The sequence below is a fragment of the Lemur catta genome, chromosome 13, assembly GCF_020740605.2.
Source record: "Lemur catta isolate mLemCat1 chromosome 13, mLemCat1.pri, whole genome shotgun sequence".
NCBI lineage: Eukaryota > Metazoa > Chordata > Mammalia > Primates > Lemuridae > Lemur > Lemur catta.
In genome coordinates this window covers 6,618,237-6,690,325 of record NC_059140.1, presented here as the reverse complement: position 1 = coordinate 6,690,325, position 72,089 = coordinate 6,618,237, and positions in this window count along the sequence as shown.

Genomic DNA, 72,089 nt, shown 5'->3' with positions numbered 1-72,089 from the left:
GAATATCATGTAAGAAAAAATAGTCTACTTTTATTAATTTGTTTGTGGGTATCCAGTTTTCCTGCACCAAGCATTGAACAGACCATACTTTATACATTGCGCATTGCTAGTGCCTTAGGTAAAGTTTGGTTGAATTTATATACTTCAGTTTATTTCTGAGCTCTCCATTCTGTTGCATTGTTTTTTGTGTTGGTTTTATGTGAGTATATTGTTTTTATTACTATCACCTTGAAATATAATTTGAAATCAGAAAGTGTGATGCCAGAACCTTTTTTCTTCTTTCTCAATATTGTTCTGGCTCATCAAAGTTACATGAGATGTCATCCAAATGTTAGGATTTGTTTGTTAATACTGTGAGTAATGCCCCCGGAATTTTGATAGGGAGTGCATTGAATCTATACATTGTTTTGGATAATATCTTTCTATTTACTCATGTCATATTCAACTTCTTTTATTAATATCTTATAGTACTCAGTGTAAAGTTGTTTTCTTTTTTTACTACTTTGGTTAAATTTATTTCTTAGCAATCTACTCTCTTCATGTTATTGTAAATGAGAGTGTTTTCCTTTTTTATTGGATAGTTTATTAGTGTGTAGAAAAACAACTGATGTTTGAATGTAAATTTTATATCCTGTGACTTAACTGAGTTGTTTTATTACTTTACTTAACTGAGTTGTTTTATTACTTTTTTCCCTGTCTTCTTTATGGATTTTGATATATAAGATAATGCCATCTGCAAACAGTATTATTTTTACTTTCTCCTGTCTAATTTGAGTGGATTCTTGTCATGTTCTTGCCTAGTTTTTCTGCTTAGGTCTTGTAGTAATATCATAAAATAGAAGCATTAAGAGTGGTTGCACATTATCCTTATATTGGTTTCTGTGCATGTGAAGGATTAAATACCTTTTCCAGTTTTTAGAAACTTGTTTTGGAAGGCAAAGATGTTTCTTTTTGGGTACTTGGGCTAAAGGTATGTCCACTGGGTTTTCAATGAAGAGTTGCTGTAGCTAGGTCACAAGGCTGCCCTTTTGCTGTGCAGCGGAGTCTGCATTTGGTGGGCCAGTTCTGAAGGGCTTGGGTGGTTATCAATCCTCTCTTGTTTCTGTGTAAGCTGGTTACCTTCAGGATTTTGATCTCTATGACACATACTAGGGTATGTTTGTGCAGTTGAGTCTGCATATGGTGGGGCTGATACCAGCTGTGTGCATGGGTGTGGCACCCAGTGAGTACCTTGGAAGTTTCCCTTCAGGTCTCTATGTGGATCTATGCACTGAAAGAATTGGCCATGGACTGTAGTTGAGACAGCTGCAGCAGAGTCACAGGTCTGCTTTTCAGGTGACAGTAAGACCCAGTTATTCAGGTCTGCCTCCATGGCTGTAGATAGATGTGTTTCTCCCAAAGTCTCTGGATGAGCAGCACCACTGCAACTTTGTCACAGGAACAGTTAGAGACTCCGTGTATCCAGGTTGATTGACCCATGATGTAGTCTGTAGTCATGACAATGGGTCCTTAATTTTGGCATCTGAATGAGAGCCTGAATATTCAAAATGACCCTCCAGGATCTATGGTTCCACTAGGGTTTAATGACCTTCTATTTAAGTCCCCAAATTCAGATAAGTGTAATTTTCCATGGATGGTTGTCAAAGTTTTCTTGTTGTTTGGAAAAATACAAGTGGATCCTTCCCCTTTCACCATATTGCTGAGTTTAGCCTCCTTATATATTTTTAATTTCTGATCTGTTCTGTTTCAATTTTTTATAATTTTAGAATCAAAGGTTCAGAATAACATGACAGCATTTCAATTTCTCTACATTCTCACCATATGTATTTATGTATGTATTTGTATATATATTTATTTATTTAAAAGCTCTCAATGTAATGAATGTGAGGTGATATCTCATTGGGATTTTGCTTTGCACTTCTCTAAAGATTAACAATTTTCAGGATCCTTTCAAATTCTGTTTGTCCATTTGTATTTCTTCTTTGCAGAAGTGCCAGATCAATCCACTGTCCATTTTTCAATCAAGCTATACACATTTTGTTGTTGAATTTTAGTCATTGTTTATATATTCATGATGTTAACTGTTATCAAATATGTGATTTGCATCTATTTTTACCCATTTTGTAGGAGGCATTTTTACTCCACTGAGTCTTTTCTTTGCGCAGAAATTTTGAAGTTTGATGCAATCCCATTTTTCTTTTCTTCATTTTTATTGCTTATGCATTTGATATTACATCTACTAAAACAGTGCCAGGACCAGTATCATGATCTTTCCCTTTTATTTTCTTCTAAGAGTTTTATACAGGTATTTCTTTTTTTTATTTCAGCTTATTATGGGGGTGCAAAAGTTTAGGTTATGTATATTGCCAATGCCCCCCGACACCCCTTGAGTCAGAGCTTCAAGTGTGTCCATTCCCCAGACAGTGCACATCACACTCATTATGTATGTATACACCCATCCCCTCCCCCACCCACATCTGCCAGACACCCAATCAATGTTATTCGTGAATGTGCTCTTAGGTGATGATCAGGGAAACCAATTTGATGGTGAGTACATGTGGTGCTTATTTTTCCATTCCTGGGATACTTCACTTAGTAGAAAGGGTTCTAAGTCTATCCAGGAGAACATGAGAGATCCTATATCACCGTTTTTTCTTATAGCTGAGTAATACTCCATTTATGTTTAGGTATTTAATTCATTTAAGATACATACTATATATAGTACAATGGAAGGGTCCAACATCATTTTTCTCTCTCATAAATATTCAGTTTTCCACAGCATTTGTTGAGGTGAGTCTTGTTTTTCATTGTGTGTTCACTGCAATCTTGAGGAATGTAATTTGATCATGGACACAAAGGTTAATTTCTGGGTTCTCCATTCTGTTCTTTCATCTCATTATTTGTCTTTGTGCTAGTAGCATGTTGTTTTTATTCCTGAAGATTCGTTTTCAGATCAAGAAGTGCCATGTCTCTTTGTTCTTATTTTCTAAAACAGTCTAGCTATTTGTTGTTCCAATATATTTTAGAATTGTTTTATATATCTCCAGATCAAGTATGATTGGAATGTTATAGACATTGCATTAAAATTTTATATTACTCTGGATACTACTGACATCTGAACAATTTTAAATCATCTGACCATTGAGCATGAATACATTTAAGAGTGTGTTTAATTTTGATATATTTTTGTATTAGCCAGTTTATCTTTTGCTTTTGATTTCTAGGTCCGCTTCATTTTTGCAAAAAATATATGTTGTATGATTTTAGCCTTCTTCAATTTGATAAGACTTAAGTGTCCTAACAGCATTTGCCATGTCTGATTGAAACTATTGTGTATTCTGCTACTTTTGACTGAAGACCTCTGTAAATATCTTTCCTATCTAATTGGTCTATAATGTTTTTCCCATTATCTGTTTCTTATTGATCTTCTATCAAATTTTTGTATTCATCATTGAAAGTGAGGTCTTGCAGTCTCCTATAATTAGTGTGTTGCTAGGTGTTTCTTGCAACACTTTTGTCCACACTTCTGTTCATATTTGCTTAATATATTTAAAAGCCATGATGTATATAATATATATTTTAAAATATCTATGATAAAATATGTGCATTGCATGTATATCTTCTATGTCTATCTTGTGCTATAGATTTCTGCTAAATGACCCATTTTATCATGATATTATAACAGTCTTTTTCTCTTCTGATGGTTTTTGACTTAAAGAGTATTTCCTTTAATTATGGCCAAAATGTCCTCCTCTAATTATTTACATACATTTTTTTTTTACAATTACTTTCAACCAATTTGACTTTTCAGAACTAAAGGAAGGCTTTTGTAGGTGGCATATTGTGGGGCGCTGTTTGTTTTTAATCGATAAAGTCATCTTATTTTTCATTAGAGAGTTTAAACCACTTATATTTAAAGTAACTTCTAAAGGATATGAAGTTAGCATTGAACTTTGTTAATTCTTTCCCATGTGCCCTGTAGATACATGGTTCCTCATTTCCTGTCTTATTCTCTTTATTTTTGTTTCCTTGATTTTGAGGTGACATGATTTGATTGCTTTCCCATTTACTTTTGCATACCTTCTACAGGCATTCTGTTTGTGACCACATCAGGAAATGGAGACTACCTAAATAATCTCTATGTTATAGCGATACATCTTAATCTCGTAACAGCTCCACTTCAAGTGAATAAAAAAACCTACATGTCTTAAAGTGCCACATGTTTTTATTAATGTCACAAATTATACCTTTTATATTGTATATATGCGAACAGCTTTTTGCACATTTATGCCTTCAGTTTTTTTTAATTTAATAGAATTATTATGAGGGTTTATGAACCATCATGATCATATAGAATTCTATATCTGTTTATAGGTTTATCTTTAACACAGAGCTTTATGTTTTTCAGTGTTTATAATGCTACCCAACATCATTTTATTTTTCATCGCAGTGGACTCCCTTTACCTTTCTTCTGGCCTATTCCAGTGGTGATGAACACCATTGACTTTTGCTTAACTTGGAAAATCTTTAATTTTTCTCTTGTTTTTGAAAAAATATTTCCCAGAGGAAGCCTTCTTAGTTGGTAGTATTTTTTTTAGCACTCTGGAATTTAGAAAATTCTCAGCTGCCTTATTCTCCAAATAATCTTTCTGTCATTTTCCCACTATATTCTTCTTCTAGGAATCTTTCTTAGATATATGGGTCTACCTGACTGTGTCCAATAAGTCCCATACTCCACCTTCAGTTGTCTCCCTTTTAAAATTTTGCATCCATGACTCAATATGTATAAATGAAATGTCTTCAACTTTCTTATTCTTCTGCTTCATTAAGTGTGCTTCTGTGCTTCTCTAGAGAATTTTTCAATTCAGTTATTGTATTCTTCAGATACACAATTTGTGTTGGGTTCTTGTTACAGTTTTTATGTCTGTTAATATCTCAGTTTTTTCAGGCATCATTTTGCAGATTTTGTTGGCTGTGTTTTGTTTTTGCTTGTAGAGGATGTTTCAGATGATTATTTATAATGTTTTACAGATACTGCAAATATCTCAATTTCTTAAGCATTGATTCCTGGAGATTTATGTTTTTTGCTGCTGAGGAACAGGTTTTGGGAATCCTCTGCATTCCCTGAAATCTTTTGATAAGTTCAGTTAATTTTATCTTTGTTTTTACCTATACATTTGTAATTTTGTGTGACAATATTCAACTCTGCTCAGTTAAACACAGTATGAGTTACTATTTAAATTGGAATTAGCGATTTATCCATTGCTAAAATAATTCTGTATGTGTTTGCTTGCCTGTATGAGTAAAATTATACCTAGTTTGTTTCAAACCTACTTGTTTTCTTGGTTTGTGGTTTATAATTCTTTTATCTTGACTAGGTGAGTAGTCATAAAAATTGTAATTTCGGCAGCTCTTTATTGGTGAATGTGTGTTATATTTGTGTGACAGAAATAATCATGTAAGGAGACTTAAAGATGGCTAACGAGAATCAAGGCTTGTCGGACCTTTCAAGTAGAACATTTGAGAATTCAACAGATGGGAGTGGAGGATGATTCCTGGTCAGCAGTGGACCATAGGGTCTGAAATAAGTGGAGTCCAGGACACTAACAGCACATACTGAGCAGCTGAGAAGAGAGGAGGATAGAAGGTAGGAACAGGCATGAACAAAATCACAGAACCTCTGGAGCCCCGGGAAAAAGTACGGGATTTTGACCTCTCCCACCCAGGTGCCTCGGGCCTGCAATAGGATGCATGTCTCTCATGCCATGTGATTGTGCTATGAGCAACAAGAGAGCCAGCATCACTACACCTGGACACCCCATCCTCTGCACCTGATATACTCCCAGCATCCCAGGAAGTAATTTTGGCTTAAGGTTCTCATAGCTGTGTGACCACACTCACCCCATAGCAACTGCCAAAGCACCTTGCACTGAGTGACTCAGCCTGCTCTGAACAACAGGTAGCACACTTCCAGCAAAAGCTGCACTGAGTGACTGAGCACACCTTTGGCAATGGGGTGCAAACAACCCGCCAAGCCTGCCTTGGAAAGTGTAGCTGTTGCTGCAACTCAGAGAGGAGGAGGGTGCCCTGGCACTCACGCTTCCTGAGAGTGCTACAGGAAGACCATGGCCCCTTCTTGCCACCATAGCTGATGCTGGAATTCTCTGTTCTGAGATGCCCAGCTCTCAGTGCCATGGGTGCATTTTCACCTAGCTCCAGCAGTGTGGCCTCAACTTGTGGTCTTCCCATTGACAGGTACTTGGTGCATCTGCCTGCTAATAGCACAGTCAACAGGATGAAAAGCATTGGGGAAGGTTCCTAGTTTCAAAAGCAGGCAGTGAATGAAAGGCCGTGTCCATTGGGAGCATGTGGAGAAGAAAAGGAAAACACTGGTCTATCAATGTTCCCCCTCCAAACCTACTTTCACGAACTGCCATATTGGATTTTGTTGAACCAGGGAGAATCAATTTGCATAAACACTTGTTCCCATGGTAACTAAATATATCTGGTGCCTCCATCTGACTTAGAGAAGCTGCCCACAACACCACTTACTTTAATAGAGAATTCAGTTTGATCTAAAAGTTCCTTGAGCTTCCAGTGTTTCCCAAGGGGAAGTGTCCCCCTGGAAGAGTTTCCTGAGGGTAGAGAGAAGACACTATAGATGAATGTGGTCACTTCAGCACCTTCTGGACCCAGAGGCATGGAATGGACGTTTAACCTATACATATCTGTGAACAGCATTTGTGGAACTGGAGGACAGCATAATCCAACCTAACCTCACCCAGCCTAATTCCCCACCTGCCTGTTCTGTGGTAGTAAATAAATGACTTACATGGAGGTTTCAAGACCCACACCCACCACCTGGGGTATTGGAGGGCTTCTCCTGAGGAACTAGAGCTGGTCACAGGATCCAAAAACAATAGTGTACTTTCTTCCTTCCTGCAAACACCATCTACTGACAGGGAGAAAAACTCACATGCCTGTTACAACATTTACTCAGTCATAGAGCGTGTAGTTAATTATCACTCACAAGCACCAACTAACTCAGAAAATGAACTGTACATATCATTATCTTAATAAAAGAAAATCCAAAATAAAAAAGTAAAGTCTGCTGCAGATGAGAAGGAACCAGTGAATGGACTCTGGATGTATGAAGAATCAGAATGAAGCATCACCCCCAAATGGGAACACCAGGTCCCTAGCAATGAATACCAACCAAAAACAGAATGTTGAAAGGACATATGAAGTATTTCAAACATCGATAGGAAGGAAGCTCCATGAAATTCAAGATAAAATGGAAACCCAACACAAAGAAACCACAAAACCTATTCAAAAACAGAATGAAAAATTTACAAAAATATTGAATTAAAGAAAATTTTAGCAGAGATTCTGCACAGGAAAAATTCATTCAATGAACTACAAATCATAATGGAATGTCTTAAGAACAGGTTACATCAGGCAGAAGAAAGCAACTCAGAGCTTGAAAACAACACCTTTCAATTAAACAAGTCAATCACAGAGATAGAGCAGAGAAATAAGTGCAATGAGCATAGCCTCCAAGATACATTGGATCATGTAAAGAGGCCTAAGATAAAAATCTTAGGGACTCCTGAGGGTGAAGGAGAAAATAAACAAGGGTTGGATAATTTGGGGGGTAAAATTAAGGAAAATTCTCATGTCCCTGCTACAACTCTACATATCCAGGTTTAAGAAGCTCACAAGACCCTTGGGAGATTCATCAAGAGACAAAAATATCGCAACACATTGTCATCAGACTGGCCAAAAGAAACATGAAAGAGATGCTCCTAAGAGCCATAAGCTGAAAGGAGCAGGTAACATACAAAGGAAACCCTGTTAGACTAACTGCAGACCTCTCAGCTGTGACCTATAAGTCAAAAGGGTTTGGGGGCCTATTGGGTCTTCTCAAACAGAATAATGCCCAGCCTAGATGTTTGTGTTTTCCAAAATTAAGTTTCACTTGAGGTGAAAATAAAGTCTTTCTCACACATGTGAACACTCAGGGAATTCATCAAGACAAGACCTTCTCTGCAGGGAGTACTCAGAACTTCGTTATTCATAGATCAGCATGATAAACACTTACCAACATGAAATCACCAAAAAGCTAAGGTAGAAGTCCAGTGGCTTAAGAGATAAAACAAACCCAAAACAATCAACTCAACAGAATGAACAGAAATCCACCACATTAATCAAATATTTCAATAAATGTGAATGGTTTTAACTACCTAGTGAAGAGACATATGCTGGCTGACTATATAAATATATACAAGGCAAGTATCTGCTATCTTCAGGAAACACATCTAACCCACAAGGACTCATCCAGGCTGAAGGTCAAACGACAACATTCTATGCTAATTGAAATGCAAAGAAAGCTGGAGTAACAGTTCTCATATTAGATAGCTTCCACTTCAAATCAACAAAAGTAATGAAAGAGAAAGATGGCCAGTATATAATGATAAATGTTTTCTCTCTTGAGCCATTGTGATAACTGGGTTTTTATCTTTATCTCTTGAGTACTTTCACATTCGTGGGTCTTTCTTGTGCTGGTCTGTGTGTACCTCTGTTTTGAGTACTTCTTGGAGAGTTGGTCTTGTCTTGGTGAATTCTCTGAGTTTTTGTTTATCTGAGAGTGTCTTAATTTCACCTTGATATATAAAACTGCACTTAGCTGGGTACAAGATTCTAGGCTGGGCATTATTCTGTTTCAGAAGAGTGAGAATGAAGCCCCAATCTCTTCTTGCTTGTAAGGTTTCAGTTGGGAAATCTGGCATGAGTAGGATGGACTTTCCTTTGTATGTTACTTGTTTCTTTCTCCTTACAGCTCGAAGAAGGGCCTCTTTAGTGGATATTTTGGTCAGTCTGATAACTGCATGAGGTGGTGTCTTCCTATTTGGTATAAATCTCCCAGGGGTTCTTTGAGCTTCTTGAACCTGTATATCTAGAGTTTTGGCAAGGCCTGGGAAATTTTCCTCAATTATGTCTTCAAATAGCTTATCCAACCCTTGCTTATTGTCTTCTTCACCCTCAGGAATGCCAATAACTCTCACGTTAGGCTTCTTCACATAATCCCACATTTCTTGTAGACTCTGGTCTTTTCTCTTATTTCTTTGCTCCATCTCTATGACTGACTTATTTAATTGGAAAGTGTTACCTTCGATTTCTGAGATTCTTTCTTCTGTTTGATCTACCCTGCTCTTGAGACTTTCCACTGTGTTTTGTAGCTCCCTAAATAAATTTTTCATTTCCAGGAGTTCAGTTTGATTTTTCTTCAATATTTCTATTTTTTTAGTGAATTTTTCTTCCAAGTCCTGGATCTTTTTGTTGGTTATCCATTTTTCCTTGCATAATATTCAGCTTATTTATGATCCATGTTTGAAATTCTTCCTGTGACATGTTGCTATTTTGAATCTGGTTTGTGTCAATTGGTAGAGAACTAGTAATCCTCTTTGATGGCAAGATTTCAGCTTGATTCTTTATACTCCCAGAGTTCTTTCACTGAGCCCTTCCCATCTGGATCAATCGTTAGGTCCCTTCTTTCAGCTTTAGTCTGAATAGAGGCACACCGTGTGCACTGATCTTAGGCTGTGTAGCAGCCCAGGTAAGCTGCCTCCTCTGTCACTAGGGGGAGACTTTCACGTGTCGTTCAGGATTTCGTTACCTCAGCTGGGGGGCTGCTCCTGTTAGATCCAGCCCCAAGGAATTAATTTGACCCAAAGTTGGTTTGAGAGTCAAGTCACTGGGCTGTTCTAATTGCAGACGGAAAGTGACTTTTTCCTTGCCTTTTCCTTTCCCGAGCTGGTTTCTGCCTCTCTCTGCATGAAAGACAGTGGCTAGAGGGAGGGGCGGTGCCCTCATTCACCCAGCGCCCCGGCTGCTGCAGCTCCCGCGGGCGATGGTCCACCCCACCCCAATGTCCACAAGGTCCACGCTCCACTCTCTCGTGACTTGGGAAGCCCTCAGTGTTCATGCAAAGGCGGTGTTCCTATTGGGATCCACCGGCTAGGGGAGGGAGCCACCCAGGGAGCCACCCAGTTCCCAATCGCTCCGCAGCGGCTAGGCTGTAGACCCTGACAATGGCGGCTGCCCGCCTGCAGATTGCTGGCGCTGGGGGTCAGAAAGTAAGGGGTCCAGTGGGGGTCGGAGGAGCCCGGGATTGAGGGAGCCCAGCCGCTCATGTAAAGGAGACAGTTTGGCGTCCCCCAGTTGTCTTTCTCTGCAGCCTAGTGCAAACCCTCTCCTGCCAGTTGCAATCTCCCCACAGAGCTCCGGGGTCCAAAATGCCTCCCGCTATTATCTCCTCTCCACAGAGCCCCATGTCTCCTGCGGTGATTCTGCACTGGCTTCAGGCAGACCCTTAATTGAGTGGGTGTGGAGGTCAGTGGGGAAACAAGCCACTTTCTTGTGGGGCTGAACCCAGCTCACTCGCTGGTGAGGTGGGTACAGTCATCCCACGCTCCCCTCTCTATTGTCCGTCCTGCACTCTTCAGATTTTCATGATCTGGTTTCCCGTTCACCTTAGTCTTTTCTTGCTCTCTGTGTCCCATGCTGATTCTCTGTGGATTCACACCGCTGTTCTTGTGGGGGAGCGATCCTCTAGCATTGTGGCAGACTGAGATCCATGCCTTCCTCTCCAGGAGCACGAATCCAGGAGGTCACCACCACTCCACCTTCTTTCAACCCAACATGAGGAATAGAAATCTGTCTCACTTATCAGTTCTCTCATTGAATGTGAATGGATTGAATTCCCCACTCAAGGGACACAGACTGGCCCAAAGGTTAAAAAAATACAAACCAAGTATCTGCTGTCTTCAGGAAACTCATCTAACCTGCAAGGATGCATTTAGACTGAAAATAAAAGGGTGGAAATCGATACTTCAAGTAAATGAAAGCCAAAAGAAAGCTGGCATGGCGGTTTTAATCTCCAATAACTTAGTTTTAAATCAACAAATCCAATGAAGGACAAAGATGATTACTATATACTGGTGAAGGGTACAATTAGACAACAAGACATAACTATACTAAATATATATGCACCCAACTTAGGTGCACCCAGATTCATAAAGCAAACCCCACTTGATTTGGACAAAATGATAGATAACAGCATGTTGATAGTCAGAGACTTTAACACACCTCTGACAGTACAGGACAGGTCCTCCAAACAAAAAATAAACAAAGAAATAATGGACTTAAATAGAATGCTAGAACAAATGGATCTGACTGACATCTACAGGACATTCTATCCAAAATCCACTGAATATGCTTTCTTCTCATCAGCTCATGGGACATTGTCCAAGATTGACCAAATCTTAGAACATAAAGCAAGTCTTAAAAAATTAAAAAAACAGAAATTATACCATGCATCTTCTCACATCACAGCGGAATAAAGGTAATAATGAACCCTAACAGAAATTCTCATTCCTACTCAAAGTCATGGAAGCTATACAACCTTCTCCTGAATGATTATTTTATAAATGAAGAAATCAAGATGGAAATCAAAAGATTCTTTGAATTAAATGACAAAGGAGACACAAATTATCAAAATTTGTGGGACACAGCTAAAGCACTCCTGAGAGGAAAATTTATTTCCATAAATGCCTATATCAAAAAGAAAGAAAATTTACAAATAGACAATCTAATGAATAGACTCAAAGAGCTGGAGAAAGAAGAACAGACCGACCCCAAACCCAGCAGAAGGAGAGAAATTATTAAGATCAAATCAGAACTAAATGAAAAGGACAACAAAAAAACCATAAGGGAGATTAATAAATCAAAAAGTTGGTTCTGTAAAAAAATAAACAAAATTGACATAACTCTGGCTAGACTAACGAAGACCAGAAAAGAAAAAACTCTAATAACTTCCATCAGGAACATGAAAGGAGAAATCAAGACCAATGCCGCAGAGATACATGATACCATCTATGAGTTCTACAAAAATCTTTATGCACACAAATTGGAAAATAAGTAGGAAATGGACAATTTTTAGAAACACATAGCCTTCCCAGGCTCAAGCAGGAAGAAATAGCATTCCTGAATAGACCAATATCTAGATCTGAAATGGAAACAGCAATAAAAAAACCTTCCCAAAAAGAAAAGCCCTGGTCCAGATGGGTTCACACTTGAATTTTACTATACCTACAAAGAAGAACTGGTGCCCATCCTACATAAACTATTCTCCAATATCGAGAAGGATGGAATTCTCCCCAACACATTTTACCAAGCCAACATAATTTTGATACCAAACCAGGAAAGGATGCAACAAAAAAACAAAACTACAGAACAATATCCCTTATGAATATAGATGCAAAAATTCTCAATAAAATCCTACCAAATCGAATCAAAGTGCTTATCAAAAAAATAATCCATCACGACCAAGTGGGCTTCATCCCAGAGATGCAGGGATGGTATAACATATGCAAATCTATAAATGTAATTCACCACATAAATAGAAGCAAATATAAAGATCATATGATCCTCCCAATAGATGCAGAAAAAGCATTGACAAAATTCAACATCCATTTATGGTAAGAACACTTAACAAAATAGGCATAGAAAGGGCCTATCTAAAAATGATACAAGCCATATATTACAAACCCACAGCCACCATCATACTGAACAGGGAAAAACTGAAAGCATTCCCACTTCGAACTGGAACCAGACAAGACTGCCCACTGTCCCCATTACTTTTCAACATAGTATTGGAAGTCCTTGCGAGAGCTATCAGGCAAGAGAGCAGAATCAAGGGAGTCCAAATAGGGAAAGAAGGGATCAAACTCTCACCCTTTGCTGATGATATGATGTTATATCTAGAAAATCCCAAGCATTCAGCCCAAAGACTCCTGGAATTGATCAATGAACTCAGTAAAGTCTCAGGATACAAAATCAATACACACAAATCAGAAGCATTCATATATGACAATAACAGTCAAATGGAGAACCAAATTAAGGACTCAATACCCTTCAAAATAGCAACAAAGAAAATAAAATACCTAGGAATATATTTAACTAGGGAGGTAAAGGACCTCTATAGGGAGAAATATGAAACACTGAGGAAGGAAATTGTAGAGCAAGTAAATAGGTGGAAAACCATACCATGCTCGTGGATTAGAAGAATCAACATTGTTAAAATGTCTATACTACCCAAAGTGATCTACAGATTCAATGAAATCCCTATTAAATTACCAACATCATTTTTCACAGACTTATAAAAATTAATTATACTCTTTGTATGGAATCGGAGAAGATCCCATATAGCAAAAGCAATATTAAGCAATAAAAACAACATGGGAGGTATTAATTTACCAGTCTTCAAACAATACTACAAGGCTGTGGTTCTTAAAATTTCCTGGTATTGGCACAAGTGCAGGGACAGATACCAGTGGAACAGAACAGAAAGTCTAAATATAAAATCATCCTAATATAGCCATCTAATCTTTGACAAAGCAGACAAAAACATACTCTGGGGAAAAGATTTCTTATTTAATAAATGGTACTGGGAAAAGTGGATAGCCACATGTAGAAAACTGAAACAGGACCCACAGCTTTCACCTCTCACAAAAATCAAATCAGAGTGGATAACAGACTTAAACTTAAGATGGGAAACTATTAGAATTCCAGAAGAAAATATAGGAAACCCTCTTACAGACATTGGCCTAGGCAAAGAATTTATGAAGGAGACCCCTAGGCAATCACAGCAACAAAAAAAATAAATGAATGGGACCTGATTGAATTAAAAATCTTCTGCACAGCCAAAGAAATATTCATGAGAGTAAACAGACAACCTACAGAATGGGAAAAAATTTTTGCATACTACACATCAGATAAAGGACTGATGACAAGGGTCTATTTAGAACTCAGGAAAATCAGTAAGAAAAAATCGAACAACCCTATCAAAAATTGGGCAAAGACATGAACAGAAATTTTTCAAAAGAAGACAGAAGAATGGCCAACAAACATATGAAAAAATGCTCAACATCTCTAATCATCAGGGAAATGCAAATCAAAACCACAATGAGATATCACTTAACTCCAGTGAGAATGGCCTTTATCAAAAAGTCCCAAAACAATACATGTGGGCATGGATGCGGAGAGACAGGAACACTCATACACTGTTGGTGAGACTGTAAACTAGTGCAACCCCTATGGAAAACAATATGGAGATACCTTAAACAGATTCAAGTAGACCTACTATTCAATCCAGCAATCTCATTATTGGGCATCTACCCAGAAGAACAAAAGTCATTCTGTATAAAAGACACCTGCACCCAAATGATTATAGCAGCACAATTCACAATTTCAAAGATGTGGAAATAACCCAACTGCCCATAAATTCATGAATGGACTATCAAAATGTGGTATATGTATACCATGGAATATTACTCAGCTATAGGAAATAACGGTGATATGGTATCTCTTTGGTTCTCCTGGAGAGAGTTGGAACCCATTCTATTAAGTGAAGTATCCCAAAAATGGAAAAATAAGCACCATGTGTACTCACTAGCAAACTGATTTCCCTGATCATCACCTAAATGCACATTTGGGAATAACACCAATTGGGTATCCGACAGAGGTGGTGGCTGGGGGGAAGGGATGGCTGTATAGCTACTGGATGAGTATGATGCGCACTTTCTGGAGAATGGACACGCTTGAAATTCTAACTGGGGGTATGAGGGGAGGGGATGGGTGCATACCTACTTGATGAGTGCAATGAGCACTGTCTAGGGAATGGACACGCTTGAAGCTCAGACTTGGGGAGTTGGGAGGGTATGGGCAATATATAACCTGAACTTTTGTACCTCCATAATGAGCTGAAATAAAAAATATATACATATATATATAATGATAAATGGAACTATTCTCCAAGAAGGTATTACAGTCTAAAATATTTATTATGCACCAAATACAGGAGCACACAGATTCATATTGCTAAATCTACTTGACCTACAAAATCATAGATAATACAGCCCTAATGCCAGGGACTTCAACACCATGCTGACAGAACTATACAGCTCCTCCAAACAGAAAAAAAATAAAAAGACAAGGGACTTAAATAAAACTCCAGAACATATGGGGCTACCAGACAGTTACAGAACATTCCATCCAAAAACCACCAAAATATACTTTTGGCTCATCAGCTCAGAGGACATTTTCTAAGATTGGTCATGTCCTAAGCCATAAAAAATGTCCCCCAAAATTTAAAAACATAGAAATTATACCATGCATTTTCTCAGACCACACTAGAATAAAATTAGAAATCAACAAGAGAAACACTCATCTCTACACAAAGTCATGAAGACTAAAGAACCTACTGCTGAATGACTGGCAGGTCAAGGAGGAAATTAAGATACAAATGAAAATATTCTTTCAACTAAATGATAATAGGACACAAGTTATCCAAATCTGTGAAAACAGCTAAAGCACCCTGAGAGGAAAATTCATAGTCATAAATCCCTACATCCAAAAGACAGAAAGGTAACAAACCAACAATCTAATGAATTAACTGAAAGAACTGAAAAAGAATGAGCAAACCAATCGCAAACTCAGCAGAAGAAAGAATATAGCCAAGATCACAACCGAACTAAATTAAATTGATAATCAAGGAACTATACAGAAGATGAATGAAGCAGAAAGATGGTTTTTGAATAGATAAAGAAAATTGACCTGCCTTTTATGAGATTAAGCAGAAGCAGAAAATATAGGACTCTAATAAGCTCAATTCGGAATGAAAAAGGAGAAATTACAACTCATTCCACAGAAATACAAAATATCATCTTTGAATACTCTAAAAATCTCTATGCACATAAACATGAAAACGTGGAGAAAATGGACAAATTCTTAGAAACACCCAGCCTCCCTAGGCTCATTCAGGATGATATACAATTCTTGAACTGACCAATATCAGGACTAGTATTGAAGCAGTAATAAATAACCTTCCCTAAGGATAAAGTTGTGAACCACATTGTTTCACTCCTGAATTTTACCATACTTAAAAATAAGTACTGGAGCCTATCCTGCAGAAATTATTGTACAACATTGAAAAGGAAGAAATCCTCCCCAACACATTTTAAAAAGCCAACGTTGCCTTGATACCAAACCCAGAAAATGACAGAACAAAAAGAAGAGAAATACTGACAAATATTCCTTATGAATATTTGTAAAAAATTCTCAATAAATTCCTAGAAAATGGAATTCAGCTCATCTTCAAAGAAATAATCCATTATGATCAAGTGGGCTTCATTCCAGAGATGCACGCATGGTTGAACATATGCAAATCTACTAATCTAATTACATACATGAAACGGAAATAAAAACAAAGACCATATGATACTCTCAAGATTCACAGAAAAAGCATTTGACAAAATTCAGCCCTCTTTTGTGTAAGAATGCTTACCAAAATAGGCATTGAGGGGACTTAACTCAGAATGATAAATCCCATATATGACAAAGCCCAAGCCAACCTCATAGTGAAGAGAAAAAAATTGAAAGCATTCCTGCTTAGAATCAGACAATATTTCCCTCTATTATAAGTTCTATTCAACATAGTACTGAAAGTCTTAGCCAGAGCAATCAGGCAAGAGAAGGGAATCACAATCGGGGCAGAAGAGGTCAAACTATTGCTCTTTACAGATTACATGATCTTAGAAAACCTTGAAGATTCTGATAAAAAATTACTGGAGTTGACAAATCAGTTCAGCAAAGTCTCAGGTTACAAAATCAGTGTACACAAATCAGTAGCCTTCACATAGGCCAACAACTGTGAAACTGAGAACCAAATCAAAGACTCATAGCTTTCATAACAGCAACAAAGTAAATGAAATACTTAGGAAAATATCTAACTAAGAAGGTGAAGGTCTTCTACAGGGAGAATTACAAAACACTGGGAAGGAAATAGAAGAGGACACAAACATATGGAAAAACATACCACGCACATAGATAGGCAGAATCAACATGATTAAAATGTCTATACTACCGAAAACAATCTATAGATTGAATACAATCCCTGTTAAAATATTAACATGATTTTTTACAGATTGAGAAAAAGTAATTCTACGCTTCATAGGGAACAAGAGAAGACCCCGTATAACCAAAATAACCTTAAGGAAAATGAACAAATTGGGAGACACCCTTTTACCTGACTTTAAGCTATAGTGCAAGGGTATAGTAACCAAAACAGCATGGTACTGTCACAAGAACAGGACATAGGCCAATGGAAGAGATCTGAGAACCCAGACATAAAACCATCGTCATATAGCCATGTGGTAGCAGAAAAGAACATACACTGGGGAAAGGAATCCCTATTCAATAAATGGTCCAGTGAAAATTAGATAGCCACATGTAGAAGACTAAAACAGGATCTGAACCTCTCATCTGTCACAAAAAGCAACTCACAATGGATAAAAGACTTAAACCTGTGTCATGAAACCATAAGAATCCTAGAAGAAAATGTTGAAAATACTCTTACAGACTTCAGCCTAGGCAAAGAATTTATGAAGAAGACCCCCAAAACTATCACAGAAACAACAAAAATAAGTAAATGGGACCTGATCAGACTAGAAAGCTTCTACACAGCCAATGAAAATGTAACTGGAGCAAATAGACAAGCTAGAGAATAGGAGAAAATATTTGCATGCTATATATCCAATAAATTGTTAATAACTAGAACATATATATAACGCAGGAAAATCAGTAAGAAAAACAATAAAACAACCCCGTTAAAGGTGTGCAAAGGACATGAACAGAAAGTTTTTAAAAGAAGATGTACTAATGGGCAACACACATGAAAAAACTGTACACATCTCTAATCATCAGAGAAGTGCAAATGAAAACCACAGTGAGATATCACTTTACCCAGTGAGAATGGCTTTTATCAATAAGTTCAAAACAAGTGTAGGTGTGGATGTAGAGAGACAGGAATACTTATATATACTACTGGTGGAACTACAAACTTCTATAATCTCTATGGAAAATTATATGACTACACATCAAAGTACTAAAAGTAGAACTACCATTTCATCTGGCAATTCCACTACTTGGTATCTTCCCAATGAAAAACTGTCATCCTATAATAAAGACAGCTGCACTAGAATGTTTATAACATCACAATTTACAATTTCAAAGATATTGAAACAACCTTGGTAATTATAAATACACGCATATAAATATATGTATAAATACATATAAAGATGTGGTATATGTATACCATAGAGTAGTACTAACCCTCAAAAATCAGTGGTTAAATAACATACCTTGTATTATCTTGGATTGTACTGGAGCCCATTCTTTGAAGTAAAGTATCACAAGAATGCAAAAATGTGCATCACACATGCTCACTATCAAATTGTTACCAATTGATTCACACATATGTGACCAAACGGAAGTAAAAATTAGCAGGAATTGGACCATTGTAAGGGGGTGTAGGGGTTGGGAAAATTCACACCTAATGAGTGTGGTGCACACAATGTGTGGATGCGCACACTTGTAGGTTTGATCACATGGTGCAAAAGCAATATATATAATCTGAATGATTTACTGCCATAATATTTTGAAATTTAAAAAAAGAAACAGTTTTATAATATGTAGGATAGTTTTGAAAAGCCTCATAACTGTGTATCTCTTTAAGATATTATTTTTATTTTAATTATTATAAAATCACAAAAATTACAATCTTAATTACTTTTAATTATTCACATCAGTCATGTTAACTATATTTACATCATTATGCAATATATGTCTAGAATGTATGTATTTTGTAAAACTAAAATTCAGTACACATGAGAAAACTACCCATTTTCCCCATTGCCTAACTGCTGACAAAAACCATCATGTTTTCTGTTTCTAGGAGTGTAACTGGTTAAGAAATATCGTAGAAGTATAATCATAAAATATCTGTCTTATTCTGCTTGACATTTCCTTAAGCATAATGTCATCAAGCTTTATCTCTACTGTGGATGTTATTAGATTATCTGTTTTTTTAAAGCTAAGAAATAATCCATTATTTCTAAATTTCAAATTGTATTTATCCTTTTATTTGGTAAGGGCAGTTTTCGTTTCTTTCATCTCATGGTCTTTGTGAATAATGATGAAATAAATATGAGTGTGAAGATACCTTTTTATTTTACAATATATGCAGGAATTTCTTTTTGTGTTTCTTTCTGATTCATTGGTCCAGTTTTCTGTCTTTCTGCCAGTAGAAAACTTCATTGACTACTGTAGCTTTTTAATGTTTTCAAATGGGGAAGTATGGTCGCAAAAGCATTGTTTCTCTTTTTGATGATTGTTCAGATCTTTGTGGTCTCTTGAGATTCCATATTATTTTGGGGTTTGCTGTTTCTATTTTTAAAAAAATTAAATTGAGAATTTGAAAGGAATTGCATTGAATCTGTAGACCGCTATCGACGTCTTCAGAGCATTAAGTCTTCCCTTGAACAAGAACGTGCTCAAAAGTGTGTTATTTTCTTATATTTGTGAATTTTTCTGTGTTTCTTCTGTTATTTATTTATAGTTTCATTCCATTCTGGTCAGAAACTAAAGTGTGTGAAATTTCAGTTTTCTAAAATTGGTTAAGACTTGCTTTGTGGCCAAACAGGTAGTTTTTTAGGAAGAATGTTTTATGAGCTATCAAGAAGATTGTATGTTCTATTATTATTCTATAGAGTATTCTCTATATATCTGTTAGGTCTAAATGCTCTATGGTGTTTTCAAATCTTCTGTTTTCTTATTATTAATTTGACTGGCTTTATTATTATGGTAAATGGAATATCAAAGTATCCTATTATTTTGCTGTCCATTTCTTTCTTCAATTCTATCAATGTTTTCTGTATATATTTGCGAACCTTGATGTGAGATAAAGATAGATATCATATATATGTATTATTTTCATGGGTTCTAAGTGAATGACATCTTTTTATATTGAATGTCCTTGTTTGTCTCTTGTGACAGTTTTGGCTTAAAGTGTATTTTATAAACTATAACATTTTTCACTTCAAATGTAATGCGCCTAATATAACTTTGAAGTCCACTGCTCTTATATGCTTAAGGTGTTCATGGTATATCTTGTTATATCCTGCCTGTTTTAGTCTATTGTTTTCAGAAGATATGAAGTAAAATCTCTTTAGAGAGAATACAGTTGAAATTTTAATCCCTTTATTTAACTGTGACTTCTGACTGGAAACACTAGTACATAAATATTTACATAATTTTCTCAAAGGGAAGTACTTACAATTTCCCTAATATTAACTGTTTTATATAACTTTTGTCACTATTTTTTCTTTCTTTCCTCTCCTTTTCTCCCGCATTGTGTGCCACTGATATTTAGGGACATATTTTGTTTCTTTGTCTACCTTCCTTTGTGTATCTCTATAAACATTTTCCTGATGTTCACTGTGAGAATTACCTAAAATTCTTTGAAGTTACAACATACATTGAAATGAGAAGTACTTAACTTCAGGTGCATGCAAAAATTCTTAATCTTTACATCTGCCCCCAACCTTATGATATTGATGTCAATAATTATGTCTTTTTACATTGTATATCAATAAACATATGGGAATGCTTTTTTTATTTTGTCTTTTAAATTTTATAGCATAATTAAATGTTTTTGTACCATCATTATAGTACTGCAGAATTTTATTTTTGATATCCAGGAGATGGGATTTTACTACTAATGTGATTCCTCTATATCAGCGCAGAGGAAAGTCTTTGGTAGGTAAATATAACAAACTTTCCTTCCAGTTCCATTTGGTTCTTGGTATCATTCTCATCTGGGGTGCTATAAACGATTAGAAGTTATGAATTCTCAAAAAAGTCATGTTTGTAAGTATATTTTTAAGGTCATACATCTGTGATGGAAGTAAGAACATGGTATTCTGTTGTGCTTTCTTGCTAATGTGCTTGGTATAGTTTTATATATTCAAATTGTGAAGTATATTCACCTGAGTCCAGTTAGTGAGATACTTTGTTATTTTCATTTCTTTCAGAACTGTCTTCCCATTGCACCCAAGACCTATTGCCAGAGCAGGGCATAAAAGACTCATTCCAGAAATCAATAATGAGACTATATGGAAGCTGTGGCCTTGAAAATGTACACTTAGGAGAAGAATGGGAGTGTGTAGGTGAGAGTAAGAGGCAGAAAGTATATTATGATGGTCTTACTCAATGTTTGTCAAATACCCATAGGAAAATCTGCAAATGTAATAAATGTATAAAAGTCTTTACCAAATCTTCAAACCTAAATACACATAAGAAAAGACATACAGGAGAGGGAAGATTCAAGCATAATAAATGTGGAAAGACTTTTAACCACATCTCAAAACTTTCTGGACATAGGAAAATTCACACAGGAGAGAAACCCTATAAGTGTGAAGAATGTGGAAAAGCCTTTAACTGGCACTCAAAACTTACTACACATAAGAGAATTCATAGTGGAGAGAAACCATACAAATGTGAAGAATGTGGCAAAGCATTTACCCAGTGCTCCAACCTTAATGTACATAAAAAAGTTCATACCAGAGAGAAATTGTACAAGTGTGAAGAATGTGGCAAAGCCTTTAGCCGGTACTCACGTCTTACTGAACATAAAAGAATTCATACAGGAGAGAAACCATACAAATGTGAAGAATGTGGCAAAGCCTTTAGCCGGTACTCACATCTTACTGCACATAAAAGAATTCATACAGGAGAGAAACCCTACAAGTGTGAAGAATGTGGCAAAGCCTTTACCCACTGCTCAAACCTTCAGGTACATAAAAAAATTCATACCAGAGAGAAATTGTACAAATGTGAAGAATGTGGCAAAGCCTTTAGACGGTGCACAGACCTCACTGTACATAAAAGAATTCATACAGGAGAGAAACCCTACAAGTGCGAAGAATGTGGCAAAGCCTTTACCCATTCCTCAAGCCTTGTTCTACATAAAAGAATTCATAGTGGAGAGAAACCATACAAATGTGAAGAATGTGGCAAAGCCTTTACCCACTGCTCAAACCTTAAGGTACATAAAAAAATTCATACCGGAGAGAAATTGTACAAATGTGAAGAATGTGGCAAAGCCTTCAGATGGTGCACAGACCTCACTCGACATAAAAGAATTCATACAGGAGAGAAACCATACAAATGTGAAGAATGTTGCAAAGTCTTCAGACGGTGCACAGACCTCACTCTACATAGAAGAATTCATGCAGGAGAGTAACCCTACAAGTGTGAAGAATGTGGCAAAGCCTTTACCCAGTCCTGAATCCTTGCTCTACATCAAAGAATTCATAGTGGAGAGAAACCATATAAATGTGAAGAATGTGGCAAAGCCTTACCCACTGCTCAAACCTAAGGTATATAAAAAAATTCATACTGGAGAAAAATCGTGCAAATATGAAGAATGTGGCAAAGCCTTTACCCCATGCACAGACCTCATTCTACATAAAAGAATTCATACAGGAGGGAAACCATACAAATGTAAAGAACGTGGCAAAGCCTTTACCCAGTCCTCAATCCTTACCTTATGTTAAAGAATTCATAGTGGAGAGAGACCATACAAATGTGAAGAATGTGGCAAAGCCTTTACCCAGTGCTCACATCTTAAGGTACATAAAAAAAAGTCATACTGGAGAGAAATCCTGCAGATGTGAAGAATGTGGCAAAACCTTTACCTGGGACCCATACCTTACTCTACATAAAAGAATTCATACTGGAGAGAAACCCTACAAATATGAAAAATGTGGCAAAGTCATTACCCAGTGCTCACGCCTTAATCTACATAAAGGAATTCATACCAGAGGAAAATTCTACAAATGTGAAAAAAATATGACAAACTCTTTAATAACTGCTCACATCTTACTCAACATCAAAGAAATCATAATACATAAAAGTGAGATAAATGTCATGACTATGGAAGTGCTTCCCAATTCATTAGCCTTAAATGCACAACAGTACTTATGCTGAAAGTAAACAATAATAATGTAGAACACTGAACATACCTTTACTTCTATCACAGATCTTATCAGACATGAGAGAACTTACACTGAAAGAAACCCTTCAATGTTTTCTCAAGCATTGCTATACATCAGAAAATTTTTAATAGATGGAAACCTTACAAATTTAATGAATGTGAAAAAAGATTTATGCAAAAGGTATGCCTTAGAGAACAACAGAAAACTGATACTTAAAACCACTTTGCAGATATAATAAATTTCAGAACAGATTTAATCAAATATCAAGTCTAAATAGATATCAAAGGATTCACAGTACAATGCACTAAGGAACTAACACGTTCACCCATTTCTTTAAACCAGGTTGTTGACTATAGAGAATAATCCATTTAAAATAGTTAGATAATTTATTTGTATGTCAGTTTTAAAAAAGAGAGAGATTTTTTGAGAGTTACAATTATGTTTAAAATACACTTTCTGGTTAGGGTTGGGTGAAAATGTAACAAAGTATAATTTGCATTTTTTGACAAGCAAATATTGATGTGATTCAACTCTCAAAGCAGTAGATGCTATGCTTTCATTCCTAGTGTGTATGTGAATGTGTGTGGTTAATGGTAGCTACATCACAGTTATTAGAAGTCTTTCTGTATTAAGTAGGCATCATTCATGTACTTTTCCATGCAAAATTAAAAACATTGAAATGTAACATGTATGAAATGAAGAGGTGCTCTGTGGTTGACTTTTAACAAACAGTATTTCAAGTGATGTGTAATGTAGGTATACAGACTAGTATTCTTCTCATAATCAGAATGAAACAATCACATTAGAAATAAACTGTTTTACTAATTGCAAATTAGGATGATGAAATAGAGTGAATTTTGAAATATTTTCAGATTACATGTAAACTTAATGTGTTTTGTTAAACTAAAAAAGGATTTTAAAGTGTCAAACACGTTGTAGATTGAATGAAGTGTTATTTTGCCATTAACATTAACCTATCCGATGTTACTCAAAGTTGGAAATAATGGATTGTAAAAATGTACAATTGGGTTATACACTAAAATAACATCATTTGTGATCCTTTTATTCAGTGGCTTTAAATTTCTAATACTTTGATGAATAATGTTCCCAAAATTTTTATTTTTTATTATTTTTGCAATTACATTGTTACTGTAATGCTTATAATAAAGATTGTTCATTTAATGAAAAACCATACATTTCTGAACACTGAATGACTACTTCTTCCATTTTGTCCTATATTTTTCTTGCAGCATGCAACCTCTCTAGCCAGTGAAGCACAAATAAACACATTTTTCATTTATATGGAATCAAACATACAGATACATCATGGTTAAGATGAACTTTAGTTGTAATAGATTTACAGAGTAAGTAATTATGTTTTTGTGAATGTGGATGTATACCTATTTTGAAAAGAAAAGAAAAAATATTGGAAAAAATAGGTAATTTCAAAAGTGTTGAGAATTTACTAGCAAACTAGAAACTTCAAAGATTCTGAAAGCAATTTTTTTTTTGCTTTATGTTGAATTAATTTGTTTAAAACCCTAAAGCTTCTGGTTCGGAACCTACCCACACCAATCCTCTGTTCTTACATGCTTATTACTCATGCTAGGCCTAATGTATAATTTTATTATTTCAAAGTTTATTAAGGATTATTTATATGACGTGCTCTTCAATTATAAGAATGATTTTTATAAAATTTAATGGTGCTCATGAAATAATCTGAAGGTATGTGTAGCTCCACAGTGTATTCATTTCATTTTATTTACTTAGTACATTGCATATTTTCCTTCTAATTTGGGGAGCATATTGAAAGCACTTTTGGTTACTGTTTCTTTTAATTTTGGTCATTGACCTAATTGATTTATTGACTGTGTCAGGCTAATTTGTTCAGGTAAACACTAAGAAGGATTTATAAATTATGAGGTTGTCTTGATATTTAAATAGAAGGAAGAAGTACAGAACAGTGTTATGTATGTAACAGATGCTTTATAATTAGCAATAAATATTTCTGTGGGAGTGAGTTTGTGGCTCTGGGTAAGAGATTGAAAATGTCCAGGGTGAAAAAATGGCACTGATTTTGCGTGTGGAGAGAGGAGACCTACAGAACAACCAATGCTTGGAATTTATAAGTGGAAACTCTGCTTCTTTGATTCCTAATTATCTCCAGTGTTTTTTGCTATCTTTTTATCTTCATTCCCTTCTACAAATATATCTAAGCCATTCTTCTTTCTGCCTGTACTTGGTCTACAACTTTCTCACTGTTGTACTCACCCCCTGCCAGTTCACACAGTACTTTAAAAGTTCTGATGAGAAGTGCAGAATTTTTTAATTTGGTGAAAGAAAAATTTAACTAGAGAGTTGGAGGCCATTTATAGGTTATACATGCAGCATTCTGATTACTTAAGATTAGAGAGATTCAGTGTCCTAAGCTAAAAGTAAGATCCTTAAAGTACAAAGAAAGATAAACAATTCTGAATGCCAGAGGATTAAATCAAGGACTCAGTATTGTTTGCTTCGTAAAACAATACTATTAGATACTAACATATAATGTCATAAATATGAAAATAATTAAAATAAGTAAAGCATTAGTAATTGTGTGATACGTATGGTAAGCACTATATAAAGAAACATCAGAATTTGGCAATCTCTTAATAGAGAGTTTAGATAAAGGAAGGAGTTTGAATTTAATTTTCGATGAATTACTTATAGTACAGCATATGTATCCATCTAGAATCTACTTATGAGTGTGTATTTTCAGTGTATTTTTAGAATATAATAGAATGATTTCTGTGGATTTAAAATTTGGAATAATCTTTCTTTACCTTGTATTTCAATCTTAGGGAATTTATTTTACATGACTTTATTTCAGTTCGTACAGTGCACAGTACACAGTTTTCATTTTTAGTCATCTAACTGTGACCAACAATTTGGTCATTCTCTCTAGAGGAATCTTGGATCATGGCAGCTTTTTGATTGAATATTTCATCAGTGATTTGGCATGAAATCTTGTTTTCTGTGCTGACAGTAGCCAGAGGTGGGACAGTGAGCACCACATACCTCTTTAGTGTCTTCCATACCATAATCATCAGCACCAAGAAGTCCAGGTGTCCTTAGCTTCAAATAAAAGGGTTAAAGCCCCTTTCATGTTCTGTGCTGGATTCTGAATCTGCTGGTAAATATCAGAGTTCCCTTACTTATCACTGACAAATAGAATGACTAAAACAGCCCTAAAACTATATATTTTTTGATACTGTTCAGCTAAGCTCATGACAAAGATCCAGGCTCAGCATTCAAAACAATGCTATACTTCAAAGATTTTTATTGATTTTTTTAATTGACTGACAACATTATATGTATTTACCATGTAAAATGTGATGTTTTGAAATACATATATATATATACACACACACATACACACTCATTGTCTAATGCTTATTCTAGCTAATTAACAAATGCTTTACTTCTCATAGTTATCACCTTTGTGGTGAAGAACACTTATTGACTGTCTCAGCATACTTTTTTTTATTTTTATTTTTTTTTTATTCTTATTTCAGCATATTGTGAGGATACAAAAGTTTAGGTTATGTATATTGCCCTTGCCCCCCGCCCGAGTCAGAGCTTCAAAGGTGTCCATCCCCTAGACAATGTGCATCTCATTCATTATGTATGTATACACCCATCCCCTCCCCCACCCATATGTGCCCAACACCCGATTAATGTTTTTCCTGCATGTGCTCTTAGGTGATGATCAGTAAAACCAATTTGCTGGTGAGTACTTGTGGTGCTTATTTTTCCTTTCTTGGTATACTTCACTTAGTACAATGGGTTCCACCACTTTCCAGGAAAATACAAGAGATGCTATATTATCACTGTTTCTTATAGCTGAGTAGTGCTCCATGGTATACATATACCACATTTTATTAATCCACTCATGGATTGATGGGCACTTGGGTTGTTTCCACATCTTTACAATTGTGAATTGTGTTGCAATAAACATTCGGGTGCAGATATCTTTTTTATAGAATGTCTTTTGTTCTTTTGGGTAGATGCCCAATAATGGGATTGCTGGATCAAATGGTGGGTCTACTTCTATCTGTTTAAGGTATCTCCATATTGCTTTCCACAGGGGTTGCACTAGTTTGCAGTCCAGCATATTTTAAAAATATCATTTAAAATATATTTTTAAAAATATCATCATTAATTATAATAAATGCTGTACAGTAGATCTCTTCAATTTATTATTTCTATTTACTGAAATTATGTATCCTTTGAAAGACATTCTGCCAATCCTACTATTTCCTAAAACCCTAGCCTCTGATGCCACCATTTTTCTTTCTACTTCAGTGAGATCACAGATGATGAAGCATGTGTCCATGACTGGCTTATTTCAATTAACATGTTCTCCATGTTCACCCTTGTGATTTAATATGACAAGATTTTTCTTTTTTGTGGATGAATAGTATTTCATTGTATATATATGTTCCATTTTACTTAATCATCCTTCAGTGATGGGCAAGTAAATTGATACTATATCTTCACTATTGTGAATATTGCAGAATAAATATGAAAGTGAAGATGTTTCTTAAACATACTGATTTCATTTTGGGGAGCCAATGGTGTGATTGCCATATGATATGGTTGTTCTATCTTGAATTCTTAAAGAAATCTTTATAATGTTTTTCACAATGTACTGATTTGCATTCACACCAACTGTGTACCAGTATTCCCCTTTTTTGTGTGTATTTACCAATATTTGTTATATCATATCTTTTTGATAGTAGTCATTCTAACAGGAGTGAGTTGACATCTCATAGCAGTTTAGATTTGCCAATCCCTGATGATTACTGATCTTGAGAATTTTTCAATTATATGCTGGCCATTTGTAGGTATTCTTTTCACAAAAATCTACTTAAGTCTATTGCCCTTTTTTTTTTCATTATTGTGGGTAAATATTTGTTGCATATGTTTATGGGGTTCATGCAATAATTTGATATAGGAATACAATGTGAATTAATCAGGATAATTGGGGTAGCCATCACCTCAGACATTTATCATTTCTTTGTGTTAGGAACATTCTAATTTCATTCTTTTAGTTATTTTAATGTATACCCTAACTAATTGTTGATTATAGCGACTTTGTTGTGCTATCAAACATGGTTTATTCTAAGCAATGATATGTTTGCACCCATTAACCAACCTCAATTTATCCCCCTTCCTGCTATGCTTTCCAGCCTCTAGTCACAATTCTACTCTATGTTTTCATGAAATCAATTGGTTTTAATTTAGCTCCCACATATGAGTGAGAAGATGAGAGATTTCTTTTGCAGTGTTTGGCTTATTTCACTTCATCTAATGTTCTTCAGTTCCATGAATGTTATTGCAAATGGCAGAATTTCGTTCTTTCTTTCTGGCTATATAATATTCCATTGTATATATTGACCACAGTCTCTTTATCAAGTGATACAATAAAGGATAAATACAATAAGGTGATTCCATATCTTGGCTATTGTGAAAAGTGCCACAGTAAATATGGGAGTGCATGTAACTTTTTGATATGCTGAATTCCCCACCTTTAGATATATAACTAGAAAGGGGATTGCTATTTTTACTTTTTGAGGAACCTTTATACTCTTCTGCACAGTGGTTGCACTAGTTTACATTCCCAACAAGAGCATATGAGGGTTCCTTTTTCTTCAGATCCTCTCCAGCAATTCATTATTGCCTGTCTTTTTGATAAAAGCTCATTTAAATGGGGAGAGATGGTATCTCATTGCAGTTTTGATTTGCATTTAACTGATGACTAATGATGTTGAGCATTTGTTTCATATACCTGGAGGCCATTTGTATGTCTTCTTTTGAGAAATGTCGATTCAGATATTTTGTTCAGTTTAATTGAATTGTTTGACATTTTTCCTCCTGAGTTGCTGGAGCTCCTTACGCATTCTAGCTTCAATCCCTTATCAGATCAACATTTTGCAAATATTTTCTCTCATTCTGTGGGTTGTCTCTTCACTTTTTTCATTGTTTCCTTTGCTGTGCAGAAGCTTTTTAGCTTGATGTAATCTCATATGTCCAATGCTGCCTTGGTTTCCTGTGCTTTGGGAGTATTACTCAAGAAGAATCAAATAGCTTTTCTGCTTTAGGTCCTTGATTTATCTCCATATTACTTTCCATAGAGTTTGTACTAGCTTGCAGTCCCACCAGCAGTGCATGAATGTTCGTATTTCTCCACATCCAAAAGCCATTCTCACTGGAGTTAAGTGATATGTCCTTTTGTTTTTTATTTGCATTTCCATGAGGGTAAAAGATGTTGAGTGTGCACTTACAGTAGTAAGATTGATTGTGTGTTGGGCAGGAGGGAGGCAGAAGGAAGGGATGGGTACATTCAAACCTAAGGCACTATCTGGGGGATGGACACTCTTGTAACTCTGACTCAGCTGGTTCACAGGCAGTACATGCAACCAAAAGATATTTATCTCCATAATATGCTGAAATAAAAATTTAAAAAGCCCTTGAAAACACCAATGTCCTGAAGCATTTCCTAAATGTTTTCTTTCAGTAGTTCCATAGTTTCAGGTCTTAGATCTAAGTCTTTAATCCATTTTGATTTGATTTTTGTATATGGTGAGAGATGAGGGTCTACTTTCATTCTTTTGTATATGGGCATCCAGTTTTCCCAGCATTCCTTATTGAAGAGACTTTTCTTTCCCCACTCTATGTTCTTAGAAACCTTGTTGAAGGTAATTCCCCTATAGATGTGTGGATATATTTCTGGGATCTCTATTATGTTACATTGGTCTATGTGTCTGTTTTTAGGCCAGTACCATGTTGTTTTGTTCACTACTGCTCTGAAGTATAATTTGAAGTCAGATAATGAATTATAACCCATCCAATGTTGTCTTTTTTGCTGAGAATGGCTTTGGATATTCTAGGTCTCTTTGGGTTCCTATGAACTTTAGGATTTTTTTTTCTATTTCTGTGAAGAATGTTATTGATATTTTGATGTAGATTGCATTGATTCTGTAGATTTCTTTTGCTGGTATGGACATTTTAACAATATTGACTTTTATCAATCCTTGAGCATAGAATATATTTCCATTTTTATGTGAATTTCAGTTTCTTTTATTAATTTTTTATAGTTTTCATTGTACTGATCTGTCATTCCTTTGGTTAAGATTATTTCTAGGTGTTTTATTTTATTTTATTATTTTTTTATTATTTGTAGCTATGGTAAATGGGATTACTTTCTTGGTTTCTTTTTTAGAGTATTTACTGGTAGCATATAGACATGCTACTGATATTTTAAAAGTTGATTTTGTATCCTGAAACTTTATTGAATTTGTTTTTTAGTTCTAAAAGTCTGTTGTGGAGATTTGCCCCCTTTAATAGTTCTTGGGTTTTTTTTTTGTTTGGTTGGGTTTTTTTTATTTTTGTTTTTGTTTTTGACAGAGTCTCCCTCTGTTGCCCAGGCTAGAGTGCCATCACATCAGCCTAGCTCACAGCAACCTCAAATTCCTGGGCTAAAGCGATTCTGCTGCCTCAGCCTCCCGAGTAGCTGGGACTACAGGCATGCACCAAAATTCCAGGCTAATTTTCTATATATGTTTTTAGCTGTCCATATAATTTCTTTCTATTTTTAGTAGAAGTGGGGTCTCACTCTTGCTCAGGCTTGTCTTGAACTCCTGAGCTCAAACAATCTGCCCACCTCGGTCTCCCAGAGTGCTAGGATTATAGGCGTGAGCCTCCGTGCCTGGACTGTTGTATAGTTTTTTGGGTTCCTTATATATTGTGGCATGAAACCATTAGATGTATAACTTAGAAATATTTTCTCCAATCTGGATGCTGTTTTATCATTCCATTGTATCTTGTGATGTGCAAGAGCTTTTAATTTGAAGTGATCATATTTGTCTTTTATTTATTTTTTTGCATTGCCTGAGATTTTCTTTTTTTTATGTATTTCAGCTTATCATGGGGGTATAAAAGTTCAGGTTATATATATTGCCCATGTCCTGCCCATCCCCCAGAGTCAGGCTTCAAGCATGTCCATTTTGAAGTTAAGTCCAAACCACATTGTTCAGACTGATGTCATGGAAGTCTTCTATGATTTTGGAGTAGTTTCAAGTCTTCCATTTAAATCTTTAATCCATTTTAGTTGGTTTTTTACATATGGTGTTAAGTGGTGCTCTCATTTCCTTATTCTACATGTGGATATCCAATTGTCAAAAGATCACTTATGGAAGAGATTGTCCTTGATTCATTATTAGTCCTTGTCACCTTTGACTAAAATCATTTAGCTGTAAATGTATACATTTACTTTGTATGTCTCCACTGTGCTACATTGTCCTATATGTCTGTTTTTCTGGTTGTATTATACTGTTTCAGTTACTATAGTTTGTTGTATAAATTCAGATAGTGTGATGATGTCAGCTTTGTTTTTTGTTTTTGCTTAGTTGCTTTGGTCATTCAGGGTCTTTTGTACTACCATATGAATTTTGGATTTTTTTTTGAAAGTTTTGTGAAAAATGTCATAGGTATTTTGATGAAGGTTGCATTGAAGCTGTAGAACATTTTGTGTGGTATAGACATTTTAACAATATTAATTATGCAAATAAATGAATAAGGGACATCTTTCCATTTAGTTTGACTTCTTAAAGTTCTTAGATAAATGCACAGATTGTTCACATTTTGGTTAAAATTTATTTCCAAATTTTTGTACCTACTGTGTATGGGAATGTTTTCTTGGTTTCCTTTTCAGATAGTTTATTGTTAGCATACAGAAATGCTACCAACATTTTATGTTGATTTATATCCAGCATGTTTACTGAATTTATTATTTCTAACAGTTTTTTGGTAGAATCTTTAGGGATTTCTACAAATAAGATCATATCAATTGTAAACAAGGGCAATTTATCCTTTTCCCATCTTTGATTTTGTTCTCTAATTTCTATGGCTTGGAAATCTTGGTCAACGTAGAATAAGAGTGAATAAAGTGGGAATCCTAGTTATGTTCCAGACAAAAAGCTTACATTGCTTTTTTTCTATTTGTTATGATGTTAGGTATGCATTTGTCATATAGGACCTTTATTGGGTTGAGGTGCAGTTGTTCTATACGTAACATGTTGAGAATGTGAATCATGAAGGAATGTAGAATATGGTCCTGGGCTCTGTCATTTTGGTCAGAATATGGGAAAATACATCCATAATTACAAGATGACATGAGGGCATTTTATCTAACATGACCTGTTTATCACATCTATTGTGAGTGTCTGATTCCCTAAAGATAATTGAGTCCCAGGGATTGTCACCTGCTTTGTTCATTGGATTATGCCATAACCATTTTCAGAAAGGGGACATGCCTTATAAGAGTGGGTTAAATATATGTTACAAAGACATAAGACAATAATAAAATATTTACCTTTGTATAGTTATGAAATAAATTTATCTTTCTGTTATGAGCCTTCTATTATGCAGTGTATATTATCAATATGATTCAAACATATAGTGACAAAATAAGTATAAATAAACTGGTGGTCATTTTCCATATATTATTTTTTATTTTTAATTTTTTTAGCTTTTTATTTTTGTTTCTGCTTTTTTTCTTTTTTTTTATTATTTCAGCATATTATGGGGGTACAAAAGTTTAGGTTATGTAAATTGCCCTTGCCCCCCCCCGACAGAGCTTCAAGCGTGTCCATTCCTCAGACAGTGTGCATTGCACTCATTATGTATGTATATACCCATCCCCTCCCCTGCCACATCTGCCCGATACCCAATTAATGTTATTCATAAATGTGCTTTTAGGTGATGATCAGTGGAACCAATTTGATGGTGAGTACATGTGGTGCTTATTTTTCCATTCTTGGGATGCCTCACTTCATAGAATGGGTTCCAACTCTATCCAGCAGAACATAAGAGATTCTGTATCACCATTAGTTCTTATATATATATATATATATATATATATATATATATATATATATATATATATACCACATTTTCTTAATCCACTCATGTATTGATGGGCACTTGGGTTGTTTCCACATCTTTGTGATTATGAATTTTGCTGCTATAAAAATTCATGTGCAGATGTCTTTTTTATACAATGACTTTTGTTCTTCTGGGTAGATACCCAATAATGGGATTGCTGGATCGAATGGTAGGTCTACTTGAATCTGTTTAAGGTATCTCCATATTGCTTTCCACAGAGGATGCACTAGTTTGCAATCCCACCAGCAGTGTATGAATGTTCCTGTCTCTCTGCATCCACACCAACATTTATTGTTATGGGATTTTTGATAAAGACCATTCTCACTGGAGTTAAGTGATATCTCATTGTGGTTTTGATTTGCATTTTACTGATGATTAGATATGCTGGGTATTTTTTCATATGTTTGTTGGCCATTCTTCTGTCTTCTTTTGAAACATTTCTATTCATGTCCCTTGCCCATTTTTTAATTGGGTTGTTTGGTTTTATCTTGCTGATTTTCCTGAGTTCTAAATAGATTCTAGTTATCAGTCCTTTATTGGATGTGTAGAATGCAAAAATTTTTCCCCATCTGTAGGTTGTCTGTTTGCTTTCATGACTGTTTGTTTCTTTGGCTGTGCACAAGCTTTTTAATTTTATCAGGTCCCACTTATTTATTTGTTTATTTATTTTTGTTGCTGTGATTGCCTTTAGGGTTTTGTTCATAAATTCTTTGTCTAGGCCAATATCTATATGAGTCTTTCCCACATTTTCTTCTACAATTCTAATAGTTTCACACCTAAGGTTTAAGTCTATTAGCCACCGTGAATTGATTTGTGTGAGAGGTAAAAGGTTTGGGTCCTGTTTCAATCTTCTGCATGTGGCTATCCAGCTTCCTCAGCATTATTTATTGAATAAGGATTCTTTTCCCAGAGAATGGTTTTGTCTGCTTTGTCAAAGATTAGATGGCTATATGAGGATGGTTTTATATCTGGATTCTCGATTCTGTTCCACTGGTCTGTGTCACTGTTCTTGTGCCAATACTAAGCTCTTTTAATAATCACAGCCTTGTAGTATAGTTTGATGTCTGGTAACTTAATACCTCCCATTTTGTTCTTATTGCTTAAAATTTCTTTTGTTAAATGGGGTCTTCTCTGATTCCTTACAAAGCGTAAAATTATTTCTTCTATGTCTGTGAGAAATGATGTTGGCAATTTGATAGGGATTGCATTGAATCCGTAGATAACTTTGGGTAGTATAGACATTTTAACAATGTTGATTCTTCTGATCCACGACCATGGTATGGTTTTCCCCCTGTTTACATGCTTTGCAATTTCCTTCCTCAGTATTTCATAGTTCTACCAGTAAAGATCTTTTATGTCCTCAGTTAAATATATTAGTAGGTACTTTATTTTTTTTGTTCCTATTGAGAAGGGTATTGAGTCCTTAATTTGGTTCTCCATTTGACTGTTATTGGCATATATGAATGCCTTTCAATTGTGTTTATTAATTTTGTATCCTGAGACTTTACTGAATTCACTTATCAGTTCCAGGAGTCTCTTGGTTGAATCCTTGGTGTTTTCTAGATATAATATAATATTATCAGCAAAGAGTGAGAGTTTGATCTCTTCTATCCCTATTTGGACACCCTTGATTCTCCTCTCTTGCCTGATTGCTCTTGCAAGGGCTTCCAGTACTGTGTTAAAAAAGTAATGGAGATAGTGGGAAAACTTGCCTGGTTCCAGTTCTGAGTGGGAATGATTTCAATTTTTCCCCATTCAGTATGATGTTGGCTGTGGGTTTGTCATATATGGCTTGGATCATTTTTAGATAGGCTCTGTCTATACCTATTTTGTTAAGCATTCTTACCATAAGAGGGTGTTGAATTTTTTTTTTCAGCTCATCATGGGGGTACATAAGTTCAGGTTATATACATTGTCCATGTCCTGCCCATCCCCCCGAGTCAGAGCCTCAAGCGTGTCCATTCTCCAGACAGTGCGCCTGGCACTCACCATGTAGTCATACCTCCACCCCTTCCCCCCCACCTCCCCGAGTCAGCACCTTGAAGCATGACCACTCCCCAGAGGGTGTGCAATGCACTATTCATGTAGGCATACACCCATCGCCTCGCCACACCTCCCATCTCAGTCTGATATCCAATTGGTATCCTTCCCCAATGTGCATTTAGGTGATGATCAGGGAAACCAGTTTTCTGGTGAGTAAACGTGATGCTTGCTTTTCCATTCTTTGGATACTTCACTTAATATAATGGGTTCCAATTCTCTCCAGGAGAAGCAAAGAGATGTCGTATCATCGTAATTTCTTATAGCTGAGTAGTACTCCATGGTATACGTATACCACAGTTTACTAATACATGGGTGGATTGATGGGCACTTGGGTTGTTTCCACATCTTTGTGATTGTGAATTGTGCTGCTATAAACATTCGGGTACAGGTGTCTTTGTTATAGAATGACTTTTGTTCTTCTGGGTATATGCCCAACAATGGGATTGCTGGATCAAATGGTAGCTATACTTAAATCTGTTTAAGGTATCTCCATATTGCTTTCCACAGGGGTTGCATTAGTTTGCATTCCCACCAGCAGTGTATGAGTGTTCCTATCTCTACGCATCCACAGCAACATGTGTTGTTTTGGGATATTTTGATGAAGGCCATTCTCACCGGAGTTAAGTGGTATCTCATTGTGGTTTTGATTTGCATTTCCCTGATGATTAGGGATGTTGAGCATTTTTTCATACGTTTTTTAGCCATTCTTATATCTTCTTTTGAAAAATTTCTATTCATGTCATTTGCCCACTTTATGATAGGATTGTTTGATTTTTTCTTGCTGATTTTCCTGAGTTCTAAATAGATTCTTGTTATCAGTCTTTTATCTGATGTGTAGTATGCGAAAATTTTTTCCCATTCTGTAGGCTCTCTGTTTATTTTCGTGACTGTTTCCTTGGCTGTGCAAAGCTTTTTAATTTAATCAGGTCCCATTCATTTATTTTTGTTGTTGCTGTGATTGCCTTAGGGGTTTTCTTCATAAATTCTTTGCCTAGACTAATGTCTGTAAGAGTCTTTCCTACATTTTCTTCTAGAATTCCAATCATTTCCCATTTAAGGTTTAAATCTGTTATCCACCGTGATTTGATTTTTGTGAGAGGTGAAATCTGTTGGTCCTGTTTCAGTCTTCTACATGTGGCTATCCAGTTTTCCCAGCACCATTTATTGAATAGGCATTCCTGTCCCCAGAGTATGTTTTTGTCTATTTTTTCAAAGATTGGATGGCTATATGAGGATGGTTTTATATTTGGGTTTGCTGTTCTGTTCCACTGGTCTGTGTCCCTGCCCTTGTGCTAATACCAGGCAGTTTTAAGAACCACAACTTTGTAGTATAGTTTGAAGTCTGGCAAATCAATACCTCTCATTTTGTTTTTATTGCTTTAAATTGCTTTTGCTATACGGGCTCTTCTCTGATTCCATACAAAGTGCATAATTATTTTTTCTAAATCTGTGAAAAATGATGTTGGTAATTTAATAGGAATTGCATTGAATCTATAGATTACTTTGGGTAGTATAGACATTTTAACAGTGTTAATTCTTCCAATCCCTGAGCATGGTATGGATTTCCACCTATTTACGTGTTCTGCAATTTCCTTCCTAAGTGTTTCATAGTTCCCTTTATAGAGGTCCTTTACCTCTTTAGTTAAATATATTCCTAGACATTTTATTTTCTTTGTTGCTATTTTGAAGGGTATTGAGTCCTTAATTTGGTTCTCCGATTGAATGTTATTGGCATATATGAATGCCTCTGATTTGTGTGTATTGATTTTGTAGCCTGAGACTTTACTGATTTCATTAATTAATTTCAGGAGTCTCTTGGTTGAGTCCTTGGGGTTTTCCAGATACAACATCATGTCATCAGCGAAGAGTGAGAGTTTGATCTCTTCTGTCCTTATTTGGACACCCTTGATTCTGCTCTCTTGCCTGATAGCTCTCGCAAGGACTTTCAGTACTATGTTGAAAAGTAATGGGAACAGTGGGCAGCCTTATTTGGTTCCAGTTCTGAGTAGGAATGCTCCCAATTTTTCCCCGTTCAGTATGATGTTGGCTGTGGGTTTGTCATATATGGCTTGTGTCATTTTTAGGTAGGTCCATTTATGCCCATTTGGTTAAGCATTCTTATCATAAAAGGGTGTTGAATTTTGCCAAATGCTTTTTCTGCATCTATTGAGAGAGGATCATATGGTCTTTATTTTTGCTTCTATTTATGCGGTGAATTACATTAATAGATTTTCGTATGTTGAACCACCCCTGCATCTCTGGGATGAAGCCTACTTGCTCGTGATGAATTATTATTTTAATAAGCACTTGGATACGGTTTGCTAGGATTGTATTGAGAATTTTTGCATCTATGTTCATGAGACAAATTGGTCTGTAGTTTTCTTTTTTTGTTGCATCATTTCCTGGTTTTGGTATCAATGTTATATTGGCTTGGTAAAATGTGTTGGGGAGAATTCCATCCTTCTATATTGAAGAATAGTTTATGTAGGATGGGCACCAGTTCATCTTTGTATGTGTGGTAAAATTCAGGTGTGAACCCATCTGGACCGGGATTTTCTTTTTGGGAAGGTTTTTCATTGCTGTTTCAATTTCAGTTCTTGATATTGGTCTATTCAAGAATTCTATTTCTTCCTGATTGAGCTTGGGAAGGCTGTGTGTTTCTAAAGATTTGTCCATTTCCTCCTCATTTTCCAATTTGTGTGCATAAAGATTATTGTAAAATTCATAGATGATGTCATGTATCTCTGTGGCATCGGTTGTGATTTCTCCTTTCATGTGCCTGATGGAAGTTATTAGAGATTTTTCTTTTCTGCTCTTGGTTAGTCTAGCCAGTGGTGTGTCTATTTTATTTATCTTTTGAAAGAACCAACTTTTTGTTTTATTAATTTCCCTTATACTATTTTTGTTGTCCTTTTCATTTAATTCTGATTTGATCTTAATAATTTCTCGCCTTCTGCTGGGTTTGGGGTCAGTCTGTACTTCTTTCTCCAGCTCTTTGAGTCTATTCATTAAGTTGTCTATTTGTAAGTTTTCTGTCTTTTTGAAATAGGCATTTATGGAAATGAATTTTCCACTCATGACTGCTTTAACGGCATCGCATAGATTTTGATAAGTTGTGTCACCTTTGTCATTTAATTCAAAGAATGTTTTGATTTCTGACTTGATTTCTTCCTTTACAAAATTGTTATTCAGGAGAAGGTTGTTTAGCTTCCATGACTTTGAGTAGGAATGAGAGTTCCTGTTAGGGTTCATTATTACTTTTATTCCACTGTGATCTGAGAAGATGCATGGTATGATTTCTATTTTTTTAAATTTTTTAAGACATGCTTTATGACCTAGGATATGATCAATCTTAGAGAATGTCCTGTGAGCTGATGAAAAGAATGTATATTCAGTGGATGTCGGGTAGAATGTCCTGTAGATGTCAGTCAGGCCCATTTGTTCTAGCATTCTATTTAAGTCCACTATTTCTTTGCTTATTTTCTGCTTGGAGGCTCTGTCCTGTGCTGTCAGTGGGGTGTCAAAGTCTCCAACTATTAAAGTATTGTTGTCTATCATTTGATTCAGATCAAGTAGGGTTTGCTTTATGAATCTGGGTGCGCCTAGGTTGGGTGCATATATATTAAGTATGGTTATGTCTTCTTGTTGAATTGTGCCTTTCACCAGTATGTAGTAACCGTCTTTGTCTTTTATTACTTTTGTTGGTTTAAAGACTAAGTTATTGGAAATTAAAACTACCACACCACCCTTCTTTTGGCTACCGTTTGCTTGAAATATCGATTTCCATCCCTTTATTTTCAGTCTAAACACATCTTTGCCTCTTAAGTTAGTTTCCTGAAGGCAGTATATACTTGGTTTATGTTTTTTTATCGATTGGCCCAGTCTATGTCTCTTGAGTGGGGAATTCAGGCCATTGAGATTTAGTGAGAGAACTGATAAGTGGGACAGATTTCTGTTCATCTTATTGGGTAGAACTTCATTGCTATGTTTTCTCTCTTGAGCCATTGTGGTGGCTGGAATTTGGTCTTTAGCTCTTGGGTGGTTTTACATTTGTTGGTCTTTGTTGTGATGATCCATGTGTAACTCTCTTTTGAGTACTTCTTGGAGGGGTGGTCTTGTCTTGGTGAATTCCCTCAGTCCTTGTTTATCTGAGAATGCCTTAATTTCTCCTTCATATAGAAAGCTTATCTTAGCTGGGTACAAGATTCTAGGCTGGGCATTATTCTGTTTCAGAAGAGTGAGAATGGGGCCCCAACTTCTTCTTGCTTGTAAAGTTTCAGTTGAGAAATCTGGCATAATTCTAATGGGCCTCCCTTTGTATGTTACTTGTTTCTTTCTCCTTACAGCTCGAAGAAGGGTCTCTTTAGTGGATATTTTGGTCAGTCTGAAGACTACGTGGCATGGTGTTTTCCTATTTGCTATGAATCTACGAGGGGTTCTTTGAACTTCTTGAACCTGTATATCTAGAGTTTTAGCAAGTCCTTGGAAATTTTCTTCTGTTATGTCTTCAAATAGTTTATCCAGCCCTTGCTTATTATCTTCTTCACCCTCAGGGATGCCGATAACTCTCACGTTAGGCTTCTTCACATAATCCCACATTTCTTGAAGACTCTGATCTTTTTTCTTATTTCTTTGCTCTATCTCTGTGACTGTCTTATTTAATTGGAAAGAGTTATCTTTAATCTCTGAGAATATGTCTTCTGTTTTATCTACTCTGTTCTTGAGACTTTCCACTGTATTTTGTAGCTCCCTGAATAAATCCTTCATTTCTAGGAGTTCAGTTTGGTTTTTCTTCAATATTTCTATTTCCTTAGTGAATTTTTCTTCCAAATCCTGGATTTTTTTTGTGGTTTCTTTGTGTTGGTTATCTATTTTTTCTTGTATATTATTCAGCTTATTTATAATCCAAGAATGAAATTTTTCTGGTAACTTGTTGGTATACTGAATGTGGTTTTTGCCAATTGGAGGAGAGCTGGTATTTCTCTTTAGGGGCGAGGTTTTCGTTTGGTTTTTTGTGCTCCCCATGTTTTTCCGCTGAGCCCTTCCCATCTGGCTCTATCGTTAGATCTTTTCTCACAGCTTTAGTCTCATTAACAGCACGCCTTTTACTCTGTTCTTAGGCTGTGAACAATCTAGGTATGTTGCTTCCTTTGTCTAGAGGGGGAGACTGTTGTGTGTTGTTTAGATTTTTTTTCTATCTCAGTTGGGGGACTGCTTCTGATGGGTCCACCCCCAGAGGATTGGCTTGACTTAAGAGCTTTTTGGCAAGTTAAATCAATGTGTTGTGGATTTTCAGTTAGCAGGCAGGATTCACACTATTTGCAAGCAGAAAGCCTCTCCCTCTCTTTTTCTTTTTTCCCCTGTCTTTTGATTCTTCCTCTAGATGTGTGGTTTCTGTCTCTTTCCACAGGGAAGACACTGGCTAGGGGGAGGAGGCGGTGCCTTCGCTCACTCAGTGCCCCAGCTGCTGCAGCTCCCACGGGCAAATGTCTACCCTGTCCCAATGTTTCCAAGGTCCAGGCTCCACACTCTTGCATCTGGGGAAGCACTCAGTGTTCACACCTGGCAAGGGGACCTGGAGAGGGTCCACAGACCAGGGGATGGAGCCTCCTGTGTAGCCGCCTGGCACCCTATGGTTCTGCGGCAGTTAAACTTTGGACCGCACAATTGTTGCTTCCCACCCGCAGATCACTGGCACTGGGGGGCAATTTTCAGGGTCCAGTAGGAACCAGAGCTGGGGGCCTGGAGTGCTCAGGGGTATACAGTAGCTCCTGGGCTAGAGGGCCACCGAAAAGGAGAAAAGAAAAAGAAAGAGAAAGAAAAGAAATTAAAAAAAAAACACAAAGCAAACAAACAAACAAGCAAACAAAAAACCACTATAATAGTAATAAAAAATAAAAATAATATTTTAAAAAAACAATATGAATAAAAAGAAAAAGAGAAAACAAGAAAGAAAAGAAAAAGAAAGAAAGAAAGAAAGAAAGAAAGAAAGAAAGAAAGAAAGAGAAAGAAAGAAAGAAAGAAAGAGAAAGAAAGAAAAGAAAGAGAGAAAGAAAGAGAGAAAGAAAGAGAGAAAGAAAGAAAGAGAAAGAAAGAGAGAAAGAAAGAAAGAGAGAAAGAAAAAGAGAGAAAGAGAGAAAGAGAGAGAGAGAGAGAGAAAGAAAGAAGAAAAGAAAGAAAGAAAGAAAGAAAGAAAGAAAGAAAGAAAGAGAGAAAGAGAGAAAGAGAGAAAGAAAGAAAAAGAGAAAGAAAGAGAAAGAAAGAAAGAAAGAAAGAAAGAAAGAAAGAAAGAAAGAGAAAGAAAGAAAGAAAGAAAGAGAAAGAAAGAAAAGAAAGAGAGAAAGAAAGAGAGAAAGAAAGAGAGAAAGAAAGAAAGAGAAAGAAAGAGAGAAAGAAAGAAAGAGAGAAAGAAAAAGAGAGAAAGAGAGAAAGAGAGAGAGAGAGAGAGAAAGAAAGAAGAAAAGAAAGAAAGAAAGAAAGAAAGAAAGAAAGAAAGAAAGAGAGAAAGAGAGAAAGAGAGAAAGAAAGAAAAAGAGAAAGAAAGAGAAAGAAAGAAAGAAAGAAAGAAAGAAAGAAAGAAAGAAAGAGAAAGAAAGAAAGAAAGAAAAGAAAAGAAAACCTGTTATTCCGCGACCAAGAGTCTTAGCTCTTTCCCGCTGATGTCTCCCATCCACAGAGTTCACACAGAGCCACAGCTCTTGGCGTGGGTTCACGGACTATAAAAGGCAGCTGTGCGGGGACCTGTGCGGGGAACTGCACGGCCCCATTGGATCCGCAGCGCCTACTCTGTGGGACCGAATATGGCAACTGTGCGCCCACAGGTGGCCGGTGCTGGGGGAGAATGTTCAGAGCTCAGCTGGCCCCAGAGCCGAGGGTTTGGTGAGCACCACAGCCCACAGCAGCTGCCCGGCCAGGGGGCCGCCGAAGAAGTGAAAGAAATGGGAAGAAAAGAGAAAAAAAAAAGAAGAAAAAAAAACACTTTATAATTTGACGCTCGCGGTCCCTCGCCTTGGCGTAGCTCCGCGCCTTTTCACGTTAATTGCTGCATACCGCGGGGATCCCCCAGAGTTCAAGCTCTTTTCCGATGATGTCTCCCGTCCACAGAGTTCACACAGAGCCATGGCTCTTGGCGTTGGATCGCGGGCTATAATAGAGGGAGCTGCGTGGGGATCCGCGCAGCCCCCTATGGATCCATGGTGGCTACACTGTGGGAACTGAGATGGCGACCGCGCACCTGGCAATCGCCGGCGCTGGGGGAGAACGTTCAGAGCTCGGCAGGCCCCGGAGCCCACAGCAGCTTCCCGGCCGGGGAGCCACCGAAGAAGAAAAAGACAGCAAAAATTCCTGCTTTAATATTTCACAATCGCGGTGCCTCCCCTCAGCACAGCTCCGCGCCTGTTCCTTTAAGTGTCAGGTCACCGTGGAAACCCGCCAGAGTCTAAGCTCCTTCCCGCTTATGTCACCTGTCCTCGGAGCTCCACGTCTCCCGCGGTGATTCTGCACCAATTTCATTCAGATCCCTGATTGAGTGGGAGTGGAGGTCAGTGGGGAGAACAAGCCGCTTTGCTGTGGGGCTGAACCCGCCTCACTCGTTGGTGAGGCAGGTACAGCCGTCCCGCACTCCGCTGTCTATTTTCCGTCCCGCACTTTCCAAATTATCTCGGTCTGATTTCCCACTCGCCTCTGTTTTTTCTTGTTCTCTGTGTCCCACGGTGATTCTTCGTGGGTTCACACCGCCGTTCCTGTGGGGGAGCAATCCTCTAGTGTTGCGGCAGGTTGAGATCCATGCCTTCCTCTCCGGGAGCACGAATCCAGGAGGTCACCTCCACTCCGCCATCTTGTGATTGGGTGTTGAATTTTTTCAAATGATTTTCTGCGTAAATTGAGAAGATCATATGGCCTTTATTTTTGCCTCTATTTAGGTGGTAAATTAGATTTATAGATTTGCATATGTTGAACCATCCCTGCATCTCTGGGATGAAGCCCACTTGGTCATGATGGATTATTTTCTTGATAAGCACCTGGATTAGATTTACTAGCATTTTATTGATAATTTTTACATCTATATTCATAAGGGTTATTGGTCTGCAGTTTTCTTTTTTTGTTGCATCCTTTCCTGGTTTTCTTATCAAAGTAATGTTGGCCTCATAAAATGTGTTGGGGAGAATTCCATCCTTCTCAGTGTTGTAGAATGACTTTTGCAGGATGGGCACCAGTTCTTCTTTGTACGTGTCCTAAAATTTGGGTGTAAAGCCATCTAGTCCAGGACTTTTCTTTTTCCGAAGGTTTTTATTGTTGTTTCAATTTCACTTCCTGTTATTGGTCTGTTCAGGAATTCTATTTCTTCCTGGTTGAGCCTAGGGAGGCTGTGTGTTTCTAAAAATTTGTCCATTTCCTCCACATTTTCCAGTTTGTGTGCATAAAGATTTTTGTAGAATTCATAGATGATATCTTGTATGCCTTTGGCATCAGTTGTGATTTCTCCTTTCATGTTCCTGTTGGAGGTTATTAGAGATTTTTCTTTTCTGCTCTTTGTTAGTCAACCAGAGGTGTGTCACTTTTGTTTATCTTTTGAAAGAACCAACTTTTTATTTTATTAATCTCCCATATGGTTTTTCTGTTGTCCATTTCATTTAGTTCTGATTTGATCTTAATAATTTCTCACCTTCTGCTGGGTTTGGGGTTGGTGTTTTCTTCTTTCTCCAGCTCTTTGGGTCTATTCATTAGGTTGTCTATTTGTAAGTTTTCTGTCTTTTTGATATAGGCATTTATGGAAATAATTTTTCCTCTCAGGACTGCTTTAGCTGTGTCCCACAGATTTTGATAAATTGTGTCTCCTTTGTCATTTAATTCAAAGAATCTTTTCATTTCCATCTTTATTTCCTCATTTACAAAACAATCATTCAGGACAAGGTTCTTTAGCTTCCATGACTTTGAGCAGAAATAAGAATTTCTATTAGGGTTGATTTCTACTTTTGTTACACTGTGATCTGAGAAAATGCATGGTATAATTTCTATTTTTTTTTTAATTTTTTTGAGACATGCTTTGTGTCCTAGGATATGGTCAATCTTAGAGAATGTCCCATGAGCTAATGAGAAAAAACATTTATTCAGTGGATTTTGGATAGAATGTCCTATAAATGTCAGTCAGGCCCATTTGTTCCAGTTCCAGCATTCTGTTTAAGTCCATTATTTCTTTGTTTATTTTGTGTTTGGAGGATCTGTCTTGTGCCATCAGTGGGGTGTTGAAGTCTCCAGATATTATGGTGTGGCTGTTTATAATTTGGTTTAGATCAAGTAGGGTTTGCTTTATGAATCTGGATGCACCTGAATTGGGTGCATATATATTAAGCATAGTTATGCCTTCTTCTTGAACTGTACTCTTCACCAGTATATAGTGACCATCTTTGTCTTCCATTACTTTTGTTGATTTAAAAACTGAGTTATCTGAGGTGAAAACTGCCATACCAGCCTTCTTTTGGCTTCTGTTTGCTTGAAATATCGATTTCCACCCTTTAATTTTAGTCTAATTGCATCTTTGCAGGTTAGATGAGTTTCCTGAAGATAGCAGATACTTGACTTGTATTTTTTTGTCCATTGAGCCAGCCTTTGTCTCTTGAGTGGGGAATTCAGGCCATTCACATTTATTAAGAGGACTTCTAAATGGGGCAGATTTCTGTTCATCCTATTGGGTACAACTTCATTGCTATGTTTTCTCTCTTGAGCCATTGTGGTATCTGGGCTTTGATCTTTAGCTCTTGGGTAGTTTTACATTCGTGGGTCTTTCTTGTACTGGTCCACGTGTAACTCTGTTTTGAGTACTTCTTGGAGGGCTGGTCTTGTCTTGGTGAATTCTTTCAGTCTTTGTTCATCTGAGAATGTCTTAATTTCTCCTTTGTATACAAAACTTAACTTAGCTGGGTACAAGATTCTAGGCTGGGCTTTATTCTGTTTCAGAAGAGTGAGAATGGGGCTTCAGTTTCTTCTTGCTTATAAGGTTTCAGTTGAGAAATCTGGCATTATTTGCATGGGTTTTCCTTTGTATTTTACTTCTTTCTTTCTCCTAGAGCTCAAAGAAGGTCCTCTTTAGTGGATATTTTGGTCAGTCTGATCAGTCTGTAATGTGGTGTCTTCCTATTTGCAATGAATCTCTCAGGGGTCCTTTGAGCTTCTTGAACCTGTATATCTAGAGTTTTAGCAAGGCCTGGAAAATTTTTCTCAATTATATCTTCAAATAGCTTATCCAACCCTTGCACATTATTGTGTTCATCCTCAGGAATGCCCATAACTCTCACGTTAGACTTCTTCACATAATCCCACATTTCTTGCAGACTCTGGTCTTTTCTCTTATTTCTGTTCTCTGTTTCTGGGACTGACATCTTTAATTGGAATCTGTTACCTTTAATCTCTGAGATTCTTTCTTCTGTTTGATCTACCCTGCTCTTGAGGCTTTCCACCGAGTTTTGTAGTTCCCTGAATAAATTCTTCATTTCCAGAAGTTTGGTTTCATTTTTCCTTAATATTTTGATTTCTTTTTTTTTCTTTTCTTTTTTTTTTATTTCAGCTTTTTATGGGTGTAGAAAAGCTCAGGTTATATATTAATATTTTGATTTCTTTAGTCAATTTTTCTTTCAAGTCCTGGATTTTTTTTGCTGTTTCTTTGTGTTGGTTATCCATTTTTTCTTGCATATCATTCAGTTTTCTTACAATCCATGTTTGAAATTCTTCCTGTGACAATTTAGTGTTCTGAATTTCGTTAATGTCCATTGGTAGAAAGCTGGTGTTCTTCTTTTGTGGGTGTGTTTTCCGTTTGATTCTTTATACTTCCAGAGTTCTTTTGCTAAGTCCTTCCCATCTAGATAAATGGTTGCTTCCCTTTTTTCAGCTTTTGTCTGGAAAGTAACACATCTTGTGCTCTGTTCCTAGGCTGCCTAACAGTCTAGGTGAGTTGCTTCCTTTGTCAATAGGGGGAGCCACTTATGTATTGTTCAGGGTTTTTCTACCTCAGTTGGGGAGCTGCTCCTCCTGGGTCCAGCCCCAGAGTATTGATTTGACCTAAAACCGGTCTGACAAGGTAAGTCACTGGTCTAACAACTTTTGATCTGCAGCCAAGGTTCACACTGGTTGCAGAGAAAAAGTGGATTTTTCTTGTCTCTCCCTCTCCAGAGGTGGTGTCTACCACTTTCCACATGAAGGATGCTGGCTAGTGGGAGGGGGTGGTGCCACTGTACGCCCAGCACCCCAGCAGCTGCAGATCCCACGGGTGATCGTCTGCCTCGCCCCAATGCCTGCAAGGTCCATGCACTAATCTCTCACGACTGGGTGAGCACTCAGAATTCACACATCAAAACGGGACCATTGGCCATAGGTTGCACAAGGGTGGAGTTCATAGTGAGAGTCTCCAGGCTGGAGGAGGGAGCTGCCTGGCAGCCTATTGCACCACAGCATCTAGGCTGTGGATGCCTAAAATGGCAACTGCCTGCCTGCAGATCGCCACAACTGGGAGTGAATGTTCAGGAGTTGACAGGTGCCGGATTGGGGGGCTGTGTCATCAATATGTCCCCATGTCTCTTTTATGTCACCCTCCCACAATCTCATGCCTGTTCAGCAGGAGCTCTCACTCTCTCTGATCCACCCTGAACAGGCCTAATAGCCTGCAGTGGTTTCCAGTTTAGAGTCCCCTAATTAGTTTTCACCTCCATCAATCTAGACCCACTTGAGTGGTAGAGGCAATTGATCTGTCTCCTAACTGCTTCCAACGGTAGCCCAGACCAGTCCCTCCCCCGCCAAGTGCAGTCCTGGCACAGAGCTTGGGAGTTCAAGATGCTTCCCACTAATGTCTCCTCTCCACAGAGCCCCACGTCTCCCATGGTGATTTTCCACAAACTTCAGGCAGATCTCTGTCTGAGTGGGTGTGGAGGCCAGTGGGGAAGCAAGACGTTCTCCTGTGGGACTGATCCCACCTCACTTGCTGGTGAGGCTGGCGCAGCCTTCCCACACTCTACTCTCTATTGTTTGTCTCGGACTTTCCAGATTTTCACGATCTTATCTCCCATTCACCTTTCCTTTCTTGCTTTTTGTGTCCCATGCTGATTCTCTGTAGATTCACAGTGCTGTTCTTGCAGGGGAGTGATCCACTCGTGTGTAGCAGGTCGAGATCTATGCCTTCCTCTCTGGGAGCAGGAATCCAGGAGTTTACCTCCACTCCGCCATCTTTTCTTTGTATTTTTCAATTTATGTGTTAGATCTTTTAATTTGATGTTAATAATACTGAGTTGATAGAGTCAGTTAATTTACTTAACTTGGAAATCCGAGTTTTCAAATGAATATGCTTTTTCTTCAAAAAAGTAAAGTACTCTAAAAAAATGAATCAATGTGTAAATGTATAATACAAATATTGAAGTAAAGTAATTTTTGATTTAATTCAGTGATGAAAATCTTTTGAGCATCTTGGAACATTGTGGGTATGTGAATCTAATTTTCAACTTAAAATTTAATTTCATTTAAATATAGACCAAATGTTTTTAATAATAATTTAGTGTCTCAATTGATATGTACTGGAAACAGAACATACATAATTTGTTTTAAACATTCTATACATAAAATGTAAGATGTCCCATTATTAACTTTTAATATTGATTACCTGTTCAAACAGTGTTTTGGATATATTATTAATAGTTTAAATAAATATATTAGTAAAACTAATTTAATGCTTATTTTTACTTTTAAAAATATGGTCGCTAGAATATTATTAGATTAGCTATGTGACTATGTTATATTATTTTTGAATTCTGCTTACTTAAATGATTAAGGTATGGTGGTTCCCATTGCATCTCTGATAGTTTACTACTCTAACCTTTGCAAAAACCATACCATTCTTGAAACTCAAATAAGTAGAAGTTTTAATGCCAGGTACCTATACCAGGGCAGATTAACATGGTCTTATGTACATGCTATTGATTTGGTAAATAAGCTCTTTTCTATCACTACTAGAAAAGAGTATCAAGAACAACATCATATTTACATGGAGCAGAAATCTATTTACAATTTTTCCCAGGACTATGCTATCTCCTGTTCTTTGTCATAATATAGTTGAAAGAAATCCAAGCTACTTTGACATAATGCAGAAAAAACAACTAAATCCTCCAAATTGATGACAATATGCTAATTGAACTGAGTAAATAAGAATTGGTTAGCACACTGAAGGCCTTATAAGACACATGTCCTCCAAAAGGTGGGAGATAAACTTTATCAAACTCACAGGTCATCCACAAAAATAAAGGTCGTAGAAAGTTGCATCATACTATCCAAGAAATGATGGCATATCCAAACTTAAAAAAAAAAGTGGGCCACACCTGATACACATTTTTTATTTCAGGAGGCAGCATATTTCACACTTTCATTATTATTTTGATCTACATGATGGGTTACACAAAAAGATACTAACTTTGAGTGAAGTCAATAACAGAAAAACAATCTATAGCAATCTAGGATGCAGTGCAAGCAACTCTGCAACTTGGACCATACAAGTGCTAAGTATCCAAGGTACTAGAGATATAATTATTGAAAAATGATTTTATGTGGCATTTATTGCATGCCTTAATGGGATAATTACAAATCACATTACTAGAATTCTGAAGTGAAACCATATCATCCAAAGTAAAAAAAAAAAAAAAAAGTATGCTTTTTTAAAAGACAACTTTTGTCCTGCTACTGAGTCTTGATAGATACAGAGCACTTGCTTATGGGTCATCAAATGACTATACAGCCACAATTACTCATCCTGAGCTGGATTCTTTCAGATCCACCAAGCCATAATGCCATAGTTAGGCAGATCCAGCAACAATACACAGAAAATTGAAAGAAATACCTCCAGGATTGAACAGAAACAAGGTCATAACATTCAAGAAAAGATATGATCAGATAGCTCAGACTTCCATTCACCCACTACTCTTGCAGTGGCATGCCTCACCCTCGTCTCACAACTTTTACCATATGGGGCATCCCTTACAACTGGCTGATAGAGGAGGAAAAAATCCCTGAGTGCACAGATTGAAAAGCTCAGTATTTGAGACTAAGGTGAAAATGATGGCAGTTGAAATATAAGGTTATGTAGGGATGGTTTTGAAAGAGAGTGTTAAGGAAAAAACTTCTCAAATGTTAGCCCTTTCTAAAAATGCACGTGACCATTTACTGTGTGGAAAGAGAAGTGGCTCAAGATTGAACGTTGGAGCCATTTGTGCAGTGGCAAAAAAGCTTGACCAACAGGGAGGAAAAATTTGAAAATATTGGAACTAGGGAGGTCTGGGGTAGAACATATTTGAGAGGACAGTAAGTATGAAAATCTTTTAGTCTCTAATAACATATTCCCATAGAAGAGGCACTAAATGACCAAGAGGTCAAAATGACACTGCCTGTTAATGTCCCATAGGCTCTATCATCAGCTTTGCCTGTGTTGACACAAAAGACATATAAATGGAGTAGCCATTCTGGCAATAATACAAGCTATGGATAGTCTCAAGAGCATATGCACCTACATGGCAGTGCTGATATATTGTGGTCATGGAAAATCTAACCTGACAGCATCAAAGGCCAGTGATGAGTTGATGATATGAAACAATCCTTTCGGGACCACACTGCCAACATGGTGGTGAATTGACTACATAGACCTTTTACACCATGTAAGAGCCAGTAATTCATTCTAATAGAAATAAGCACATATTCTGGGTAGGATTTGCCACTCTTTCATTAATAGAGTGTTTGACTGATACATCAGCACTTCAGACTTGGAGTGTTACTCTATAGGAAAAGGAGCTGTGGGAGTGAATTCATAATGACAGGATTAAATTGCTATGTCATATACTGAACTACCCAGAGCTGACACTGGAAAAGCCTGTTAAAAGAAAAACTAAAGTACCATCTCAGAGCCAACAGTCTGAAAATGAACAACATCATCCAAGGAATAGTATATCCTTTGACTCTAGACATTTTTATGGTGCAATGACCCAAACAGGAAGAATACATCTGTCCAGAAACCAATGAACTTCATTTATCAGCCCTCTTATTGACACTGTTGGGAACTTTTGTGTTTCCTGCCTAGAAATAAACACTTAGATGTATATGGACAGTTGATTTTTCAACATGGTTCAAAATAATTAAAGGGATAAGAAAAGTCTATCCAAAAAATGGCGCTGGGACAACTGGATATCTGTAAAAAGTAAATGAATTTAGAGCCATACTTCACACTACACACAAATAACCAATACAAAATCGATCACAGACATAGATATAAGAGCTAAAACTATAAAACATTATTTTTTAAATTTTTTTATTTTTTTGCAGAGAGAGTCCTGCTCTTTTGCCCTGGCTAGAATGCCATGGCATCAGCCTAGCTCACAGCAACCTCAAACTCCTGGGCTTAAGCAATACTCCTGGGTCAGCCTCCCGAGTAGCTGTGACTACAGGCATGGGCCACCATGCCCGGCTAATTTTTTCTATACATATTTTTAGTTGTCCATATAATTTCTTTCTATTTTTAGTAGTGATGGGGTCTTGCTCTTGCTCAGGCTGGTCTCGAAATCCTGACATCAAGTGATCCTCCCACCTCAGCCTCCCAGAGTGCTAGGATTACGGGTGTGAGCCACTGCAACTGGCCAGAAATGTTTTGAGTTAAAAGATAAAATCTGTGTGATCTTGAGATAAAGAGATCTTATATATGATACCAAAAATATGATATGTAAAATTTAAAAACTAATTGGGCTTCATTGGAATTATAAAATTTACTCTACAAAAGACACCATTAAAATAAAGAGAATTCACAGCTTGGGAGAAAATATTTGCAAATCATATATTTGATAAAGCCAAACATTTATTCACAATATGAAAAGAACTCTTTCAAATCATTAATAAGTATTCAAACAACTCAAAGATGAGAAAAATTTGAAGAACATTTCACCAACTAATATGTACAAATTGCTATTAAACATATTAAAAGACTTTGTACATCATTAATCATGAGGAAAATACAAATGAAAAGCACAGCTGATCAACATGATAAAAATTGTTCAGTTTCAGTAGCCATCAGGGAAATAATAATCAAATTCCAGAGGGCATACCACCAGTAATCTAACAGAGTTGATCAGAGTTGATAATATGTTAAAAGTAACTAATAGTACTAGGTGAAATGTATTTGGTGGCATCTATCAATTAGAGCACATAAAAATCTTAAAATTCATATGTTTACCAGGAGACATGGACATGAATGTTGACAGCAGCACTTTTTACAATATTTCCAAATGAGAAACAATCTAAATATCTATCAGTAATCAAATGTATAAACAAATTGTAATATGTTTAAGCAATGGACACCCTTAACAATAACACTGTATAATACTGCAAACACCAGCAACATGAAGCTATTGAGTACATGAAATGTGACTAGTCAGAACTGAGATGTGCTATAAGTGTAAAATGCACACTAGGTTCCTAAAGCTTAATTTCTAAAAAGAATAAAAAATATCTTGGAAAACATAAATAGAAGCAAAAACAAAGACTATATGATCCTCTCAATATACACAGAAAAGGATTCAACACCCTTTTGTGATAAGAATGCTTAACAAAATAGGCATAGGCAGGGCTTACCTACAAATGATACAAGCCATATATGACAAACCCACAGTCAACATCATACTGAATGTGGAAAAACTGAAAGCATTCTCACTTAGAACTGGAATCAGACAAGGTTGCCCACTATCTCCACTTCTATTCAACATAGTACTGGAAGTCCTTGCTAGAGCAATTAGACGAGAGAGGGGAATTAAGGGCATCAAAATGTGGGCAGCAGAGATCCAACTCTCACTGTTTGCTGATGATATGATATTATATCTAGAAAACCACAACGATTCAACCAAGAGATTCCTGGAACTGATAAATGAATTCAGTAAAATCTCAGGATACAAAATCGATACACACAAATCACAGGCATTCATATACACCAATAACAGTCAAACTGAGAATCAAATCAAAGACTCAACCCTTCACAATTGCAACAAAGAAAATAAAGTGAGAGGAATATATTTAACTAAGGAGGTAAAAGACCTCTACAGGGAGAACTATGAAACACTGAGGAAAGAAATAGCAGAGGACGGAAACAGGTGGAAAATCATACCATGGTTGTGGGTTGGCAGAATCAATTGTTAAAATGTCTATACTACCCAAAGTGAACTACAGATTCAATGCAAAAACTATTAAAATACCAACATCATTTTTCACAGATATAGAAAAAATAATTTTACGCTTTGTATGGAACCAGAGAACACCCCATATAAAAAAGCAATCCTAGACAAAAAGAACAAAATGGGAGGCATTAATTTACCAGACTTCAAACTATACTACAAGGTTATAATAACCAAAACAACATGGTACTGGCACAAGAACAGAGACACAGACCAATGGAACAGAACTGAGAACCCAGATATAAAACCATCCTCATATAACCATCTAATCTTTTACAAAGCAGACAAAAACATACACAGGGGAAAATAATCCTTATTCAATAAATGGTGCTGGTAAAACTGGATAGCCACATGTAGAAGACTGAAACAGGATCCACGCCTTTCACCTCTCACAAAAATCAACTCACAGTCGATAACAGACTTAAACCTAAGGTGTGAAACTATAAGAATTCTAGAGGAAAATCTTGGAAATACTCTTCTAGACATTGTCCTAGGCAAAGAATTTATGAAGACCCCAAAGGCAATCACAGCAACAACAGAAATAAATGAAGGGGACCTAATCAAATTAAAAAGCTTCCGCACAGCCAAGGAAACTATCATTAGAGAGAATAGACAACCTATAGAATGGGAGAAAGTATTTGCTTTCTACACATCCAAGAAATGGCTGATCACAAGAATCTATAAAGAATTTAAGTAAGTCAATAAGAAAAACAACAAAAAAACCATCAATAAATGGGCAAAGGACATGAACAGAAACTTTTCAAAAGAAGACAGAATAATGGCCAGCAAACATTAAAAAATGCTCTAAAAAAATGCTCACCATCTCTAATCATTAGGGAAATGCAAATTAAAACCACAATGAGATATTACCTAACTCCAGTGAGAATGGCCTTTATCAAAAAGTGCTAAAACAACAAATGCCGGCATGGATGCAGAGAGATAGGAACACTCATACACTGCTGGTGGGACTGCAAACTAGTGCAACTTCTGTGGAAAGCAATATGGAGATACCTCAAGGAAATACAAGTAGATCTACCATTTGATCCAGCAATCCCATTACAGGGCATCTACCCAGAAGAACAAAAGACCCTGTATAAAAAAGACATCTGCACTGGAATGTTTATAGCAGCACAATTCACAATTGCAAAGATGTGGAAACAACCCAAGTACCCATCAATACATGAGTGGATTAATAAAATATGGTATATGTATACCATGGAGTACTATTCAGCTATAAGAAACAATGGTGATCTAGCACCTCTTATATTTTCCTAGATAGAGATGGAACCCATTCTACTAAGTGAAGTATCCCAAGAATGGAAAAATAAGCACCACATGGACTCACCAGCAAATTGATTTTAACCAATCAACACTTAAGTGCACATATAAGAATAACATTCATTGTGCATTGGGCAGATGGGAGGGGGGAGGAGAGGATGGGTATATACTTACATAATGAGTGTGATGCACACCGTCTGGGGGATGGACACGCTTGAAGCTCTGACTTGGGCGGGGTCGGGGGGTAAGGGCAATATACATAACCTAAACTTTTGTGCCCCCATAATATGCTGAAATAAAAAAGAAAAAAAAATCTTGATAAAATATTTTGCAATGATTACATATTGAAATAATAATGATATTTGAATAAATAAAATGCATTTAATTTCATCTTTCTTTTTACTTCTATTATATATATGCTAAATATTTAAAATTATGTTTGTGCCTGTTACTTGTGACTCATATTTCCATTAATTGACATCACTCTCAACAGCAATGCAAATGATAAAACTGCCACATTCAAAAATTTGATTATTCTCACAAATATAATTTTTACCCAAAGAGTCCACATACAAAGGAATTCATAGTGTATGATCCCATTAACGTAAATTTGAAAATTAGCAAAAGTAGTCCATTGTTCTTTGGAAGTTATGAAAATGTTTCCACTGGAGAAGATGGGTGTTTAGTGAATTTTAGAAGACACACATGGTGCTTTTGTAGTGCTTGATATACTATTATGAATAAACTTACTTTATGAAAAATCATTGTTGTAATATGCATTTTTTATGCATGGCATACTTCAATAAGCAATCTTATTTTTAAAAATATGTGTGATGTAGGTTATGTAAGGTTTTATTTTTATTTTTTGAAACAACAGTGTCTGTCATCCAGGCTGAAGTGCAGTAGCATGAACATAGCTCACTGCAGCCTCAAACTTCTGGGTTCAGTGGATCCTCCTCCCTCAGTCTCCCAAGAATTTATGACTACAAGCACATGCTACCATACCCAGATCATTTTTTTTGTAGAGACGGGGGTCTCACGTGTTGCCCAGCCTGGTCCCAAACTCCTGGCCTCAAGCAATCCTCCTGCCTCAGCCTCCCACAGTGCTAGGATTACAGACATTAGCCATGGCACCCATCTGGTAAGGAGTTTTAGAAGAAAATATAAAGCATTATTATGCATATTATATATGGAGAAAAAAATGCAAAGGATAAGGTAAATATTTATTTGAATAGGAGAAAACAAACGGTATAATGTACTCAAAGGAGCAAAAGGAATGGAATAAAAAACATAAACACAGAAATATATGCAATAAAAAAGAAATACAAAATAAAGAGTATCCAAAAAGCCAAAGGTTGGCAATTTGAAATTGATCAAAATAAAGAGATAGAAGATAAATGAAAATATCAAAATAACAAAATGGAACATAACCACAGAATGTGCAGTCATTTATAAGGTAATACCCCAATATTACAATCACATTTTTGTCCTACATTTGAAAATTTACCTGAAATGGAAAAGTTGATGGAATAACCACCAAGAGAAAATATTTTAAACATAGTATCTTTAAACACAGACTAGTGAAATATATTCTAAGGACAGGATAATGGCAAAGATATATCAAACTATGTTAAGTAGTTTTGTTTTGTACTATTACTGGTATTATTTTGAGACACATAAGACAAATTGGTAAGTAATTTTACTGATATTATCAAAAACAAGATTTTCAGGAAAAGATAAAATATTTTAAATATATACAAACAACTAATTTAAGTAAAAATTCTATAATTTTAATTTGAATTAGAAATATAAAATTATAGTTTATTTTTCTCTTTCTAGAAAAAACATAATTATTAACTCTCTGTTGCAAAAACATAAAAGTCATGCTAACTAGTAGCAGTGAGAACCAGAGTTTCCCAAAAGTGGTGTTTAGATATAATTCTCAGGTAAATTAACTAGGATTTCTAAAGAAATGCTAACAATGATCCTAAAACATCTTATTCAGAAAGCAAGAAAGATATCAAAGAGTAATGAGGTCAAGTGAAAAGGAAGCAAGAGTACCTGAAGTAGTTCCACTGGGTAAAATTTGAATACTTTGAGCATCAAAAAATAGAATAATTGAAGCATACTGAAACATCCAGATTTTAAGGAACTTCTCATTTCCTAACAATCTCTCTTCCCCTAAATAAGATTATTCACCACTGGAGGAATACAAATACTGCCTCTGTAATGTGAATTTCATTAGTGTAACCAAAATTGTTAAAGTTTTTATTATAAAATGCAGAAGTAATAACAGAAATCACAATCATCATTGTTCCTTCACTGATGAAATCATGGATCCAGGCAAGTATCTTCAGTGCCTCATAAATATTAATAATTAGTGAAAATTTGTAACAACCTAATGTGATGGCTCAGAGAACTAGAAAAACAAGAACAAATCAGACTCAAAGGTACCAGAAGACAAGAAATAACAAATCAGACCAAAATTAAATGAAATTGAAAGCAAAAAAGAAATACAAAGGATCAATGAAATGAAAAGTTGGTTTATAGAAAAGATAAATAAAATAGACAGACTATTGACTACACTAATCAAGAAAAGAAGAGAGAGGATTAAAATAAGCTCAATCAGAAATGAAAAGAAAGATGGTACAACTGACACCAAAGAAATATAAAAGATCATCCAAAAATACTAAGAACATCTCTACATACACAAACTAGAAAACCTAGAGGAAATGGATAAAGTTTTGAAAACACACAACCTTCCAAGCTTGAATCACAAAGAAATGGAAACTTGGAACAGACTAATTTTGAGTAGTGAGATTGATCAGTAAGAAAAACCTCTCAAGAAAAAAAAGCCCAGGACCAGATGAACTTACAGATGAATTCTACCACACCCATAAAGAAGAACTGATAAAGAACTGGTACCTACTATACTAAAACAATTCCATAACATCAAGAAGCAGAGAATCCTCCATAACTCATTATACAAAGCCAATATCACCTTGATACCAAGGCCAGGAAAGGACACACACGCACAAAAAAACAAAAAACTACACACCAATATCCCTCATATATACAGATACAAAAATACTAGCAAATCCAATCCAATAGCACCCTGATTAAGTAGTTTTCATCCCAGGGATGCAAGGATGATTCATTATTTTCAAATCAAGAAATGTGATTCACCACCTAGACAGAATTGAAAAAAATAAAACCCATTTGATCATATCAACAGATGCAGAAAAGACATTTGATAAAATCCAGTACCACTTCCTGATAAAAATCCTTAAACTAGACACAAAAGGAACATACCTCAAAATAATAAAAACCATATATGACAAACCCACATAACATCATCTTGAATGGGGTAAAGTTGAAAGCATTCCCCTAAGACATGGAACAAAATGAAGATGCCAACTTTCACCACTTCTATTCAACATAGTCCTATTAAAAGAAGGCCTAGCTAGGGAAATAAGCCAAGAGAAAGATAGAAAGAACATCCAAATTGGAAAAGAAGAGGTCAATATATCCCTCTTTGCCAATGATATGATCTTACATCTGGAAAGTCCTAAAGACTCCTCCAAAAGACTCCTAGGATTGATAAATAAACTCAGTAAAGTCTTAAGTTACAAAATTAATGTACACTAATCAGTAGCATATCTATACAATAATAATCACCAAGCTGAGAAGCAAATCAAGAACTCAATATCATTTACAATAACTGCAAAAAAATAAAATACCTAGGAATATAACTTACCAAAGAGGTGATGGATCTCTACATGGAGAACTACAAAATACAGATAAAAAAAATTATTGATGACATAAACAAATGGAACAACATCCCATGGTCATGTGTTGGAAAAATCAATATTGTTAAAATGTCCATTCTGCCCAAAGTGATTTATAGATTCACTGCAATGTCCATCAAAATACCAATGTCACTGTTCACAGAATTAGAAGAAACAATTATAAATTTCATATGGAAATCAAAAAAGAGCCTGAATAGCCAAAGCAATCCTAAGGAAAAAAAAAAACCTGGAGCCATCACATTACCTGAATTCAAATTACACTGCAAAGGAATGGTAATCAAAACAGCATGGTACTAGTGTAAAAGAGACACACAGATTAATGAAACAGAAATAAAACCATAAACCTACAACCAACTATTCATTGACAAAGCAGACAAAAATATATACTGGGGAAAGGGTACCCTATTCAATAGGGAAAATTAGAGAGACACATTCAGAAGAATGAAACAGGATACCTCTCACCACACACAAAATTTAACTCAAGATAGATTAAAAACTTAAATGTAAGACCTGACACCATAAAAAGTCTAGAAGAAAACTTAGGAAAAAACCTTGTGGACATTGGCATAGGCAAAAACTTGATGACTAACATCCCAAAAGGAAATATAACAAGAACAAAAATAAACAAATGGTAATTAAGCTAAAAAGTTTCTGCATAGCAAAAAAATAAAATAAAAAACACAGAGTAAATAGACAATCTACAGAATGGTAGAAAATATTCACAAACTGTACATCTGATAAAGAATTAATATCCAGAATCTACAAGGAACGCAAACAACTCAGCAAGGAAAAAACAAACAACCCCATTAAAGAGTGGGCAAGTGACATGAAAAAAATTAAATATATACATATACAAATGGCCAAAAAGCATATGAATAATGCTAAACATCACTAATCATCAGGAAAATGCAAATTAAAACCTCAATGAGATATCACCTTACTCCTGTCAGAATGGCCAATATTAAAAAGTGAAAAAAAATAGATGTTGGCACAGATGTGATAAAAAGGGTTTTGCTTATACACTGTTGGTGGGAATGAAAATTAGTACATCATCTATGGACAACAGTATAGAGATTCCTCAATGAACTAAAAGTAACCTACCATTCTATCCTGTAATTCCACTACTGGGTTATCTACCTAAAGGAAAAGAAGTCATTATATCAAAAAGACACATGCACTTGCATGTTTATAGCAGCACTATTAACAATTCCAAAAAGATGGAATCAACCTAAGTGCCCATCAACTAATAAGTGGAAAAAGAAAACATGGTGTGTATATATATATATACCATGTAATACTACTTAGCCATAAAAAAGAATGAAATAATGTCTTTTGCAATAACTTGGATGGAACTGGAAGCCATTACCCTAAGTGAAGTAGCTCCCGAATGGAAAAACAAATGCCGCTTATACTCCCTCATAAGTGAGAGCTAAGCAATGAGTACACATGGTCATACAGAGTGGTATAATGGACTTTGGAGACTCAGAAGGGGGAAGTTGGGGCATCAGAAATTACCTATTGAGTACACTGTATGCTATTTGGATCACAGGTACACTAAAATCTGTGACCTCACCACTGTACAATTCATTTATGTATCAAAAACTACTTGTACATCCTAAATCAAAAATCAAAATAAAAACAAAGAAAAAAATTGATCCAAGTCACAATAAATAAACACACAGATAAAACTGGTATCAAAGTGACCAAATTGGAAACCACGGCCTTATGTTGAGATGCCATAGGAAGTACCCAGCATCATCTTTGAAGTAGCTTTGACAGTGTAATTGAAACACAGCTAATCCAGCCTCTTGACCTGATTATGAGTTCTCAGAAAGAAAATAAATATATCACATAAAAGGGCAGGAGGTATGGGTTCAAGTCAAGTTAAATCACAACACGAGAAAGTAACCAGAAAAATACAGAATATAAAACATTCTATAGGAAAAAAAATGTCTCTAAGAAATAAATAGCATGATCAAGTAGTAGAGAGGGCCAACTTTGCCTGAGTTTGGATTCCCCCAGGAGTAGATACTAAGGTACAAAGTTGATATATGTCACTTAACTGAGAGTAGGGACATAAAGAATTGATACAGGGATGGGAAGAATGTTGATAAGGAGTGTTTTATTAAGTAAGCTACTATACAGGGCAACTGCAACCCAGTCCTGTGGCTCACTCATGATTCTAAAGAATGTGTCGGGTAAAGCACATACTCCACAGAATCATCTGTGCTGGTGGGGGAGGACACAGGACCTGACTCTCGCAGGTGGTTGGTTGAGGGTTTCTGTGATGGTGGATTTATTCTCTGGCACTTCTAGTCTGTGCACAGATGGACAGAATGACCTTCTATCAAAGTTGTGGTTAGGGCTAAGGGTGCCAGCTGGAAATTCATATATAATTAAAAACACGCAATTGGCATAACAACCCAGGGCAACATGTGAAGCTTCTCATGTCCTCATCCAAATAAATCAATTGTAAAAAGACACAAGATTATTGAGATTACTGGGAAATATGTTTATAAATGTGATATTAGATGACATTATAGAAATAGTGTTAATTGTCTTAGTGTGATAAAGTATTGTGGTTAAATGAAAAGGAAGAAACTATTACTTAGAGGTTATGTATAACAAAGGAGTGACAGGATGTCTAAACTTTGCTTTAAATACCACATAAGTGTGTGTGTGTGTGTGTGTGTGTGTGTGTGTGTGTGTGTGGATATGTTGGGTGGGTAGACATGAAATAAGCTTTGGTGGCTCCATGATAGTTCCTCAAAATTTTTTCTGTAATATGCTGTTCCATTTGAAAATTTCTATTAATTTGTTTTAGAAAGACGGGTATTTTTAGCAAAAGGAAGGAAGGAAGAATGAAAGGAAGGAAAGGAGAGAGGAAGGGAAAGGGAAAAGAAGGTAGAGAAAAAGAGAGGAAGGAAAGCAGGAAGGGAAAGAGCAAGAGAGGAAGGGTGAAAGGGAGGAGAAAGAACAACTCTTTGTGTGATGCTCTTCTTCACATTCTTTTTCTCCTTTTCTCCTTGTTTGTGTCACAATGACGATGTCGCAGGAAAACGTAGGCAGAGGCTCTGTCTTCTTACGTCCCTCAAGTAGCACTGAGAAGTGGCACTTGTTCCCCCTTCCAACACTGCTGTACAACAAGAAGTAAACTTCATTTGGATTAAGACATTATAAATTTTTGTGCCTAATTTTTATTATAATTAATCTATTATGAATAATATAATTGTTTTGAAGAAAATTAAATCTATTGAATTTTAGTAAGTTTCTTGAGAAAATGTTAATCATAGGGACAAACATAAAATGTAATTTCTACCAAACAATGTATAAAGTCAACCTCATATGGATTAAAACATATATTTAAAACAAAAACTTAAATATTTATTTTAAATTATAGTCAAATACTTGTTATGTCATGGGTAGACACCAATTTCTTAAAGAAGTATAAAAAGTGATAACTAGAACGATATCATTGACAAATTTGACCACACTGAAATTAAGAAATTTGTCCATTGATAAATATTTCAAATAGGTGGAAATTCTAATTATACAATAAGAGGAACAATATACTAAGTAAAAATATCAAATGTGTATATATTTAACACCATTCCTTGATTCATTTTAATATAGTTACACAAATCAATAGAAAAATAAAAGAAGATATGAGCAGTTATTTCACAGAAAAAGAGATGTACATTGCCAGTAAACATCAGGAATAATGGTTAAGAATGTTTTTTTTTATCTCCATCAAGCAGAAAAAATAAAAATTCAAACAATACCAAATGTTGGTGAGTATGTTTATTGGCAGAACAGTTTAGAATTTGCTGATTAGAATGAAATCTGGTAGAATCATTTAGGAAAAGAGATCAGTGTATTATGTTGGACATTGGACTTTCACATTCTACACAGTTCAGCCTTTCTACTTCTTGGGTTGTCTATACAACCCAAGGAACTTCTTCTATTATATTAGGAGTCATAAAAAAGATTTTTTTAAAAGCCTGTTTTATAGCAGAAATATAAAAATCCTTGTATCTAAATAATTTGATAAATAATTTATGTTGTATTCATACAATGGAATATTTTTCAACAGTCAGAAACAGTGAGTTTGAGGCCATGGATGGATTCTCATGCCTGTAATCCCAATACTATGGGAGGCTGAAGTGAGAGGACTGCAGTCAGTTATGATCCCACAACCGTACTCCAGCAGCCTGGGCAACAGAGGAAGACTTTGTCTCCAAAAAAAAAAAGAGAAAGAGAGACCGAGCAATTTAATCACTATAAGGATGAATCTTACTGGTACTATATAGTATGTTCAGGAAGTTTACTTGCTGCACAATAACTTCTCTAAAAATTTATGAAGCATTAAACAATTAAAACAAAAGATGTTTAAAATCTATATTTAGATAAGATAAAACTAAATAAAAATAAGAGGATGCTGAACAATGGGTTTAGAATAGTGGTTCCTTCCAGTGGTAGAAGTAGGAAAATGGAGTATGGAAAGGTCACATTTTGTATGTCAATTGCCATTAAGTTTTTAGGTTTCGTTTTGGGTGAAGGTTTCAGATGTACTTTTTAGATAACTAAAAAGAGTCTTCAAATATTGCATGATTCCACTCATATGCAAGAACTAAAAAATTGAGGTAGAAAGTAGAATGATAAATATCACAGGCTGGGAAGGGTGTATGGTGGGAGGGGGGATGAAGAGAGGTTGTTTAGTAGGTACAAATATACAGTTAGAAGGAATAAGTTCTAATGTTTGATAGCAGAGTTACTATAGTTAACAGTAATGTATTATATATTCCAAAGTTGCTAAAATAGAGGACATGAAATGTTTCCAACACATAGAAATGATAAATACTTGAGGTGATGAATACCCCAAACACCTCACTTGATCATTACACAATCTATATATGTAACAAAATATCACATGTACCCCATAAATATGTATAAATATTTGTATCAATAAAAATAAAAATAAAAAGGGTCTTTTAGCTGGCATTAAGCACTATATATGTTCCTTTCAGGGAGGCACCTACGTGAGTGGCTATGGAGAATCAGGGTGGGAAGCTGAGCTCCTGAGTCCTTGGATCAGTATCCTCACGACTAAAACAATCTGCAATGCCTTAGCACTCTGATGCCTACATACGATTGAAAGTAAAAATATCAGTATTGTACTATGGCAAGTAGAGACGAAAAGGACCTCAGAAATAAAATGATCCAATAGCTCTCACCCCTTTTATTGTACAAATATAGTACACATGAATATACATATGCATATTTAATTTACATTCATTCTAAAGTGTTTAAGAAAGATTATGGAGTCTTGTATTACTCAATAAATAAGTATCAAAGTTTGTAAACAGAAGTTGAAGGACACTTCTAATTTCCCTTGTAGTCTAGATAAATTCTGCAAAACTTTAATTCATTTATTTGCCCTTCCAACAATGGGGATGGGGTTTTTCACTAACAAAGACAGAGAGACACTAATCACCAGCAACTGTGTGTCTGTCCTCCAAGCATGGAAGAGTTGGGCCTTAATTGGAAGAGTAGTGTTCACAGTCTCATTAAATCAGGCTTCTGGGATTGTGGTAGAGAACTTTTAATGAGTTTGGCAAAGTTGAGCACCCACAGAGCCCTGTAAAATAGCCTCCCAATTAGCAAGAGTTAAACCGTTATTTTGTTCCCTTGGAACTTGTGCTTAATTTGGAGCCTTATTCTATTAGAGAAATTGAGGGAAATCCTCAAATCATTAAGAACCCTTTATTAGCACATTCGAAGGAGACAAAGTTGTGCGGTTGGCATGGTAACACTTGGAAATGACTCTCATAAGAGTAAAATTACCTTGAAATCCCTATTAATCTGAATATCGTAGGTACTTCATATAATATCTAGCTTATTTCATTTAACATAAGATTCATCCATGTTGTAGCACCAATCAGAATTCCATTCCTTTTTAAGGCTACATGTAACGTTCCATTGCATATAAATACCACACTTTGTTTCTCCCTTCATCCATTAATGGACATTTGGATTGTTTCCACCTTTTAGCTATTCTGAATAAAGATGCTATAAGTATGGGCAAACAAATATCTAACTCTCTGCTTTCAATTGCTCTGTGTATATGCCCAGAAGTAAAATTGTTAGATCATATGGTAATGTGTAAGTCTTTAAATAAAGGGTTCCAATTTACGCACATCTTAACACTTGTTTTCTGTTTTTGTTTGTTTGCTTACTTGTTTTAATAGCCACCCTATACATAGGAAGTGGTATCTCATTGAGGTTTTGATTTACATTTCCCTAATTATTAATGATGTAGGACATACGACATCTTTTTACATGCTTATTGATCACATGCTTATCTTCTTTGAAGAAATATCTATCCAAGCTCTTTGCCTATTTTTTAGTTGGATTATTTTCCTGTTATTGAGATGTAGGTTTTTAAAATATATGGTATACATTAATCCTTTATAAGTAATTTGCAAATATTTTCCCATTATGAGAGGGCTGCCTTTGTACGTTTTTGATAGTATCCTTTGATGCAAAAAATGTTTTATAATTTTGATGAAGTAAAATTTTTTAATTTTTGTCTTTTAATCCCTGTACTTCTGGTTTTCATATACAAGAAATCATTTCTGAACCCAATGTCATGAAAGATTTTTCCCTTTATCTTCTAAGAGTTTTATAGTTTTAGCTGTCATATTAAGTCTTTGATCCATTTTGAGTTAATTTTTTATAGTTGATCACGCCATTGTTAGTATATAGAAGCACAATTGATTGTTGCATGTTGATTTTGTATCTTGTATGTTGATTTTGTATCCTTTTACCGAATTTATTTATTGGTTCTAACAGTTTTTTGGTGGAGTCTATATATAAGATCATGTGATCTGCACACTTTATTTCTTCTTTTCAGAATTAAATAATTTTCGTTATTGTTGTCACCTAATTTTTCTATCTAGGACTACTAGTACTATGTTGAATAGAAGTGGTGAGAAGGGCTATCCTTGTTCCTGATCTTAGAGGAAAATATCTGTTTTTCACCATTGCATAAGATGTTAAGTGAGGGCTCATTGTGTTGAGATACATTTCTTCTCTTCTTAATTAGTTGAGAATTATTTTTATTATTATTAAAGAGTGTTGAGGTTCCAGCAGGCCCGAAACTGCTGAACTGCTGTGCTCTGCAAGGTGTGGAGGGGCGGGGGCGGGCCAGGCACTCCGTGGGGGAGTGGAGGAGCGCTCTTTGCTTCTCTCTCCTGTCCCTTCACTCCGCACTCCAGGGCACCTCTCAGTCATTTCCCTCTCCTTCTTAATCCCACCACCCCGCTAACCCCAGCAAACCATCGGTCCCTCGCAGCCCCTCTCCAGTTACTCCTCCTGACTTGAGCCCGGCCTCACCAGCCTCACCGCCATGAGGCCTCCTCATCCCTGAGGTATCACCTTCCTGTGCAAGCGGAGAAATACCGGGCCTACCTCAATCTGAACTGCATGCTGGACAAGACGGCTTCCTAGGGCACCATCAAGGGCCACAGGGTGCGGGCGGCAGCACAGCCCTGCTCAACAAGGAGAACACATTCCCGCCGCTCCTTCAGCGAGAACAGCCAGCGCAGCCAGCACGTTCTGCATCTGCAGTAGCAGCAGAAAGGGGCAGATCGACTCCGAGCTCTATGAGACCAAGCTGTGCCGGTCCTTGGAGAGAGCAGCATGTTCAAGGCGAGAAATGCTATTTCCCGCGTGGCTTCCAGGAGCTGCGTGGTCTGATCACGCAATACCTGAATCACAACACTGAGCATCCGCACCTCCACACCACCGGGCTCTGCCCCTACAGGCCGCGCGGCTACTTCATCCGCAACGTGTAAGAGCGGTGGCTTATGTTGCGGAGGCTTCCAGCGACCTGTGCACCTCCAGCAGAGAGAGATGCGGAGCCTCTGCCCAAGCAGCAGCACAGCCTCAGCTTCTCCGGCTCCCCGTCGGGCCACCTCCAGCCCCCGTGGGGCCTCGAATTGCAGCCGCCGCCCTCCAGCTCCGCGGCCTCTGCCGACTCCACGCGCTTGTGCGCGCGGACGTGCTGCGCCTCCGCGAGGGCAGCCACTGCGGCGGCGCTGCTCTATGGCACGGGGCTGGGGGCACCGAGGACGCGGGGACAGCCTCCTGCGCCAACAGCTCCTTCACTTTGGGCCCGGAGCTGAGCAGCCTCCCTCCGCTCGCCATCCAGACCCACCAGTTCTCAGCCGCGGCCGCCTACTACCGGCCCGCAGCAGCGGGACCGGCGCCCCATCTTGCGCAGCCCCCGGCCCGGCCCAGCGCTCTCATCCCCGCCTGAGCCCTCGCTCCGCCCTCGCGTCCTCTAGCTTCCAGCCGCCCGGGGCCCGTCCGAGTCGCCCGTGTATCCCCGGCCTTCTCCGGCCTCGTGGATTCCCTGTCGGACTGCGACAGCTACCTGAGCAGCCGCCTGAGCTCGGGCAGCCTCAGAGGCTCCTGCGTCTCCCAGGCTCGACCGGGGCCGCCGCCTACCCATCTTCAGCCGCCTCTCTCTGCCCAGTGAGGTGAGAGAGCGCCGGGAAGGCAGGCCGTTGGGAGGGGAGAGTGTTGGAGGTCGCCCTCGCCCCTGCTGGGGACACCGGGATTGGGGGGATGACATAGGCAGACAGCGGACAGGACGGAGCACTTGAACTCGAACTCCGTGCTGGGAGCGGCCCCACACCTCGTTTTTCTATTTGTTCTTGTTTTGTTTCGTTATTTATTATTGTTATTACGAAGTTTCATTCTTCGGCAAAAAGGAAAGCCAATAAACTTTGTGTATTGATGAACAAAATATTCACAACAGGGCAGTTAAGATGCGATTAGAACAAAAAAACAAGCACTTAAATTTTTTTAGGTCTCAGATGAGTTTGTCAAATGATTTTCCTTATCTATTAAAATTATCATATAATTTTTATTCATTCTGTTGATGTGTTCTGTCACATTGATTTGCATTTGTGAAATCATCTTTGCATCTCTGGGATAGATCCCACTTTATTATAGTGTATGAATTTTTTAATGTGATTTTGAATTTGGTTTGCTAGTATTTTATTGAAGATTTTTTCATCTGAGTTCAATAAAGATACTGGCTGTAGTTTTGTTTTTGTGTCAATAGTATCTATGACTTTGAATAAGGGTAATGCTGGCCTCATAAAGTGAGTTTGGAAGTGGTCCCTCCTAATCAGTTTTCAGAAGTTTGAGGTTTGGCATTGATTCTTCTTTAAATATTTGGTGCAATTAACCAGGGAATCCATTTGGTCCTGGGTTCTCGTTGGGAGATTTTTTTTATTACTGATTTAATCTCTTCATGGACGACAATTTTTCCACAGAAAGCCAGGGGCCGTGGAGCTCAGGCTATGATGTGTGGCACAGTTCCTAACAGGCCACGCACCGCTTCTGAGCTGCCGCCTGGGGATTGGGAACCATAGCTTTCAATATAATCATTTTCAGGTCTGTAAAATTAGTAGTAATGTCTCCTCTTTCATTTGTTATAGTAATTTGAATCTTTGACTTCTCTCTCTCTCTCTCATCAATCTAGAGAAAAGTTAGTAAATTCTGTTAATCTTTTCAAAGAAACAACTTTTATGGTATCAGATCTTACAATTAAGTCTTTAATCCATCTTGAGTTAATTTTTGTATATGGTGAGGGATAGTAGTTCAGTTGTATTTTTCTTTTTCTTTTTTTTTATTTCAGCTCATCATGGGGGTACATAAGTTCAGGTTATATACATTGCTCATGTCCCGCCCATCCCCCTGAGTCAGAGTCTCAAGCCTGTCCATTCTCCAGACAGTGCGCCTGGCACTCACCATGTAGTCATACCTCCATCCCCTCCCCCCCCACCTCCCCGAGTTAGCACCTTCAAGCATGACCATTCCCCAGATGGTGCGCCAGGCACTCATCATGTAGGCATACACCCATCCCCTCCCCCCACCCCACGCCTCAGTCTGATATCCAATTGGTATCCTTCCCCGATGTGCATTTAGGTGATGATCAGGGAAACCAGTTTTCTGGTGAGTATATGTGATGCTTGTTTTTCCATTCTTTGGATACATCACTTAATATCATGGGTTCCAATTCTCTCCAGGAGAAGCAAAGAGATGTCGTATCACTGTTATTTCTTATAGCTGAGTAGTACTCCATGGTATACATATACCACAGTTTACTAATCCATTCATGGATTGATTGGCATTTGGGTTGTTTCCACATCTTTGCAATTGTGAATTGTGCTGCTATAAATGTTCGGGTACAGGTGTCTTTGTTATAGAATGACTTTTGTTCTTCTGGGTAGATGCCCAATAATGGGATTGCTGGATCGAATGGTAGGTCTACCTGAATCTGTTTAAGGAATCTCCATAATGCTTTCCATAGGGGTTGCACTAGTTTGCGGTCCCACCAGCAGTGTGAGTGTTCCTGTCTCTCTGCATCCACGCCAACATGTGTTGTCTGGGGATTTTTTGATAAAGGCCATTCTCACTGGAGTTAAGTGATATTTCGTTGTAGTTTTGATTTGCATTTCCCTGATGATTAGGGATGTTCAGCATTTTTTCACATGTTTGTTAGTCATTTTGATATCTTCTTTTGAAAAATTTCTATTCATGTCATTTGCCCACTTTTTGATAGGGTTGTTTGATTTTTTCTTGCTGATTTTCCTGAGTTCTAAGTAGATTCTTGTTATCAGTCCTTTATCTGATGTGTAGTATGTGAAAATTTTTTCCCATTCTGTAGGCTGTCTGTTTACTTTCATGACTGTTTCTTTGGCTGTGTAGAAGCTTTTTAATTTAATCAGGTCCCATTTATTTATTTTTGTTGTTGCTGTGATTGCCTTAGGGGTTTTCTTGATAAATTCTTTGCCTAGACCAATGTCTGTAAGAGTCTTTCCTACATTTTCTTCTAGAATTCTAATAGTTTCACACCTAATGTTTAAGTCTGTTAGCCACCGTGATTTGATTTTTGTAAGAGGTGAAAGATGTAGGTCCTGTTTCAGTCTTCTACATGTGGCTATCCAGTTTCCCAGCACCATTTATTAAATAATGAATCTTTTCCCCAGAGTATGTGTTTGTCTGCTTTGTCAAAGATTAGATGGCTATATGAGGATGGTTTTATATTTGGATTTTCTGTTCTGTTCCATTGGTCTGTGTCCCTACACTTGTGCCAATACCAAGCAGTTTTAATAATCACAGCTTTGTAGTATAGTTTGAAATCTGGTAAATTAATACCTCCCATTTTGTTTTTGTTGCTTAAAATTGCTTTTGCTAAACAGGGTCTTCTCTGGTTCCACACAAAGCGTAGAATTATTCTTTCTATATCTGTGAAAAATGATGTTGGTAATTTAATAGGGATTGCATTGAGTCTGTATATAACTTTGGGCAGTATAGTCATTTTAACAATGTTGATTCTTCTGATCCACGACCACGGTATGGTTTTCCACCTATTTACATGTTTTGCGATTTCCTTCCTCAGTGTTTCATAGTTTTCCCTATAGAGGTCCTTTACCTCCTTGGTTAAATATATTCCTAGGTATTTTATTTTCTTTGTTGCTATTTTGAAGGGTATTGAGTCCTTAATTTGGTTCTCCATTTGACTGTTATTGGCATATATGAATGCCTCTGATTTGTGTGTATTGATTTTGTATCCCGAGACTTTACTGAATTCATTGATCAATTCCAGGAGTCTCTTGATTGAATCCTTGGGGTTTTCTAGATATAACATCATATCATCAGCAAAGAGTGAGAGTTTGATCTCTTCTTTCCCTATTTGGACTCCCTTGATTCTGCTCTCTTGCCTGATAGCTCTCGCAAGGACTTCCAATACTATGCTGAAAAGTAAGGGAGACAGTGGGCAGCCTTGTCTGGTTCCAGTTCAAAGTGGGAATGCTTTCAGTTTTTCCCCATTCAGTATGATGGTGGCTGTGGGTTTGTCATATATGGCTTGTATCATTTTCAGATAGGCCCCATCTATGCCTATTTTGTTAAGTGTTCTTATCATTAAAGGGTGTTGAATTTTGTCAAATGCTTTTTCTGCATCTATTGAGAGGATCATATGATCTTTATTTTTGCTTGTATTTATGTAGTGAATTACATTTATAGTTTTGCGTATGTCAAACCATCCCTGCATCTCTGAGGTGAAGCCCACTTGGTCATGATGGATTATTTTTTTGATAAGCACTTGGATTTGATTCGCTAGGATTTTATTGATAATTTTTGCATCTATATTCATAAGGGATATTGGTCTGTAGTTTTCTTTTTTTGTTGCATCCTTTCCTGGTTTTGGTATTAAAATTCTGTTGGCTTGGTAAAATGTGTTGGGGAGAATTCCATCCTTCTCAATATTGGAGAATAATTTATGGAGGATGGGCACCAGTTCTTCTTTGTAGGTATGGTAAAATTCAGGTGTGAACCCATCTGGTCCAGGGCTTTTTTTGGGGGGAAGGTTTTTTATTGCTGTTTCAATTTCAGATCCAGATATTGGTCTATTCAGAAATTCTATTTCTTCCTGGTTGAGCCTGGGAAGGCTGTGTGTTTCTAAAAATTTGTCCATTTCCTCCTCATTTTCCAATTTGTGTGCATAAAGATTTTTGTAAAATTCATAGATGATGTCATGTATCTCTGTGGCATCAGTCGTGATTTCTCCTTTCATGTTCCTAATGGAGGTAATTAGAGTTTTTTCTTTTCTGCTCTTGATTAGCCTAGCCAGAGGTGTGTGAATCTTGTTTATGTTTTCAAAGAACCAACTTTTTGATTTATTAATCTCCCTTATGGATTGTTTGTTGTCCTTTTCATTCAGTTCTGATTTGATCTTAATAATTTCTCGCCTTCTGCTGGGTTTGGGGTCGGTCTGTTCTTCCTTCTCCAGCTCTTTGAGTCTATTCATTAGATTGTCTATTTGTAAGTTTTCTGTCTTTTTGATATAAGCATTTATGGAAATAAATTTTCTCTCAGGACTGCTTTAGCTGTGTCCCACAGATTTTGATAACTTGTGTCTCCATTGTCATTTAATTCAAAGAATCTTTTGATTTCCATCTTGATTTCTTCATTTATAAAATAATCGTTCAGGAGAAGGTTGTTTAGCTTCCATGATGTTGAGTAGGAATGAGAGTTTCTGTTAGGGTTCATTATTACTTTTATTCCGCTGTGATCTGAGAAGATGCATGGTATAATTTCTATTTTTTTAAATTTTTTAAGACATGCTTTATGTCCTAGGATATGGTCAATCTTGGAGAATGTCCCATGGGCTGATGAGAAGAAAGTATATTCAGTGGATTTTGTGTAGAATGTCCTATAGATATCAGTCAGGCCCATTTGTTCTAGCATTCTATTTAAGTCCTTTGTTTCTTTGTTTATTTTTTGTTTGGAGGATCTGTGCTGTACTGTCAGTGGTTTGGTAAAGTCATCGACTATCAAAGTGCTGTTATCTATCATTTTGATCAAATCAAGTAGGGCTTGCTTTATGAATCTGGGTGCATCTAAGTCGGGGGCATATATATTAAGTATAGTTATGTCTTCTTGTTGAATTGTACCCTTCACCAGTATATAGTAACCATCTTTGTCTTTCATTACTTTTATTGATTTAAAAACTAAGTTATCCGAGATTAAAACCACCATGCCAGCTTTCTTTTGGCTTCCATTTCCTTGAAATATCGATTTCCACCCTTTTATTTTCAGTCTAAATGCATCTTTGCCAGTTAGATGAGTTTCCTGAAGACAGCAGATACTTGGCTTGTATTTTTTTAACCATTGGGCCAGCCTATGTCTCTTGAGTGGGGAATTCAATCCATTCACATTTAATGAGAGAATTGATAAGTGAGACTGATTTCTGTTCCTCATGTTGGCTTAAATTTCATTATTCTGTTTTCTCACTTGAGCCATTGTGATAACTGGGTTTTTTTTCTTCTCATGAGTAGTTTTATATTCGTGAGTCTTTCTTTTGCTGGTCCATGTGTAGCCCTGTTTTGAGTACTTCTTGCAGAGCTGGTCTTGTCTTGGTGAAGTCTCTGAGTTTTTGTTTATCTGAGAATGTCTTAATTTCACTTTCATATATAAAGCTGAGCTTAGCTGGGTATAAGAGTCTAGGCTGGGCATTATTTTGTTTCAGAAGAGTGAGAATGGCCCCAGTCTCTTCTGGCTTGTAAGGTTTCAGTTGGGAAATCTGGCATAATTCGGATGGATTTTCCTTTGTATGTAACTTGTTTCTTCCTCCTTACAGCTTGTAGAATGGCCTCTTTAGTAGAGATTTTTGTCAATCTGATAACTGCATGATGTGGTGTCTTCCTATTTGGTATGAATCTTCCAGGGGTTCTTTGAGCTTCTTGAACCTGTATATCTAGTGTTTTGGCAAGGCCTGGGAAATTTTCCTCAATTATGTCTTCAAATAGCTTAACCAACCCTTGCTTATTGTCTTCTTCACCCTCAGGGATGCCGATAACTCTCACGTTAGGATTCTTCACATAATCCCACATTGTAGGCTCTGGTCATTTCTCTTATTTCTTTGCTCCATCTCTGTGACTGAGTTATTTAATTGGAAAGTGTTATCTTTGATCTCTGAGATTCTTTCTTCTGTTTGATCTACCCTGCTCTTGAGACTTTCCACTGTGTTTTGTAGCTCCCTGAATAAATTCTTCATTTCCAGTTCAGTTTGATTTTTCTTCAATATTTTGATTTCTTTAGTGAATTTTTTTTCCAAGTCCTGGATCTTTTTTGTGGTATCTTTGTGTTGGTTATCCATTTTTTCTTGTATAAAATTCAGCTTATTTATGATCCATGTTTGA